We start from the raw sequence: 72,089 nt of genomic DNA on the forward strand, positions 1-72,089 counted from the left end.
TACTGCCTCAGATAATCATTTGCAGAATGTTGAATCGGCTGAAAAAATTCTTGAAGAATTATTGGCCAATGAGGAACAATATTGGCAACAACGGTCTCGGGTTGATTGGTTAAAATCGGGTGACCGTAACACCAAGTTTTTTCATTCCAAAGCTTCGGCCAGACACTCCAATAATAAAATCAAAGAGCTGCGAGATGATGATGGTACTGTTGTGACTTCTAAAGATGATATAGCTCATGTAGTTGCAGATTATTTCTCCAAAATATTCACAGCAGCTGATGAAGACCATTGGGCACTATCCCATGTGTTGTCCACCATTCCAACAACCATTTCTTCTCAACAGAATGATTTTTTGCTGCAAGAATTTACTCGGACAGATGTTTATGCTGCTTTAAAATCAATGGGATCTGATAAAAGTCCTGGATTAGACGGTATGTCAGCAATGTTTTATCAAACTTATTGGCATATTGTTGGTGATCTTGTGACACAAGTTGTTCTCAATGTCTTGAATTATGGAGGAAGCCCAGCACCTTTCAATAAAACTTTGGTTACCTTAATTCCAAAAATTAAGAAACCAAAGGAAATGAAAGATTTTTGTCCAATTAGTCTTTGCAATGTTATATATAAAATTATCTCAAAGATGTTGGCTACTCGGCTTAAGGAAGTCCTTCACTCAGTTATATCAGAAACTCAAAGTGCTTTTCTTTCTAACAGACTGATTACGGATAATATTCTTGTGGCCTTTGAGTTGATTCACAGTCTGAAACATAGGAAGCGAGGTTCAAAAGGGTTTGCTGCTCTTAAGCTTGATATGAGCAAGGCTTTTGATAGGGTTGAATGGTCTTTTATTGCTGCGGTCATGGGCAAGATGGGGTTTAATATTAGATGGATTACATTGATTATGTCTTGTGTGCATACCAATGTGTTTTCATTTAATATTAATGGTGAAGTTATGGGCTCAGTTACTCCTCAGCGTGGTCTACGACAAGGAGATCCACTCTCACCATATCTATTCCTCATTTGTTCAGAAGGATTGTCTAGATTACTTCAATATGAAGAACAAATAGGCCGATTAAAAGGGCTGGCTGTATCTCATCATTCACCATCTATCTCGCATTTGTTTTTTTGCCGATGACAGCTTGTTGTTTTGTCAAGCAAATGATCGATCATGTGGTGCTATTAAACGAGCTCTTGATATTTACCACCGAGCCTCGGGTCAACAATTGAATGCGGACAAGTCTGTAATGTCCTTCTCTCCGAACACACCAATTGCGGTTCAAAACTCCTTTCAGCAAATACTGGGTATGCCTATATGTGAATGCCATGAAGCTTATTTGGGTTTACCAGCTTATAGTGAGAGAGACAAATCACAATTGTTCAGCAACATTAAAGAGAAAATATGGAAACTAATGCACGCATGGAATGATAAGATTTTCTCAATAGGGGGCAAAGAAGTGTTACTGAAAGCTGTTGTGCAGTCGATCCCAACATACGCTATGAGTTGCTTTCGTCTACCGGTCAAATTGTGCAACGAAATTGAAGCTATGATGGCAAAGTTTTGGTGGGGTTCTTCTTCAGATAACAAGAAAATTCATTGGAAGAAATGGCGATTTCTTTGCAAATCAAAGGCGGATGGAGGTATGGGGTTTCGATCTTTTGTGCACTTTAATCAAGCATTATTAGCCAAGCAAGCTTGGCGTATTTTCCAAGATCCTACTAGTTTACTCAGTCGTGTGTTGAAAGGACGTTATTTTTCTCAGAATGATTTCATGACAGCAAGAGGAGGTGGTTTAAGTTCTTTAACATGGCAAGGTATAGTGTGGGGTAGAGAATTGCTTGTGAAAGGTTTGAGGCTGAAAGTTGGTACGGGTAACAATATTAGGTGTGCTGTGGACTCATGGATTCCAGGTCATAAAGGTTTTAAGCCTTACTGTTACACAGGTGCACACACAAACCATGTTGCAGACTACATCACGGCTACTAGAGAATGGAATATTGAGTGTTTACAATCAGATTTCTCAACACCAGATGTGGACAACATTCTTAAAATTCCTTTGTCTTTTCTTCCTGTCAATGATAGATGGATTTGGCACTATGAAGATTCGGGTGACTATTCGGTTAGTTCAGGTTATACTCTTGCTAGTTCTTTGGGTGAAGAGGATTTATCTTCATGTTCACACACCCAGGAGACTTGGTGGAAGTCTTTTTGGAAATTAAACTTGCCCTCTAAGGTCAAGATCTTTGGATGGAAAGTAATTCAATCTTCCATTCCAGTTGCCAAATCTTTGTATCATAGGAAAATTTTAACATCTGCAACATGTTCTCTTTGTCAATCGGCATGGGAATCCATAGGGCATGCTTTATTTTCTTGCTGCCATGCTAAGGAAGTTTGGAAATTTTCTGGTTTTTCAATTGATTTCACTAATGCTGACCGACTGCAAGATGGGGATTATCTTATGCATTTGTCTTCAATTTATGAAAAATCAGCTTTTGAGAATATTCTATGTCTCATGTGGTTTATATGGTGATCGCAATAACTTCATTCATGGGAAAAAGGTTAAAACTCCTCTCCAAATGTGGACTCAATCAGTGGCCTATATGGATCAGTACCGATCCATTACCTCTGCTGCAACACCAGCAGCTTCCAATCGCACCAGTCAAGCTTCAGTTGCCAGTTGGAAGCCTCCTCCAGAAAATACATTCAAACTGAATGTGGATGCAGCTTTGGATTCTTCGAGGAGCAAGATTGGGATTGGTGTAATTGTTAGAAACTCGGCTGGACAGGTTAAAGCGGCACTTTCTACTCCAGCCATAGGGAATTTTAAGTCGCAGGAAATGGAGGCTAAAGCAATGTCTGTTGGTCTTTCGTGGGCAAAGACATATCAACTTCCTATCGACTTTGTGGAAACCGATTGCCTAATGCTGCTCAATGCTTTAAATGGAGACGTTTCACAATATTCGGGGTTTTATGATCTAGTTTTAGATGTTAAGTTTCATTTGTCCAATTTCTCTAATGCTTGTGTTTCTCATATTCGGAGAAATGCTAATCAAGCCGCTCATGGTTTGGCTAGATATGCATTACAGCTGGATAATGAATGTATATGGTTAGAAGATATTCCTTCTACCATTTTCTCTGTTGTTGTAAATGACATTATTTGATTTATAATAACAGACTTTTCCTCAAAAAAAAAAATAATAAATTTATTTTTTAGTGATATTTAAAATAATAAATATTTTAGTCACATTTTTATTAGTGTTAGTAAAATTTGATGATTGTAAATTAGTGACATTTTTTATTAAGTGACACTAAATTATAACTATAATGGCATTTTCACATAAATGTTACTAAAACAAATGTTAGTTATTTTCTTTAAAGTGACACTTTTGATAGAATGTAACTAAAATAGTGCTATTCTCACATTTTTTAACAAATGTTAGTTATTCAAATGTTACTAATGGTATATTTTGGTGTAGTGAAGATTCTTAAGATATTTTTTAAGTTAATATCTTTTCAAATATTAACTTAAAATGGAATATTTTAGATATTTTTTGGTTAATATCTTTTCAAATATTAACTTTAAAAAGATATCTTCAAATTAAGTGGTTACAACTTAATTTTTGATATTTAATTAAATCTAAATTTGAAATTATTTAAGTTTTAGATTTTTTCTATATAACTTAAATTAGATATTTTTCAAATTTTTTTTGAAAAGATACTTAGTCAAATAAGATATTTTCTAGATAGTAATTTCTAGACTACTTATTATTTCTAATATTTAAATAGGAAAATTATACTTTGTGAAATTAATTATTTAAATAATTAATTTTGGTACAATTTTATTAAGTATATTTTTCCTAGTATTAAATAGAAATTAATAATTAAGCCTTCTCTACACTTAATTATTTATTTCTTGAATTTAATACATTTAATTAACTTGAAGAATCTAAATATCTAAGTTGATTTTCATCATGATACTTAAATATTTATTGATTTTTCATGACACTTAATTAAATAGAAAATTATTTTTAGGTTGAAATTTAATTTTTCAACTTAAATTTAAATAATTCTCAATATATATTTTTTTTTATTTTCTTAATCAATTTCGAAAATTGCATTTTATTGATGCAATATTTTCGAATTTTTTTTTTTTTGAAAAATAGATTGAGTTGTAAATTAATTATTTATTTTAATTAATTCTTGGACCAACTACAATCAATGATTTTTTCATTTAATTGATTAATTTAAAATAAATGAATTTAATATATATATATATATTATTAGAAATTGAATTAACTAGTCAAAAGAATATCTAGATATGTGATATTTTTGCTTGAAGTATTTCTTTTCTATTTTTATTATTTTCAAAAATTGTATTTTTATATACTTTAAATTTTCGAACCCAATAAATATATTCTCAAAGGAAATTTTTAAGTTGCTAATTATTTATTTAATTCAACTTAAATTAATTTCCTTAATATTTATATTTAAGATTATTACTAAGATGGAAATAATTAATTTTATTTCAATCACCATCTAAGTATAATTTTATAAATATCATATTAAATTCTTATTTTTGAATTTTAATTCTTAATTTAGAATTTAATGAGATTTATTTATTAGAATAATAAAGAAAATACATTTTAAATAATGAGCTTTATTATTATTAAGATATTCGATCTCCATTGTGGGTTTTACACCGCGTTTGTTTTAGTGAGTAATCCTCCCTAATGGAGAAACGTTCATTAGCAATTTCGCACCGTTTAATCTCACATGATAAGTGGTTTGTAAGTGTTTTATATGGTATAGATCACCCTAATGGTGGCGACCATATTTGACTTGCAAATTGCGAAACAATGGTAGAAGCTCATGAGATAGAATAGCCTTGACTCTCGCCTAAACGGGAAAACGTTGGATTCCAATCTTGATCAAATAAAAGGTTGCTAGAATGTTTAACATTTTAGATGAGCTGACAACTCTATTCAATGGATGGTAGCTTTGACTCTCGCCTAAACGGGACACTGATATCAGTTTGTTGAAAACCTTGGAAATTATTTAGGATTGAATTTTTTTAAGTATTTTCTCATATCATTCCTACTTGATATGTGCTTATAATTTCTGAATTGATTTTGTGTGTTAAACCATTATTAATTTCTATTTGTTGATTTCTATTATTTTGTAGTATCCTGTTTTGTCAAAATGAATCCCATGTTATCAATGTTGACTGAAAATAAGCTGAATGGATCTAACTTTAATAAATGGAATGAGAACATTAATATTGCTCTCATAGGAGAAAGTGCCTTGTTTGTTTTAACTAAGCCGTCACCTGAAGTGCCTGGGGATAATGCTTCCAAAGCTGTGAAAGAAAAGTATGAGCGTTGGCAGAAAGCAAATGACAAAGCTCTATACTTTATGCTTTCTAGCATGGTTGACACCCTCAAAACTCGGTTTTCTAAAACCGAGAAGGCGGCTGAAGTTATGACGAAGTTAAATGAGCTATTCGGTAAGGCATGACTTCAGTCACGCTTTGACGCGACTAAGAAGTACATTAATGCACAGATGGAACCTCATCAAAACGTGCGTGACCATGTTCTCCTCATGTCCAGTTATTTCCAAGAAGCCCAGGATCATGGTGCTGAAATGGACAGTTGTAAAGCCCGCTTAGTTTAATTTGGAAATTAGCAGTTAATTATGATTAATTATGAAAATTATTTATAGCTATTTAAATAATTTATTATACTATTATTTATGGAATTCAGAAATGCATTGCTATGTCATTCAGTAGTTTTCATATTTTGCATTTCCGGTGCCTGGTATTTTGGAACTCGGTGTTTGGCTCAGTAGAAATCACAACTTAGTATGTTAGTATTTTGGGGCGGTTTATTAGACATTGGGAATGTCGGGAATGGCCGGGAATTTAGAATTTCCCAAAAATACCCCTTTAGTGATTATTATATGGTTTTAGTGTGGAGGGGCAAATTGGTCTTTTTGCCCCAATGATGTTTTGTCTTTTAGTGAATTTATTAAATGGAAAATAAATGTTATTTGACTCTTAGTGTTGGCTGAAATGGTTAAGTTAACTCCTTATTTTTATTTTACAAAAACTCCATTATTTCAAAGTTAAAAAAAATATTCAAAAGAAAAGCAATTTTTCCTCTCAAGCTCTCTCTCTTTTCGGCCACTTGAGGCAGCAACTAGGTGGTGTTTTCTCTCCATTTTCAAGTGATTTTTCAGCAAGATTAAGTGATTTTAGTAGAGGTATTTCTTTGTTTAATCTCTTACTTTGTTTCCTTGAAAATTTTGATGAAAAGATGAATATTGCATGATGATTTTTGGTGATGTTGCTGCTGTTTATTGTTGTTGTTATTTCCTTGTTTAAAATGTTGAGTTAAGTAGGTTTAATTAGATTGAATTGCATGCTTGAATTCCTTGTTCTAGTTGGATAGATTTTTTATGTAAAAAGCTTGGGTTTTCAAAGAAAATGGAGGTTTTGGTGGCTGTTGTGTTTGCATGAGTTAGATTCTAGTTTCTGAAGTTGTTATTAGCTTGATTATGAGTTTGAAGCATAGATTGAATGCATGTTAGGTGATTTTACTCAAGTTTGAGTTTAGAACTCAAAGCTTGAGCTTTAATGGTGATTTTTGCTATTGTGCTTTCTGGGTGGTTTAGAAGCTTTAGAAATGTTCTAGGGGAGGTATAGAACAGGTCTGGAAGGTTTCATGTGATTTGGGGTTGATTTGAGCAAGATATGAAAATTTGAGTTTGCTGCCTGCGAGGAACCAGAATTCCAGTTGTGCATCCGGAATTTCGGATGGGGTTCTGAATTTTCCCAGAACCGGAATTCCGGTTGGGCAACCGGTCTACCGGTTGGGGAAAATTTAGGGACCCTAGTTTTCCTCGTTTTTATGTTTTAGGGGGTATTGCCATGCTTTTTATCGATAGGGAAACTTTTAGTTCCTAGTTTAAGTCCCCGGGAAGTGATTTAGCGTGTCACTTATAGTGTTGTGATTTTTATGGTTTAGGAGCACATGTAATCCGCTCGGCTAAAGTTCCGGTCGGGTTGACGGCACACACGAATTCGGAATCCGGGTAAGATTAGTATAACGGTATGCATATGTAGATTACATGTTTAGCGTGCATGTAGGAAGCCTGTTAGATTACATTAGTTATGTATGTTGGCTTCGAACCATCCAACCCCGTCACGTCGGTACGATTTGGAGTATGACCGACGGCGGAGTATGACCGGTTCGGCCGATCAGTGACACTTGGTTGGTGGTTCCGTACTATTGACGTATCCCGTCGGTACGGTGGAGTATGACCAGCGGCGGAGTATGACCGGTTCGACCGATCGGAGGATATAGTAACACGTCGGTACGAGTGGAGTATGACCAGCGGCGGAGTATGACCGATTCGACCGATCGGGTTGTTACGTGTCAATAGTACCGTCCCTATGAACGTTCGTAACTCGGTACCATGTTGGACATGGCGGTAGTGGCTCGATGCCGTGTTGGACACGGCGATGGCAGGACTCGGTATCGTGTTGGACACGGCAGTTAGGGTTGTGATCAGGGGTATGGGCGTCTGATCATGACCGGATTTATGTATGAGTATTATTATGCTTTTCTTGCGAGTCCTGTCGACTCACAGTTCTACGTTTATGTGTAGGTAAAGGCAAGGCTAAAGCTGATGGACCGTGAGCGAGCTTATGAAGGTTGTACATGTCGGGGCGGTTAGGCCTGGAGCGTACGATCATCGGGACAGCGAGGCTGATTTTGTAACTACTCGCTAGGCGACTTTATTTTGTATGAACAGTTAAATCTTTTTGTAAGTGATTTTGTAATCGGGATCCCGAGTCTTTTGTAATTTTATTTTATAAGTTTAATTAAAAAGCAAAAATTTTAATTAATCACGTTTTCCATAAACCTCGTTGATTAGCAACGAGCTGCACAGCATGTTTAAAAATCACGTAATACGCCTATGTTAGTTAGGGTGTTACAATTTGGTATCAGAGCCGCCAGGTTGTCTTCTGAAGATCGTCACGACATGTACAATCATCATCAGCAGTTAGCTCGTTTCACGGTTCAGTAATCCTTTATTGCTTTAGTAGTTTATTTTTATTCAGTTATGAAAAAGAAAAACTTGTTAGGAAGCATGTTAGTAGCCTGATAGTAGAATAGGCGCATGTTTCGTTTTTAATTTCCAAATTAAGCGGCATTAGTAAGCTCTTGATGATCGTGACCTGAATTGCCAACTCGGGATTTCGAGGCGGTTCAGACCAGATGGACGCCAGACGAAATATTAGGAGTCAGGGCATCTCAGTCGGGTCAGATCAAGGTCAAGAAGCTCAGTTCTTCCCCCAAGTGTTATGGGCCGAGGTAGAGGTCCCAGGGGCAGGGCTCGCGGTCGGGGTGATGTTAACTCGCCGCAGGCTGCCCAAGTCAATCAGGAAGCCCAGAATTGGGAAGTTAGGTTTGCTGAAATGCAAGCCAGAATAGAGGAGCAAGATAATGAGATTCAGAGATTGAGGCAGCAGGGTGCTCCTGCAGTGCCGGTGCCAGAAGTTCCAGTGGCACCCGCCCCTGTTGCGCAGGCCGAGGTAGTGGTAGCGGCAAGGTGAATGGAACCCTTGTATGAACGGTTCCGGGAGTAAGCACCTCCGGTCTTTCTGGGAGGTCCAAATGTGATGAAGGCCGAGCAGTGGCTAACGTTGATCACCAAAATCCTGAACTTTATGGGTGTCACTGGGAACGACAGAGTGGTGTGTGCCACTTTCCAGTTTCAAGAAGACGCTCTGGTCTGGTGGGACATGGTGTCTCAGATTCACAACGTCACCACCATGACCTGGGAAAGGTTCCAGGAACTCTTCAACGTCAAGTATTATAACGAGGCGGTCAGAAGCGCTGAGAGGAAAGAGTTCTCCCACCTGACCCAGCGAGAGAATATGAGCATGACGGAATATACTACTCAGTGCAACCGGTTGGCGAGGTTAGCCTCGGGATTTGTGCCAACCGATTTCAGTAAGAAAGAAAAATATCTTGATGGACTTAATGTGAAGATCAAGTATGACCTTATGGTTACTACCGACGACAAGACCACCTATGCTGTGATGGTGGAGGAGACGGTGCAAGCTGAGGGCGCAGTTAGATGTATGTTGGAATCAGTTAGGACTTCGGAACGTGGCGGGGCTCCTACCCCTCCTGCGTCAGGTTTCAGCAGGGGAGGTAGTGGTTCGGCCATGGACTGGAGGAGGAAATCATCCACTGCATCCGGTGGCTCGAGGCAGAACAAGAGGTTCCGAGGGAACCAAAATCAAGACGGTCGTCAGGTTAGTGTTGAGACCCGTTATTCTTAATGGAGTGTCTCATTAGTAAGAGGCATCCTCTGGGTGAGTGTTTAGGTCAAGGATGTCTTATGTGGCAGCCAGAGTCTTTAGAAAATTGGAAAGACTGTATGATAGATATGAATCAGGGTTTGGAACCCTTTTTGCTGGCGGAGAATTGGTTATCTCCAACAGATGGATTAGGTCTATGCCGATCAGGATAGATAGTAGAGAGTTAAGTGCTGACTTGATAGAGATCCGTTTAGTAGAGTTCGATATTATTTTAGGAATGGATTTCCTACCTAAATATTCGGCGAGTATAGATTGTAAAAGAAAGATGGTGATCTTCCAACCGGAAAGTGAAGAACCATTTGTGTTTGTTGGTTCAGTTCAGGGATCTCGGATCCCGGTGAATTCGGCCATGTTAGCTAAAGATTTATTGCACGGCGGATGCTTAGGGTTTCTGGCCGTGGTGGTGGACACCACTCGGCCAGATACCATTCGGCCAGAGGATATCAAGGTGGTTCGGGAATTTTTGGATATTTTTCCCGAAGAACTTCCAGGGTTACCACCTCAGCGGGAGATTGACTTTGTGATAGATTTGGCACCAGGGGTGGAACTGGTTTCCAAAGCCCCGTATAGAATGGCTCCAGCTGAACTTAAAGAATTAAAGATTCAGCTCCTAGGGTTGCTTGACATAAAGTTTATTCGGCCCAGTGTGTCACCCTGGGGAGCCCCGGTTTTATTCGTCAAGAAGAAGGATGGATCTATGAGGACGTGCATCGACTGCAGGGAATTGAACAAGCTGACGGTGAAGAATAAATATCCATTACCTAGAATCGATGATTTGTTCGATCAGCTTCAAGGGAAGACGGTCTTTTCTAAGATTGATCTCCGTTCGGGTTATCATCAGTTGAGAATCTGAGAGGAGGACATTCTGAAGACGACTTTTCGCACTAGGTATGGACATTACGAATTTCTGGTTATGTCATTCGGACTAACCAATGCTCCTGCAGCATTCATGGACTTGATGAATAGAGTATTCAAGGATTTCCTCAATGTCTGTGTGATTGTGTTTATCGACGACATCCTCGTGTACTCTCAATCAGAAGAGGAGCATGAGTTACATCTTCAGATGGTACTGCAACGGCTTCGAGAACATAAGCTTTATGCCAAGTTCAAGAAATGTGAGTTCTGGCTATCTCAGGTGTCCTTCCTAGGGCACATTGTGAGCAAAGATGGGATCAAGGTGGATTCTGGGAAGATTAAATCCGTCAGGGATTGGCCGAGATCGAAGACAGTGACAGAGATCAGAAGCTTCTTGGGTTTAGCTGGGTACTACCGTAGGTTCGTGGAAGGGTTTTCAAAATTTAAATGCCCTTAACCGAGCTTACAAAGAAGAATCAGCGATTTATTTGGTCAGACAAGTGCGAAGCTAGTTTCAGGAGCTAAAGCGGAGGTTGATTACCGCACCAGTGCTAGCTTTGCCTTCAGACAAGGAGAAGTTCGTAGTTTATTGTGACGCATCCAAACAGGGTTTGGGGTGTGTGTTGATGCAAGTCGATCGGGTTATCGCTTATGCCTTTCGTCAGTTAAAGGATTATGAGCAGCGATACCCGACTCATGACCTAGAGTTGGCCGCGGTGGTTTTCGCATTGAAGATTTGGCGGCATTATCTTTACGGGGAAAAGTGTAAAATCTATACCGACCATAAAAGCCTCAAGTATTTCTTTACTCAGAAGGATTTGAATATGAGACAAAGGCGTTGGTTGGAATTAGTGAAAGATTACGACTGTGAGATCCTCTATCACCCCAGAAAAGCCAATGTAGTGGCCGATGCCCTGAGCAGAAAGGGTCCCGGGCAAGTAGCTAGTATGGTTCAGATCTCACCTCAGCTAGCAGAGGATATGGTTAGATCCAGCATTGAGTTTGTGGTAGGTCAGCTTCACAACTTAATGCTACAATCTGATCTGTTGGAAAGAATAAAAGTCGCTCAGATGACGGATCCAGAGTTAGTGAAGATCAGAGATGAGGTGTTGGTGGGTCAAGCCAAGGACTTTTCAGTGTCAAATAACGGGATGCTTTTGTATAAAGCTAGGGTTTGTGTTCCGAATAGTGTGGAACCTAGGAATGAGATCTTTGAGGAGGCTCATTCTACCCCGTATTCTCTGCATCCCGGCACCACTAAGATGTACCAAGATTTGAAACCGTACTTCTGGTGGAGCGGTATGAAGAAGAATTTGGTAGAATTCGTATCGAGATGCCTCACTTGTCAGCAGATTAAGGCTAAACATCAGAGACCAGCAGGGTTGTTGCAGCCTCTAACCCTACCAGAATGGAAATGGGAAGATATCACGATGGATTTTGTGGTCGGGTTACCTAGGACCACGGGTTTAGTTGATTCCATCTGGGTAGTGGTGGATCGATTTACGAAATCTGCTCATTTTCTGCCGGTTAGAACAACATTTACAGTGGATCAGCTGGCAGAGTTGTATGTCAGAGAGATAGTAAGACTTCACGGGGTACCGAAGTCTATAGTTTCGGACAGGGATCCGAAGTTCACCTCCAAATTTTGGCAAAGTTTGCAACGAGCAATGGGTACAAAGCTGAAATTTAGTACAGCATTCCATCCTCAGACAGATGGTCAGTCCGAAAGGACAATTCAGATATTGGAGGACATGTTGAGAGCCTGTGTTATGGACTTTGAAGGCTCATGGAATAAGTATCTACCGTTGATAGAATTTTCTTACAACAACAGTTATCAGAGTACGATAGGGATGGCTCCCTATGAACTGCTATACGGTAGGAAGTGTAGATCTCCCATCCACTGGGATGAGACAGGGGAGAGGAAATACTTAGGTCCAGAGTCAGTGCAGCGGACCAATGAGGCAATAGAGAAGATAAAAGCTAGAATGCTTGCCTCACAGAGTAGACAGAAGAGTTACGCAGATCCGAAACGCTGAAATGTTGAGTTCCAAGTAGGGGAACATGTGTTTTTACGGGTATCTCCGATGAAGGGGATTAAACGTTTCGGGAAAAGAGGCAAGTTATGCCCTAGATTTACAGGACCTTTCGAGATTCTCGAGAAGATAGGTCAAGTGGCATATCAGTTAGCATTGCCTCCAGCCTTATCAGCAGTTCACAACGTATTCCATGTCTCGATGTTGAGAAAATACGTTTCAGATCCCTCTCATATACTCAGTTATGAGAGCCTTGAGCTACAGCCAGACATGACTTATGAAGAACAGCCAGTGCAGATCCTGGATAGAAAGGATAAAGTCCTTCGGAATAAGACCATAGCATTGGTCAAAGTTCTCTGGAGAAACAGCAAGCTGGAGGAAGCCACCTGGGAGCTAGAGTCAGATATGAGAGCTCAATATCCAGAGTTATTCAGGTTAGATTTCGGGGACGAAATCCTTCTAAGGGGGGGATAGTTGTAAAGCCCGCTTAGTTTAATTTGGAAATTAGCAGTTAATTATGATTAATTATGAAAATTATTTATAGCTATTTAAATAATTTATTATACTGTTATTTATGGAATTCAGAAATGCATTGCTATGTCATTCAGTAGTTTTCATATTTTGCATTTTCGGTGCCCGGTATTTTGGAACTCGGTGTTTGGCTCAGTAGAAATCACAACTTAGTATGTTAGTATTTTGGGGCGGTTTATTAGACATTGGGAATGTCGGGAATGACCGGGAATTTAGAATTTCCCAAAAATACCCCTTTAGTGATCATTATATGGTTTTAGTGTGGAGGGGCAAATTGGTCTTTTTGCCCCAATGATGTTTTGTCTTTTAGTGAATTTATTAAATAGAAAATAAATGTTATTTGACTCTTAGTGTTGGCTGAAATGGTTAAGTTAACTCCTTATTTTTATTTTACAAAAACTCCATTATTTCAAAGTTAGAAAAAATATTCAAAAGAAAAGCAATTTTTCCTCTCAAGCTCTCTCTCTTTTCGGCCACTTGAGGCAGCAACTAGGTGGTGTTTTCTCTCCATTTTCAAGTGATTTTTCAGCAAGATTAAGTGATTTTAGTAGAGGTATTTCTTTGTTCAATCTCTTACTTTGTTTCTTTGAAAATTTTGATGAAAAGATGAATATTGCATGATGATTTTTGGTGATGTTGCTGCTGTTTATTGTTGTTGTTATTTCCTTGTGTAAAATGTTGAGTTAAGTAGGTTTAATTAGATTGAATTGCATGCTTGAATTCCTTGTTCTAGTTGGATAGATTTTATATGTAAAAAGCTTGGGTTTTCAAAGAAAATGGAGGTTTTGGTGGCTGTTGTGTTTGCATGAGTTAGATTCTAGTTTCTGAAGTTGTTATTAGCTTGATTATGAGTTTGAAGCATAGATTGAATGCATGTTAGGTGATTTTACTCAAGTTTGAGTTTAGAACTCAAAGCTTGAGCTTTAATGGTGATTTTTACTATTGTGCTTTCTGGGTGGTTTAGAAGCTTTAGAAATGTTCTAGGGGAGGTATAGAACAGGTCTGGAAGGTTTCATGTGATTTGGGGTTGATTTGAGCAAGATATGAAAATTTGAGTTTGCTGCCTGCGAGGAACCGGAATTCCGGTTGTGCATCCGGAATTCCGGATGGGGTTCTGAATTTTCCCAGAACCAGAATTCCGGTTGGGCAACTGGTCTACCGGTTGGGGAAAATTCAGGGACCCTAGTTTTCCTCGTTTTTATGTTTTAGGGGGTATTGCCATGCTTTTTATCGATAGGGAAACTTTTAGTTCCTAGTTTAAGTCTCCGGGAAGTGATTTAGCGTGTCACTTATAGTGTTGTGATTTTTATGGTTTAGGAGCACATGTCCGTCGCTCGGCTAAAGTTCCGGTCGGGTTGGACGCACACACCCGAATTCGGAATCCGAGTAAGATTAGTATAACAGTATGCATATGTAGATTACATGTTTAGCGTGCATGTAGGAAGCCTGTTAGATTCCATTCGTTCTGTATGTTGGCTTCGAACCATCCAACCCTGTCACGTCGGTACAGCCGGAGTATGACCGCAATGGAGTATGACCGGCTCGACCGATCAGGCTGACACTTGGTTGGTGGTTCCGTACTATTGACGTATCCCGTCGGTACAGCTGGAGTTTGACCAAGCCGGAGTATGACCGGCTCGACCGATCGTGAGGATATAGTAACACGTTGGTACGAGCCGGAGTATGACCAAGAATGAGTATGACCGGTTCGACCGATCAGGTTGTTACGTGTCAATAGTACCGTCCCTATGAACGTTCAGAACTCAGTACCATGTTGGACATGGCAGTAGTGGCTTAGTACCGTGTTGGACACGGCAGTAGCGGGACTCAGTATCGTGTTGGACACGGCAGTTAGGGTTGTGATTAGGGGTATGGGCGTCTGATCATGACCGGGATTTATGTATGAGTATTATTATGCTTTTCTTACTGAGTCTGTCGACTCACAGTTCTACGTTTATGTGTAGGTAAAGGCAAGGCTAAAGCTGATGGACCGTGAGCGAGCTTATGAAGGTTGTACATGTTGGGGCGGTTAGGCCTGGAGCGTACGATCATCGGGACAGCGAGGCTGATTTTGTAACTAGTCGCTAGGCGACATTATTTTGTATGAACAGTTAAATCTTTTTGTAAATGATTTTGTAATCGGGATCCCGAGTCTTTTGTAATTTTATTTTATAAGTTTAATTAAAAAGCAAAAATTTTAATTAATCACGTTTTCCATAAACCTCGTTGATTAGCAACGAGCTGCACAACATGTTTAAAAATCACGTAATACGCCTATGTTAGTTAGGGTGTTACAACAGTCCTACTCAAGTTAGTCTTATCTTGAATAGCCTGACTCCAGCATTTCTACCATATACATCAAATTATGTCATAATAAAGAAGGAAATTGACTTTCATGAATTAGTCAATGACCTTCAAACTTATGAAAATTTGATTGGAGGACCCAAGAAGAAAGGGAGTAAACCTCATAATCCTGGTAATGGTAATGGGACGATAAAACCTGAAGCAAATGTTGCCTCTGCTTCAAAGCCCAAATCGAAGAAGAAGTGGAAGAACACCAAGAAGCGAACAAAAGCCATGAAAAAGGCTGCTCCTTCTAGTGATGCTACAGTTAAAGGAAAGTGTTTCTACTGCAATGAGAAAGGTCATTGGAAACCCCAGTGTCCTAAACTTCTTGCAAAGAAACAAGGTATTTCCATTTATAAACTTTAAGAGTTTTAGTGAATTATTATCCAATTGGATTTATGATTCTGGACTAAACTTTGTTTATTTGTTTTCTTCTTCTTATAGGCCAAGCTACTTGAACTCAATTGAATTGGATCAGAAAGCTGGATCAAGGGTGAAATCGTCCAGATGAAGATGAAGCTCTTCAATTTTTGAATTAATTGTTTTAGTTTAAAAACAATTTGGATTTCAAATTTTAGTTAGGGATATTTATCCCTGTTTTTCTCATATTGTTGCAATACATTTTTTTGATTAATAAAGTTTTATTTTCGAAATTCACTATTGCAATTTATGAGATTGAGCTTCATTTAATTTATCTTCATCAATTATTACCACATTATATTTGTATGTTTGTATGTGTAAGTGTTTTTATTATTGATGCAAATTCTATAATATTTACAACTCTTCATCGAGTTATATTATATAAACACTAGAAATTATTTCTATGTTTATCAATAATTGTTAATTCTCATACAATTATTAAGAATTTGTTTAATAAAAGGATCTTATGATCTAATAGGGGTGGAGAAAAGTTAAGAAAACTATGCAGTTCAACGATCTTTTATATCTAATGAACTCCGGATAGTATTCAATTCCACATAAACTCTATCACACTAAGAGAATCATGATCTTTACAACCTTTAGGGGTGGATCATAATCTCTATGTACTTAGGGGTGGAGGTTATCCACAAGTACCCTATATGTATATTCTTAGGGGTGGAGTCCATTCCACAATTCCCTATGAAACACATATCTTGTTTAAACATGGAAGTAATATAATGAGTCAGCTATTGTCAATATAAATTCTTGATCTTGATTGTATGTTCCATTTCGTTTTTACTGTTGTAAGTAAAAGTTTGATACATTGAGTGGGAGAATTTTAAAATTCTATACCCATCTTCATTAGGTTGATAATTGTGATAGGTACTTAAGAACACTACTGAAAAGCAAATCTAACCATTCACATGGATAGGTATAGCTTATCAGAATTATGAGAATAAGATAAAGAACTCTAGTTCAGTCCATTCGAATGACTTGAACCAAGAATTCTTAATCCTCATAAAATTTGATGGTATCTTAATTTTGATTACTTTATCTCTGGCATGTATTTTTCACTTCAAATACTAGTCTGCTATGTTGATGACTTAGTCTTAACTTAAAGTTTTAAGACTAATACAAAAGTCACAACTAGGTAACTCTCTAAACAACAAGAGGTTAAAAATATTATTTAACCAGACATCTGCTATTGAGTGGGAGCTATCTGAGATGTAATCAAATAGGGAACATTAGAAGATATTCAAGAAGGATTTATGAAAGTGATCTATATGTCAGATATTAAGGAACTGTGTATCAGTTATCCTTGTATATCACCATCTAATTTCGAAATTCTTGAGATGGTGCTTACTTTGGGGGTGGAGGAATTATTGAATAATAATTCAAGCTCTACCAGAGAAGAATTGTAACTTGGTCTATTCGAAAATACCAGAAAGTTATATCACTGAAGAAAAGTCTACACTGTATTATCTCAATTACATATTTTAAAATATGAGAGATATGTCTTCTGTTTATTCAGATGTACTTTTAAAACAGTAAAGATTTCAGTATCCCTTGATGAGTAAAGCATATAGTAATGGATGTTTCATAAGAGTTTTTATGAACTAGTTTCCAGAAGTTTGGGTGGATTCAAATATACTACACTTGATCTGAAGATCAAGACATCAGATTGACCTATTTGCGCAGTTTGTTTTATATTAGTGCAAGTGGGAGTTTGTTGGGTTTTATGCCCTAAATAAAACTCTTTACAATCTGATTAGTTATCAATATAAGAAATTAGAAGTGATTGATGTTTGCATGAATTTTACATGCTAATGGTTTAATATGTTTAACATGTTTAATATGTTTATTACATTCATACACACAAAATCAGTTAAATCCAGATCATATGTTTATTCACAATTACAGTATCGTCAACACAGTGGAATGTGATTGTGATCATATGAATCAAAAGTTTTGGTCCCTGTTTCATCAGTGTTATTGGATTTACACTAATGTGATAATCAGCGATGATGTGTACTTACACTTGGAGTAAGTGTTATGTTCTTTCCAGGACATTAGTAAAGTATACTAGTTTCGAATGTATGGAGTATACATTGGACTGGACCGATATTGCAACTAAGTTAAGATATTACAAACTTACCGTTATACATATCTTTCCAAGTCAATATCAGTAGTTGATCTTAAGATTAAAAGAATCTAAATCCTGATATGCTTGGGCTCAACTCAGGAGTGCTATTCATGTTCTTAGATTTATTAGTTAAGCCTACTTTTGGGTCAAGGTGATACGTATATTTTGGGAACATGATAGTATGATTGAGTGGGAGTGCTGAACATAAATATGGAATCTATAGCTTCTACTGGTGTATAGAAGTCAAGTGATGATTCCCTTCGAGCTTAGCAAGTAGAAGTAAATGGATGAGCTCTTGTTTAACTGACTAATTATTAGATCATTAAACACCATTTACAGGTAGCTAAGTGTTTTAAGGGGCAAAATACATTGAGGGGTGAGAACGGTGAAGAAATCCCATCTCGATGTAGATCATCTATATAGAGGATCTTTAAATCACAATAAGATTATAACAATGGTTAAATGAGATAGTATATTGATATCGTGGAACATACAATATGCTCTATATAAGTCTGAGAGTGCAATTCTAAGTTCTAAGAGTGGATTCAACGAAGAATTAATAAGTAGGAATTTACTTGGTAAATTTGGTTCACTTATTGGAAGCTCAGCATATAGATCCATGGTCCCCATTCTAGTTGAGAACATTCTGCTTGTAAGACTCATTAATTGATTCGTGATTGATCAATTATAATTCTAAAGTTAGACTATGTCTAATCTTATGAATTTTCACTAAGCAGGGGTGAAATTGTAAGGAAAAGAGTTTTCTGGGTTTATTTATTTATTAATGGACTTTATATGTCTAATTAATAATTAAATTAAATGACAATATTATTTAATAATCTATTTTAGTTATTAAATAATTAGTTTTGGCATTTAAAATGTTAGAATTGGAAAATTGGCGTTTTTGAGAAAATAGAGATAAAATTTGATAAAACTGCAAAATCAAGTGAGGCCCATTAAACACCATATGGCCGGCCACTTAGATGAAGTTTTTCAAATTAATATTTTATTATTTTAATGCCAAATAATTCTAAACCTAGACCTAGTAGTTGCCTATAAATAGAAAGTGATGGCTCAGTCAAAACACAAGTTTTCAGATCATCTTTCTGACAGAAATTTCTCTCTTCAGAAAACTGAGCCTTCCCCACTTTCTATACCTGGTCGAAATCCCTCTCTCTTTTCCCTTCATCTTTTTCGTGACCCTAGTGAAAGAGTAAGTGCCCACACACAGCAAGCAGTAACTCAATCATAGATTGGAAGACTGTGAAGGATCAAAACTTGAAGAAGAAGGACATTCGGGCTCAGATCTTGATTATACTCTGCTACAGAAAGGATTCAAGGGTTAGAGATCTGAGTGGAAGGAGACATTAATTCTGCTGCATCAATGTAAGGTTTTCTTGACTTTATATGTGTTTAATTTATCGTTTTAGAAAGTTCATATTTAGGGTGTTTAAACAACATACTTGTGAGTAGATCTAAGATCCTGGTAAAATAATTTCCAACACGAACGACCTTTAAGAAACCACAAGGCCGAACGTGACATTTGAAAGAATCCCACAAGGCCAAATATTAGGAAATTTGTGGGTGTACACGTAAGAAATTTTGTGGATTTTTAAATAGGTCAAAGACCCAACACTGGAAACTGGCACACATTGGCCAAAAGGTCCCAAAACTGAAGTATCTATTTGGACCGGCGACACTTTGGCTCACAACGGATCACAAATGGCTTTTTGGACCGGTGGTAATTTGGGCTCACAATGGATCACAAGTGGCTCTGATACCATGTTAGAATTTGGGGATAAGATGAATGAGGTTCTATCTCAAAATCAATTGGTAATGGAAGGAGTAGCCCATTCATCTTATATATCACAATTTATTTCCACACATTAGCAATGTGGGACTAACTCTTAATAATTTCAATAGGATCTCCTTCCCTATAAATAGAGTGCTCCTCTAGCTTATTTTTCACATTAAGAAAAACACCAATAAGGTCAGAGCATTTCTCTCTAAATATTTGAGCTTTCAGACATAGCCAATTTTCTTGTAATTCTCGTGAGAAATAAAAACTATCGCGACATAAGGAGTGAACTTTTATAAGCTTCATTTGTCTCTAAATTATATATCTAGATATATTATTTATATATCTCGCTAATTTAGCAATATAGTGTTAACAACTTTACGACGTCAACAGAAACATATAATGTAACATTTGAGACTTAAATCGTTTTATTGGGTTGGAATTAATTGCTCCACAAATTAAAAGTAGCCATTAGACTCAGTTTCCACATTAGCACTCAGGGAGGGCAATCAAAGGGAATGAGAAAGGTGAAGATATATAAGATGCTTAATTGGATGCTTTAGTTACACCTGCTATAATATATGCATTATTAGTTACTAGGGGACAAGAGGATGGAACCATGGATGGGCCAAGCATTGTTTTTTCCTCATCTAATTGTATTTGTTGAGAATGTAGATCTTACAGATATAAAAGAAAGAAAAAGAGAGATGAGCATGAACTAGAGACGGGTACATGTCGACAAAAAACCTACATTCCTGGCATTCATAATCCTAATTGAGCATCCCATGTATACAATATCACTTTTATGTCTTCATTATTCTTTTAATATATTAATTATTGTTACTATCACTAGTACTACTATTGATTTGGTTTTGAGGGATCCCATTTAACTATTGTTTTAGATTTGGCAAAAGAAACACAATGAATGGGTTTATACGCATAATGCACATGGCTTGTAATTGTATAGCTAATCGACTATCGATGTAACAACGAGACATCGAGTGAGTATATATTAAAATATATTTTTATATATATATATATTTTTGTATATATATATATGGGTGACTATTCAATGGTTACATTTTTATTTTGTAACTATATGGTTACATTTTTCTTTAACCCGTAATAGCAGGTTACTAATAGATAGACTTTCCTTTTTTAGATTTAATTAATTATAATTAACTATTTTCTACATTCCTTTTTTAGAATTATTTAATTATAATTAACTATTTTCTTAAAATAATTAATTAAATATTTAACAAGACCTCTTTTAGCAATTATTATTTATATTTAAATCCTTACTTGAATTATTTTAATAATTAAGCCATTTAATTATAATATTTACAATAAAATTTATTTTTTTTATAAAAATTAAAATTTTTTTGACACAAATTAAAATTCTCGTCTTATAATAAATTTTCAAATAATTAATTATTTTTAAATGATATTTAATTATTTTGTTACAATTATATGATCTAAGTATGAGGCCTCAAGCTAATCAATCGATAACAAGTGCAACCATTTTTTTTCTAAAAAATCCTTCAACTTATTTTATTTTTACTTTTTAAATATTTAAATAATTAAGTGTAACAATTTAAAATTAAAATTACAAGTATAATAAAATTTAAATTATGAAATTATATGTGTATAATTTTAAATTATAAAAAGTTTTGCTATAAAATTTTAAATAATTTAAGTATAAGAAAATAAATTGCTAAAAGATCCTTATATAGTAATAAATTGCAAAAAAATAATTAATAATTATAATTAATTTAATTTTAAAATATAATTAATCTTAATTAAAGTTTTATAAGGAAATAAATGATTAGGTCACTTTCAGGTTAAAAGTTATTTATTATTTATTTTTATTTAATTTCCAAATTAATCACAACCATTTAATAATAATCCAATGACTTAAAAAAAATGTAACCATGATGGTTACAATAAAAATGTAACCCTTCCATATATATATATATTGTATGTATACCATGGTTAAATTATATGTCAATATTTGTTCATCCATTATTGAAAAAAAAATTACTTTATTGGTATTTTTTTTTTTTTTTTGTCTATACATTCTCAATTAATAAAAGATATTTTTAATATGAGAATTTGTATTTGATTAAATAATATATGGGTGCTTATATTTACACTCCAATAAATTATAAATACACTCTTAATCTAAATACACTCCATTTGATTTATTTGAATAATATTTTTTATAATCACACCCCTTTGTATTTACTAAGGGGCTTCTCTTAAAACGAAAATTAATACACCCCATCTAATAATTGTCCACTTAACTTCCTTGTAGATTTTTTTTTTTTACAGTTCTGATTTTTTTTTTTTTAGTTCTGATTTTTTTTTTAATCTCTTCTTGTTTATTTTTATTCTTTTAAATAATCCTTACTTTTTGGAGATCAAAATATGCATGCATAAAAAAAAAAACAAAAAATATGCATGCATATACATATCAAGAGAGTTTTCTTTTATAAATATTATTAATAATCAATCAATATTTTCATATACATAACAATAAACAAAAATTAAATGATTAAAATAATGAAATCTTACATACATTAAATTAAACACGTAATTTTTTTATGCTTGTATAAAATGTTCTTCATTAATGAAACTACGTACAATTATTTTGTTCTATTAATTTTTCTTAGAACTTGAAGAAGGAGATACTTAATTTTAATTTCATAAGCAAATGGAGTGTAATTATTAAAATAAAAATTAAAATAGGCTCATCATTTAAAATTATATATTTTGGTAATTTTGTACAAAGATAAAAATATATTAAAATTTTCATTTAAAATATGGTTTATTTATAACTTATTGGGGTGCAAATATAATTTCCACCACAAACTAAATTTTATATGTAATTTGTGTGCACTTATCCTTCATCTTTTTATTTGTGTGCACTTATCATTCAACTTAATTAAAAATAAAAAAAAATTCAAAAAAAAAAAATTAAAAAAGATGAATATATCTTTCAAAAATCTATAAATAAAAAAATAATTACATGTTGTAATTTAATCAAATTAAAATATTTCAATTATTTTCTTTATTATGTAAACAAAATAAATTAATTTTTATTTCTTTTCTGATCATTTTAGTAAACAACATAAAAATACTATTTTCGATTATTTTATATTTTAAACTAGTTAACAACTCGCACTTTGCGACGGATATTTAAGAAATTTTTAATTGTGTATATTTAATGATAACGAATTAAAAAAATTATATCAAATTTTAATCTTAATAATATAAGAAATTATTATACTAACATTTTACTTCTAATTCTTTTTTATTTAGGTGAAAGATAAAATAATATAAAAATATTAATAATTTATTAGTATAGTTATGAATATTATTATTTTATTTGATAAAAGTATTTGATATTAAAAGGTCTTGTATAGTTATTTGGACATTTTTATTTTGTAAATTTTGATATTATAATAAAATTAAGTTACATATTTTTCAAATTGAAATATCAATATTCGTTAATACTAAATTCTTTTCTTAATTAGAGAAAATTATACTGTATACTTACTTTTTATTTTCTATTTTAATTTTTATCTTTATTTTATTATTTTTAAATTTATAGGTCTTATTCCAATTATGTGTGTTAGGGACTCTAATTTTATAAAGTTATGTAAGGTTATATATTGTACTTTCATGATTATAAAAGAGAATATTTATCAATTAAAATTATTTTGGAGTTATATTTAATTAATGTGTAATAAAAAAAAAATAATTATTTTCAACTCATCCCTCTTAATTATATATGTATATATAATAATATGATTTTACAATAAACCATATAAAAAAAATCATATTAAAATAGAATAAAAAAAAAACTTGAAATATTAACTCATTTTTATCAATTTTCTTTTTTAATTTTTTTTAAGAAAATTTCCCTACTCAAATTATATATGTACAATAATATAATACTACACCAAACTATATATGAAAAAAAAATTAAAATTAAAACATAATAAAAAATTAAAGATGAGAATAGAAAGAAAGTCGAAAAAATTAAAATATATATGTTTAAGTTTATATATTATTATATATAATATATATAGGAATGCAATGAATTGTGGAATATAATCCATTGAAAATTAAACCTTTTTTTGTCTTCTAACATGTTACATAACTGTTTCCTGTTACAAACCTTTCTTATTTGGGAAAGTTAGTTATGTTAGTTAAAAACAAATTTGTTAGGCTGTTAAGTACTGGACATGTCAGCTACTAACAGTATTTAGGGCTCCTCTTTTCAATTCATTCGGAGAAGAGTGAGAGAGACTATGACAGAGAGAAAAGTATGGAGAGAATGAGAGAAGATCAAGAACAGAAATGGCTGGAGATCATGTTGTCATGATAGGTTGAGAGGCTCTAAGTTTGAGTGTTGGAGAGCCATTTCTGTCATTGATAGTTCTTGGTGTTTGTGTACTACAATTGGTGTTTGTAACTTGTTGATTCTTAGTGGAGAAACTCCTTGGGGGGCAGCTGGAGTAGGATTTTAATTGAGATCCAAACTAGGATAAATTTCTTGTGTTTTCTCTCATATTTTTCTAGTTTTCTTATAAGTTTTGTTTTCTGATTTTAATTGCTTACATGGTTGTTGATTATTTGATCATTTACATTTTTGAGTTAGTGTTGTTGAATCACAACAGTGGTATCAGAGCACAGGAAGAATTCAAAGATTTCAAGAACTCAAACTCTGTGATCACAACAGTGGTTGTTGTTGTTGAAAGAAACCAAGAGACATGGCTTGTATTATCTTGATGGAAAGACTGTGACACCTGCACATGTTGCTACTGTTAAAAAATGCAATACATAATCAAAATTATGGCATGCCAAATTAGGTCACATTGGTGAACAAGGCATAGTTGAGCTATCTAAACAAGGTTTGCTAAAGAATTACAATCATGCTAACCTATCATTTTGTGAGATATTTGTACACGGAAAACAACATAGAATCAACTCAAATTGCAATTACAGAGCCAAAACTGTCTTGGAATACATTCATGCAGATCTATGGGGAGCTAGCAGGATAAAAACACATGGAGGTAAACAATATTTCCTGTCCATTGTTGATGATTTTAGTAGAAAAGTTTGGGTGTTTTTGTTAAGACATAAAAATGACTGTTTAGAAGAGTTTAAGAATTGGAAAATATTTGTTTAAAACTAAACTAATACTAAAATTAAAGTATTAAGAACTGATAATGGATTACAATTTGTGAATGATGAATTTACTTATTTGTGTTTAAAGTTTAGAATTTGAAGACATAAAACTTTGATAAAGACTCCACAAGAAAATGATATTGCAGAACGAATGAATAGAACTTTACTTAACAAAGTTAGATGCTTATTATTAGAAGCAGGTTTAAGGAAACACTTTTGGAGAGAAGCACTGCATACTGCCTATTACTTGATTAGCAGGAGCCCCAATAGAAAAATCGAGCTAAAAACTCTTGAAGAACTGTGGACAGGTAAGCCTCCATCTCTGTCTCATTTAAGAATATTTGGTTGTGCTACTTATGCACACAATGTAGAAGACAAGCTTGAGAAAAGAACAATAAAATGCATATTTTTGGATTATCCTACTGGTGTAAAAGGTTATAGACTTCTCTTGGTTGAAACAAATAAAATTGTAACTAGTAGAGATGTTATTTTTAATGAAAATAATTTTCCATTTAAAAGAAACGAGAAAGGTGTAGTTTCTAATTTTTCAGGTAAACAAAATGATGTCCAAGTTAGCACTCAACTCAAATTGGGAAGAGTCATCTCAGACCAAGAAACTACACCAGACAATGTTGAAGACACTGATGCAGAACCTGATGAAATGAGTGATGTTTTGGATGACTATCAGTTGGCTCGAGACAGGGTTAGAAGAGAAATAAGACCCCCTGCTAAGTATGTTGAAGCTGATATAATTGCCTATGCTCTATCTATGGCAATGGAATCACAAGACAAAGTGCCAAAGACCTATCTTGAAGCTATCAACAGCAAACAAGCTAAGAAATGGAATACTGTTTCGAATTCAGATTTTGTGTCGTTAAAGAAAAACAAGACCTGGGTTGTGGTTCTCAAACCTGAAGGACAGAAAGTTATTGGTTGCAAGTGGATTTTTAGGCTTAAGGAAGGAATGACAGATGATGAACCAATAGTGTACAAAACAAGATTGGTAGCTCAAGGTTTACTCAAGTAGAAGGTGTAGACTACTTTGAAATTTTCTCTCATGTGGTCAAAATGAAAACCATTAGAATGATGTTGGCTCTTGCTATGCAATATGATTGGAACATAGAGCAAATGGATATAAAGACTGCTTTCTTGAATGGAAGGCTTGAAGAAACCATCTATATGAGACAGCCTGATGGATTGAAGGTGGAATCAAAAGATGGTGAGCTTGTCTGTTTACTGAAAAGATATCTATATAGTTTGAAGAAATCTCCTCGACAATGGTACAAGAAATTTGACTCAGTGGTGACAAGGGTTGGATACACAAGATCAAGATATGACACCTGCCTTTACTTTACAAACTTGAACTCTCAAGTTGCAAAATTTTTACTAGTGTATGTTGATGATATGTTAATCATGGGAAAGGATCAAAATCAAATTGAAAAGTTTAAGTATGTTCTTAAAAGTGAATTTGAAATGAAGGACTTAGGGGTGGCTAAGAGAATTTTGGGAGTCGAGATACCCAGAAATAGGAAGAATCAAAAGATGTTATTAACTCAAGGCAAGTACATTGAAACTGTTTTATGGAAATTCAAAATGAATGACTCAAAAGAAACCAAAGTTCCCCTTGTTGGACACTTTGTGTTCTCCACCAATCAATCTCCCAAAGATGACAAAGAAAGAAAACAGATGATGGAAATACCATATGGTAAAGCAATTGGGAGTGTCATGTATGCTATGATTAGCACTAGGCCTGACATTGCATATGTTGTTAGCACTCTCAGCAGATACATGTCAAATCCTGGGGAAGATATTGGAAAGGAGTCAAATGGTTACTGAAATATCTCAAGACAACAACTCACTATGGAATAAAGTTCAAGAAAACAAGGATCAAGGTGGAACTTGAATGATTTGTTAATGCAGATTATGCATCAAATAGAGACACAAGAAAATCCCTAACCAGCTACTATTTCGAACTCAATTCAAGCTACATAAGTTGGAAATCTCAACTACAACCAGTTGTAGCTCTCTCTACCACAGAAGCATAGTTCATGGAAACAACAGAGGCATTCAAGGAAGCTGTGTGGATCAAAGAAATTCTAGGAGAGTTGAATATGATGAAAGGCAAGGTGACTGTATTTTTCAGATAGTCAATCCTCAATTCACCTAAGCAAAAATCATGTGTACCATGAGAGATCCAAACACATCGATATCAGAATATTTTGGATAAGAGACAAGATAGAGGATGGTGAAATTAACCTTGAGAAGGTGCCAATTAATGAGAATCCTGCTGATGCAGGAACAAAGGCCTTGCCAGTGAGCAAATTCCAACACTGTATGGATTTGCTCAACGTTGGTCCTTACTAATTTTACAGGATCACTCCCCCAAGTGTAGTCTAGTATTGATTTAGGTTCAGTTTTACATGGATTAAGGTGGAATTTGTGGAATATAATCCATTTAAAACTAAACCTTGTTTTGTCTCCTAACAGTTGTTACATAACTGTTTTCTATTATAAACCTTTCCTATTTGGGAAAGTCAGTTATGTTAGTTAAAAACTAATTTGTTGGGCTGTTAAGTGCTGGACATGTCAGCTACTAACAGTATTTAAGGCTCCTCTTTTCAATTCATTCGGAGAAGAGTGAGAGAGACTAAGACAGAGAGAAAAGTATGGAGAGAATGAGAGAAGATCAAGAACAGAAATGGTTGGAGATCAAGCTGTCATGATAGGTTGAGAGGCTCTAAGTTTGAGTGTTGGAGAGCCATTTCTGTCATTGATAGTTCTTGGTGTTTGTGTACTACAATTGTGTTGGAAATATTTTACCAGGATCTTGATTTACTACCATGTATGTTTCATTAACATCCTAATATGAATTCTAAAATAATGAAATAAAAACATATAAAGTTTAAGAAACCTTACATTGGGTGCAGCGGAATATAATGACTCCTTTCGTTCAGATCTCTAGCCCTTGATTCCTTTCTGTAGCAGAACATAATCAAGATCTGAACTTGGATCTCTTTCTCTCCTTCCTTTGATGCCGATTCTCCTTCTTGTTGGTTGGATTCTTCACAATCTTCCACACTATGATTAAGATACCACTTGATGTCTGTGGGCACTACTCTATCACTAGGGTATTTCGAAATTGATGAGAAGGAAAGAGAAGAAGAGGGGCGACTAGGAGGCTCAGGTTTTCTTTGAGGGAAAATAAGATGCAAGTCTATAGTTTCCTGAAGCCATCACTTTCTATTTATAGAAAGCCATCTAGGTTTAGGTTAGAATTGTATGGCATTAAAATAATGAAAAATATAAATGGTAAAATGCTTGCATAGTGGTCGGCCATGATATGGATAATGGGCCTCACTTTGTAATTTTGCAATTTTGTAATTTTGTCATCTTTCAATCCCATTTTCTCAAAAATGCCAATTTTCCAATTGAACCATTTAAATGCCAATTCTAATTATTTAATAACTAAAAATTAATTATTAAATAATATTGTCATTTAATATATTTATTAATTTAGACATATAAAGTCACTTAATTAATAAATAAACCTAGAATCTCTTTTCTTTACAATTTCACCCTTGCTTAGTGAAATTTCATAAAGTAGACAGTTTAACTTTAGAATTATAATTGATTAATTAAAATCAATTAACTGAGTCTTACAAGCAGTATGGTCTCAACTAGTATGGGGACCATGGGCCTATATAACTGAGCTTCCAATAAGTCGAACCGAATTTACCAAGTAAATTCCCTAACTTATTAATTCCTTATTGAATCTACACTTAGAACTTGGAATTGCACCTCAGTCATATAGAACGCTCTATATGTTCCACGATATAGATACTCTATTAATTATCCATTGTTATAATCCTAATTTGATCAATGACCCTCTAATAGATGATCTACTTTGAATAGGCACTAAATTACCGTTACACCTTCAATGTATTTTATCCTTAAAACACTTAGCTCTCTATAAATGATATTTCAGCGAAGTGAAATGAGATCTCAACCATTTATTTCTGTTTAGCCAAGCTCGAAGGATATCATCGTTTCACTTCTAAATTCCTATAGAAGTTATAGACTCCATATTTATGTTAGCGCTCCCACTCAATTATACTATCATGTTCCCAAAATGTACGTATCACCCTGACTGTTCAAAAGTAGGCTTAACTAACAAATCAAAGAACATGTATAATACTCTTGAGATCGAACCTAACCATATCAGGATTAAGATCATTTGATCTAGGATCAACATGTGATATGGAATTGAATAGATATTACGGTAAATTTTAATATATCTAATCAAAGTTCAATATCGGTCCCTTCCGATGTATACTCCATACATTTGATGTTGGTAAACTTTGCCAATGCCCTGGAAAGGACATAACACTTATCCAAGGTGTAAGAATACATATCGCTGATTATCATGTCAGTCTAAATCCAGTGAACTGACAAATCAAGGAATAAATTTTAGAACATATAATTAAGATTATATTCCACTGTGCTGACAACACTATAATCATTAACAAATTCATATGTTCTGGACTTAAATAGAATTCATACATTATATATATAATCATGAAATAAATCATGTGAACCATGCAACATAAAATGTTATTTCTGATCTTTATTAATAAGTAAATCTGATTATATTGAAATGGGTTTTATTTAGGGCACAAAACCCAATAAATTGATGTTTGTAACTTGTTGGTTCTTAGTGGAGAAACTCTTGGGGGAGAGCCAGAGTAGGATTCAAATTGAGATCTGAACCAGGATAAATTTCTTGTGTTTACTCTCTTATTTTTCTAGTTTTCTTATTAGTTCTTTTTTCTTGTTTTAATTGCTAACATGGTCGTTGATTGTTTGATCATTTACATTGTTTGAGTTAGTATTGTTTTATCAAAACATGAATAAATAATTTAGTGTAGATATTTTATATAAAAAGAGAAAATAGGTTATATATATTCGAAAAATAATAAGATACAAATTAATTATGCTATTTAAGTTTATATATATTTTTTTAGAAAAAAATATATGAAATAGGATAAAAGACGAGAAAAATAAAGAAAATAGATAAATACATTTAGCATATTTTTAAGCTTAAAAGTTATTATAATTAAATTATATATGTTGTTAAAATATATTTTGTAAATTTTTCAAGATTAAATAAAATTATGAAATGAAGAGAAATGTTCATTAATTGTGTTCACTGTGCAGGTAGTGCGGATTGTAATATTTTTTTCAAACCAAATTGTATATTTAATTTTTGTAATTTCTCAAACTGCAACCGCACTGTGAGATCTTAAAACTGCAAAAACCACACTGCAAAAATACGATGTGGTGCAATGAAGTGCAAATTAACCGTGATTGTTACATATTTAATGTAACTATCAAAACCTCCCCCTTTACACCACTCTAGACAAATTGATTAATACTGATGGAAAATGGAAAATTAATGAAGTTCATGTTAGACTATATATATAGTGTATGTAATATAGCATATACAAATGATATGAAATGCGGAAAATAAACTGTAATCATATCAATAATATATGCAATGAAAGGATCGATGTACCTGCAGCCATTGATCTTTGAGCTTCAATCCCTGCGATAGCTTCGGTATTGGAGTTTGGGCTTCCTCGCTCTCTCAACTCTCTTTAGATGGAATTTGCTGAATGGATTCAGAATGAGTGAGGAGCTCGGGGACCGAGACCCTATATTTATAGGTGAGATACTCCATCAGTATCTGCGCCACATTAATTGTCAGAATATTTTGACAATTAATTCAGGAAATCAAATCAGGTAATGAATATAGAAATCTGACCATATATAGAATATTACATAATTGATTTTGTTCAGATTCAATGAATATAAAATATTCATTTATCAGAAAATCAATTATTTATTTATTTCCTTAAATAGAAAATCATTTCCTTAATTAGAAAATAATTTCCATAAATAAAAATATTCTAATATTCTCCCACTTGGTCAGCATTTAAACTAAAATATTCAAACCCAACGTTCCTCATTATATAATAAACATACGAATCATAGCGACATGTCCTCATTATGAATCGAGTATTATCTTCCATGTATTACAATACATTTATTATATAACAATGTACTTTATGTGGCGATGTACTTAAGTGAATAAACCCTAAACCTTATGTTTATTCAGGTCCTCTGAAATTTTTCTCAAATGTAAAATTAAGATGCGCATAAATATGAGAAAATCAAAAATAAGAGTTTCATTAATAATAACTTTATTTGTACAAATTACATAAGGGAACCAAGTCCCATGTTCTCTATATGATCCTTGAATTTATGAGGTGGCAAGCCTTTTGTCATAGGATCGGCAATCATCAATTCAGTGCTAATGTGTTGAATGACCACTTTATTTTCCTTAACACGTTCTCTAATAGCTAAGTACTTAATGTCGATGTGCTTGCTTCGACTTCCACTTTTGTTGTTCTTAGCCATGAAAACAGCAGCTGAATTGTCACAGAACATCTTTAGCGGCCTTGTAATGGAATCAACCACTCTAAGGCCTGAAATGAAACTCTTTAGCCATACACCATGTGATGTAGCCTCAAAGCAAGAAACGAACTCAGCCTCCATAGTAGAAGTAGCAGTCAAGGTTTGTTTGTTACTCCTCCAGACACGGCTCCACCAAGAAACATAAACACGTAACCGGATGTAGATTTACATGAATCGGTGCAACCAAATAAATCCGAGTCCGAGTAGCCAACTACTTCTAGATTGTCGATTCGTTTGAACATCGATTTGTAATCCTTAGTACCACGAAGATACCTCATTACTTTCTTTGCGGCTTTCCGGTGGTCTATCCCCGGTTACTCTGAAATCTTCCTAACATTCCGACGAATAAGCAATGTCGGGTCTTGTGCACACCCGAGCATACATTAGGCTTCCGACAATGCGAAGCATAAGGAATGTTCTTCATTTGTTCTCTTTCAAAATCATTCTTTGGGCACTGGCTCAAATTTAATTTATCACCCTTCATAATTGGAGCAACGCTCGGTGAACAATCTTTCATATGAAATCTTTCTAAAACTCTGTTGATGTAGGCTTCTTGAGATAAACCTAAGATACCTCAGTATCTATCTCTATGAATCTTAATGCCTATGACATAGGATGCTTCACCCATGTCTTTCATCTCAAAGTTCTTTGAAAGAAATTGTTTCACTTCACGTAGCAACCCTTTATCATTGGATGCAAGAAGAATATCGTCCACATATAAAACAAGAAAACGAGATCTTACTCCCACTTTCCTTCGTGTATATGCATTGATCCATGACATTCTCTTCAAATCCAAAGGAAGAGATGACATCATGAAATTTTAAATACCATTGGCGGGATGCTTGTTTTAATCCATAGATGGACTTCTTGAGCTTGCATACCAAATCCTGACCTTCACTAGAGGAGAATCCTTCTGGTTGTTTCAGGTATACCTCCTCCTCTAGATCACCGTTCGTAAAAGCGGTTTTACATCCATCTGCTCCAGCTCTAAATCAAAATGAGCAACTAATGTCAAGATGACTCTGAGGGAATCTTTCTTTGATACAGGAGAAAAAGTCTCCGTATAGTCAATTCCTTCCTCTTGAGTGAATCCTTTAGCAACAAGTCTTGCTTTGTACCTCTCAGTGTTGCCTAATGAGTCTTTCTTAGTTTTATAGACCCATTTACAGCCAATGGCTCTCGCCCCATTAGGCAACTTTACAAGTTCCCAGACTCTGTTGCACCTCATAGAATTCATTTCATCATCCATAGCATTGTACCACAATTTTGATTCTCTACCGTTCATAGCTTGTAAAAACGTTTACGGATCATTTCCAATTCCAATATCGATTCTAATAAATACACAACATAGTCTTTATAAATCTTTGGTTTGATAGGTCTAGTAGATCTTCTTAAGACTTCACCAACGAGGCTCTTGGGGAGCAAAGCGAGTTCGGCGGGTTGTTCAACAAGTTGTGCAACTCTTGAACATTTTGATCTACTGGATTATCATTACCAACTTGTGGATCTTCAGTGATTGGTAATGGTTGTTCAACATTCGTTTGAACTACAGGAGTGTTAACCATTATCAATCTTGCTTTTGAAGTGGAAGGTTCTGAAGGATCTTTCTCAGGACCTAAGTCCTTTGATTGATCACTCCCACTGATCAAGGCATTTTCAAGAAATTTTGCATTCCTTGATTCCACAATTCTTGTGCTATGAGATGGACAATAAAACTTGTAACCTTTAGACTTTTCAGCGTACCCTATAAAGAATCCGCTTATGGTCCTTGGGTCCAATTTCTTCTCTTGTGGATTATATATTCGACTTCGCATGGACATCCCCAAATGCGTACATGATTCAAACTTGGTTTCCAACCTTTCCATAATTCAAAAGGAGTTTTTGAGACCGCCTTTGTTGGAACTCGGTTTAATATGTACACGGATGTCTTTAATGCTTCAAATTCCACAAGGATTTAGGAAGATTAGAGTTGCTACTAAGCATACTCCGCACCATGTCCATTAATGTTCGGTTTCTTCTTTCGCAACACCATTTTGCTCGGGTGTACGGCAAGGTGTAATGGGCAACAATCCCATTTTCTTCAAGAAACTTCGCAAATGCACCGTGTGCTTGTCCATCTTCTCGTGTATCTACCATAATACTCACCTCCTCTATCCGATCTCACTATCTTAATTTGCTTGTTGCATTGTTTCTCTACTTGACTTTAAATATCTTAAAGACATCTAATGCTTCACTTTTATTATGAAGTAAGTAGATATACATGTAGCGTGAGTAATCATCTATGAATGAGATGAAGTATTTCTGACCATGTGACTCCATATCTGGACTACATATATCAGTATGTATGATTTCTAATATTTCGTAACTCCTATGGACACCGCTTTTGACAGACTTGGAGGTTTGCTTTCCCTTAATGCAATCCACACAAGTATCAAAGTCGATAAAATCTAAGGTATTGAGTACCCCATCTTTTACCAACCTGTTAATTCTATCAATGGAGATATGTCCCAATCTCCGTGCCACAATGTACAGAATCCTCTTTCATAACACATCTTTTAGTGCCAGCGTGAACATGCATAACATTATTATTGGTATTATTTTGTAAATTAAGGCAAGAAAGACCATCGGACAAAATATCATTTCCAACACATTCGCATTTATAATATAAATTAAAATATTTGTCCGAAAATGTAAAGGAAAAACCAAAGGGTATAAGTCTTGAAATCGAAATCAAGTTTCTAGAGAAACTTGGTACATAAAAGGTCTTTTCTAACTTTAAAATAAAACCATTACTTAAAACTAAATTGCATGTTCCAATAGCTTCCACATGTGAGCCCATCTTGTTTCCAGATAAGATGCTTTGCTCACTTGCCACTGGCTTCCTTAGATTTTGAATATCCTGCAAGGAATTTGTTATGTGAATTGTTGAACCTAATCAATCCACCATGTGTTAAGATTAACATTAGCCATATTAGATTCATAACATACTAAGGAAATTGGATTACCTTTGTCATCCATCCATTTCTTGAACTGGCTGCACTCCCTTTTAGCATGTCCCTTTTGTTTACAAAAGAAACATTTGATGGAATCTTTCTTTATGGCAGCCTTGGGAGCCATGGGCTTTTTCCCTTTGTTCTTCTTGAATGGCTTGCGTTTCTTAGGTTAAGTGGTCAGGTGAACACTTTCTCCTTGCTCCTGTAGGAGCCTGGCTTCCTCTTGAACACACATGGTCATCAATTCATTGATAGTCCATTTTTCTTTATGTGTGTTGTAGGAAATTTTGAAAGGCCCATATTGTGGAGGAAGATTGTGAAGGATGTAATGAACCAGGAAGGTATCAGGAATGATAACGTCGAGTTTCTTCAAATGAGCAGTGATGTCCCTCATTTTAGAAATGTGTTCTCGAACTCCTTTAACACCGGTGAGTTTTGTGGACGAGAACTCTTGAATGAGGTTGATGAACAAGGATTTATCTGAAGTGTCAAACTGCTCATCCATAACTTTGATAAAGTCTTTCACCTTCTCAGGTGGCTCCACCGATCCACGCATTCCCATAGGAATTCTGGACATAATGAACATGATGCAGAGACGATTAGATTGCTCCCACTTTTCACGCAGTGCAATCTCAGCAGCAGTGCTAGTATCAGTGATAGCAGCTGGTTCATCTTTCCTTATTGCATAATCCATGTCAGTGCAAGCTAGGTGGAGAAGAACTCGTTCCTTCCAGATTTTGAAGTTGTCACTCCTAAGCTCAGGGATTTCACTAGTGATTTCAGCATATTTAGAGGTGGATGAAATAGCTGCAAGAATAGGATTACAAAAATTTAGATGTTAAAAGAATTGAGGCTTTAATGAATTCATGTTTTACCAATGTAGAAACATGATGAAGATGAAAATTTTATTAAATCTAAAATTGCCTGTGGGCTAAATTTTAAATCTAATAAAATTGTATGAACTTTATGATAGATTTAATGAAGTATTTAATTTAGAAATAATGGAGGAATGAAATCTATCTTTAATTAAAATTTGTGATAACACTATTAAATCAAATCCTCATAACTCCCTGTGGGGTAAATTAAGAGAATTTAACTTAATATATTATCCTAATTAATTATATTAATATAATAAAATCCCTGTGGGGTAAAATTATTATATCCAAATAATTGATTACAAGTTTTGTCCATTAAGGTGAATTTTAATTAATATATAATTTTATATAATTAAAGATGCTGTGGCTACTCCCTAATTATAAAAAATTATATTTTCACTTTAGACATTAGGTATTGGGCTCTACCTAAAAGTAATTTCGTTATTAACATAATAGACAATCACTGAGATTAGTGCTCCTAGTGTGGTCGTCCGAAGATCATTAAAAACCGTTCTAGATATGAGCATTTGTCCCAGGTTCATGTTTTCTTATGTCAAACCACAAAACTACTTACGTTTTATTCATATTTTATTCATTTTATAAAGTTTTATGAATATTTTATGAATAATTTTATGAAGTTTTATGAAACTTAATTGCTAAATAAAATATTCAACCTATCTTAATGTTTGAATATTTCTAAATATATCTAGCACTATAAAAGGAATTTATGTAGAGCATTTAAATCATACAAATCTAAATTAATTGCATTAAACATAAATTTGTCAATTAAATACAAAATAATACAATTAATGTATGATCATTAATTAAATGCAAATTCCTTAATATGAAATTAGTGGCAGATTTTTCAAAATTAATTTAGACAATAAATTGCAGAAATTTGGTAATATATAATTAAATGCACAAATTAGCACAATTTTTACATGCCTAAATAAATCATGTAATAAATTACCAAATTTAAACAAATTTCCATTTTCAATTTATACTATATATATGTATTAAACAAAAATGGAAAATTAACTAAATGGAATTTATTGACTAAATTAACACTGAAATGGGAAAATAATTAATATTCCAAAAAAATAAAAATTTATAAAAAAATTCGGAATTTTTCCCCATTTTTTTTTTTTTTTTTGAAAAATCCATACTGCCAAACGACATGTCGTTTTTGCAAAAGGCAAAAACGACACGTCGTTTTTTATATTCTGAAGTGTGCTAAGAAAATATACAAAACGACATGTCGTTTTCCCTAAGGTAAAAACGACACGTCGTTTAATTAATGTAGAGGCTGTCTCAGAAGACGGAAAACGACATGTCGTTTTCCACAATGTGAAAAATGACATGTCGTTTTTCAACAACGACAACTAAATGTAGGCTTTCAAACGACACGTCGTTTTTGACAAACGACACGTCGTTTTGGGCAAACGACACGTCTTTTTTGGCAAACGATATGTCGTTTGCGTCGTCTTCTTCAGCCAAACCGGGTCGATTTTGACCCGTTTTTCTGCACGCGGGTCCGTCGAACCCGATCGGAAATTGCGTTTCCGACGACCAAATTGCGTGTTTTCAAATCTAAATGGTTCTAAATCAAATAATAAAGAGATCCACATAGATTTTATGCACAAAAACACGAAAAAATATATACTTTAATATCACGAAATTAATCGGGTCCGAAAAAGTTTTAACTGAAAAAATTTTCCATCTTTAAGTTTTTCAATGGATTTTCAATGCTTAGATCGATCTATAATACTATACAAATATAGTAATGTATATAGAATTTGAAATAAACACCGAAAAATGAAAAACGGAAAAATTAAACTTGGACCGATCGTGTTTATATATATATATGCATGTATATATCACATAATAAAAATGAATATTATGATTATTATTATGTGATAAAACATATATATAATATACAATATATATATAAACATATATATGAAAATGAAAAAATATATATATACAGTATATAAATGTATATAATATATATAAGAATAAAGATATATATATATACGTATGAAAAATTATATATATATATTTAGAATTATATGAATATGTGTATATATATATACACCACGAAATGAACCAAATAAGTATATATATATATGAACAGTATATGAATGTATATATATATATATGAAACTCAAATGAAATCAAGGCAGAGATAAATCCGCTCTGATACCAACTGTTAGACTATATATATAGTGTATGTAATATAGCATATACAAATGATATGAAATGCGGAAAATAAACTGTAATCATATCAATAATATATGCAATGAAAGGATCGATGTACCTGCAGCCATTGATCTTTGAGCTTCAATCCCTGCGATAGCTTCGGTATTGGAGTTCGGGCTTCCTCGCTCTCTCAACTCTCTTTAGATGGAATTTGCTGAATGGATTCAGAATGAGTGAGGAGCTCGGGGACCGAGACCCTATATTTATAGGTGAGATACTCCATCAGTATCTGCGCCACATTAATTGTCAGAATATTTTGACAATTAATTCAAGAAATCAAATCAGGTAATGAATATAGAAATCTGACCATATATAGAATATTACATAATTGATTTTGTTCGAATTCAATGAATATAAAATATTCATTTATCAGAAAATCAATTATTTATTTATTTCCTTAAATAGAAAATCATTTCCTTAATTAGAAAATAATTTCCATAAATAAAAATATTCTAATAGTTCACAGTTGGTTTCATAAAGACGATATCGCTTGGGTGCTTGGCATTATCCCTCTCACTTCTCGTCCTGATTGGTTGTCATGGAGCTTAAATAACAATGGTAAATATTCGGTTGCAAGTGGTTACAAAAGTAGATTTATACATACGGATCTAGCTGAATGTTCTAATACAACCCCTTTGAAAGCTTGGTGGAAGTTTATATGGAGTTCTAAGCTCATTCCAAAAATGAAAAATTTCATTTGGCGTGTGTTTAATCAATGGATTCCCACGAAAATAGAATTGTCAAAAAGAGGTATGTCCTTGGAAACTACTTGTGATTGGTGTCAAGAGAAAGAGGAGGATATTTGCCATGCTCTATGGTTTTGTCCTAAAGTTCTTAAGATATGGAAGCTTGCTGGTTTTGACACTCACAATTTTATATACATGCCGAAAGCTCCAGATGTTCTCTTTTACTTATGGGGCAAACTTCCTAAGGAAGATCTGATTCAATTTATTGGTCTTTCTTGGCTAATTTGGCAGCGTAGAAATAACTTCATCTTTAAACACCAAGCTCAAGAGATCCATAGTTGGGTAAGATGGGCTCTTGCAAAGTTGGATGATTATTTTGTTGAGTGTAAGGACTCTCGGCAGGACAAAGCTGTAACAGCAAAACCAAAATGGGGTCCTCCTCCTTTTGACTGTGTAATGATCAATACAGATGCCTCTCTAATTGCTGATAAAATGGGGTGTGGATTAAGTGCTGTGCTTAGAGATTCGGTTGGTGAATTAATTGTGGCTGAAACTGTCTTTGTTCCAGGTATAGCTTCTATTTTTTTGGCGGAGGCTGCTGCTGTTAAATTGGGGGTTCGCCTTGCGCAAAAATGGGCTGTATCGAAAGCCATTGTTGCTGCTGATTGTTTAAGTATCATTAACAGCCTTCAATCGGGTTCGGCTCTTAATTCAGATTGGGGCATGCTTTGCAGAGACATTCTTAGCCTCAAACATCATTTTCTTTCTTTAAAGTTTACTCATGTGCATAGAGATTGTAATGCTGTAGCAAATGCTTTAGCAATTTGGAGTCGAATGACCCATTCTTCTTGTATTTGGATTGATTCTTTGCCCTCTTGTGCTGCTGCCTATTTAATGGTAGATAAGCCTAGTGTGGTTGCTTAATAAGATGTTCATTTTAAAAAAAAAAAAAAAAAACCTCCCCCTTTATTATTATTATTAATAAGTATAAGTAATTAGGAAAGGTTATGGTACCATTTTGACGTGAGTAATCAAAGATCATTCTACACACTTCTAACTATTGAAGAAAATACGAAAAGGCATAGAAATGTAATCCACCAAAATCTAAATAACTGAATATATGGGTATACAAAGAACTAAAGAAAGTGGAATTCTCATTAATCGATTTGACATACTTTCTAGACTCTTCGTTCTCTCTCTCTTCCATGCAGCAGAACAAAGCTTCGAGCACCAATTTTGTGTTTTCACACTCGTCTCCAAACCGTTTCCACACTGTGAAACCAATGACCAAGCCCAGATCTTGCGATCTCCGTGGCTCCGGCTCCTCCTCAAACGAGACCCAAGGAAGTTCGACTCACCCAAGCCGACCCAGAAGTACGGCGCGAAGTCGACCCAACCACTCCTGTCCCGTCAACATTAACTCCGGCAATCCCTTCGGATCTCCGTCCAGTACGAATATTAATGGCAAACCCACAGGTACTCAATCTCCTCTTCTCTCCTTTCTGATCAGTGTCAAATCGCATCTGCAAAATCAAGTTCAAAAATGCTTTTTTCGATTTAAGTTTGGTATACCCATTAAATTAATCCCTCACCAAACACCACCTTTCACATTTTGGAGTAATGAGAACTCTGTTTGTTCTCTGCTCAACCGAGAATATAATACATGTATCAAAAAGAATTTGCTGCTTACATTTAATAGTGCCTGTACTGAAGTTATTCTGCCTGGCACAAAGGGTCTTGTCTCTCTGCAGAACGTTCTCTTCCCCTTAAATGCTATAAATCTTGTTTGCTCTAGCTCATGCATAGTTATCCTATTTAAGAGCAGAAGTAATGGTTCCCCAAACATCCTTAGTTTATCCATCTTTAGGTGCTTAGCCATATTAGGAAACAAACCTCTCATCTATTCATCTCCGACACCTCCCCTTCTTGGCATTAAACTGCTTCCCCAAAATTCTTACCATATACTGCAAATTTACTTTCTATATCATCTTTTTCTTATTCTAGGATTATACTACATCTGGCTTATATATAATATACCTATATTCTGCACACACAGTCTCTCCACAATGGATGACTTAACCAATTCACTTTCTATTGCACTCAATCTCACAGAGACAGAAAGCACTATCCAAACCTTACAAGAGCCAATCCTCCCTAACTTAGCCGACTCTGAACTCAATCAAGCTCCCATCTATTTGGTAGCAAAAGTGCTCACGGTTAAATCCTTTAACCGAAAGAACTTCATCGACAAAATGACAAGCAATTGGAACCATATCTCTCGTTCTCCTGTTACTATCACAGATCGTTCCAATGGCCTCTTTCTCATTGAGTTTGGTTGCGATGGAGATAGGCGCCGGGTTTTGCTTCAGCAACCTTGGACCTACCTCAACCAAGCTATCCTCATGGACATCCCTACCTCGGTGGAAGTCCTCAACGGGGATAGCTTGCTCAAAATCCCTCTTTGGGTGCAAGTTTTCAATACCCCGTTCCTTAAACGAACGGAGCAATTGGCACAACTTGTTTCGGCTCCCCTCGGTCACCTGCTCGAGATTTACCGACCCTCCCTTCGCGAAACATGGGGCCCCTATTTCAGAATTAGAGTCATGTTTGATGTGGCCAATCCGCTTCCGCGGGGTGTGCCTATCCATTTCACCGGAATAAACAAAGTTGTTTGGCTCGAACTAAAGTACGAGAACCTTCCCGACATTTGTTTTTTCTGCGGCCGCATGGGGCACAGTTACAATAAGGGATGTGTGGATTACATGAAAGCTTGCGACGAAGCCCCGTTCCCCCCGGAGCTCAGGTATGATATCAAAACCATTGTGGGTAAAGTTAAGGTTTCCACTAACACTATGTTGTGCTCTGAACAGCTTGCTTTTGCCAATCCCCCGGTAGCTGTGTTCATGACAAACAACCCTGCAAGTACGGTCTGTGTCGGCCCCCCCGAAACCATACCTCCATTTCCCACTTATAACGCCCCTGACAAAGCCATCACTCACGGCCAAACCCAGCAAGTTGGCCTTTACAAATCGGGACCTTTACCCCCTGCCCGAGACCATGAGCAATGGAACCAAGTTGACTTACAAACCCGCGCCCCAATCCCAAACCAACCCGACACCAGATCTCCCTCCTACACAGCCCTTCTCAATGCTACCATGAGCAACACTAGTGCCCTCAAAGCTCCCCAAGCCTCCACCCCAAGCCAAACTAACACATCCCAAAACTCAAGCAGTTCCAAATCCACCAACTCGCAGTTTTGTCAAGTCCCCTTGCCCGAACACATCCCTCTCCTTGACACCAGCAAGCGGCTCGAAGCAATGAACCTCACCTACCAACCGGGTGCTGTTTTTCCTGTGGACTCAAAAGCCTCGAGGAAGAGAAACAAACCCGACTCAAAGGACAAGTTCAAAAGACAAGCCGAAATGGTGAATGGAGAGCTCCGCCAACAAATCAAACGCTCTCGCTCGGACAAATCACAAGCCACGGGAAACTCCTCAGGAAGCGCAGGCCTTGCCCCTGAGCAGGCCTGCCTGTCGCCATGAAGATTGTGAGCTGGAATGCGCGTGGAATTGGGAGTGAGCGTGCATTCCGTAACCTCTCCCGTTTAGTATCTGTCTGTAAACCCGATATTTTGTTTATTATGGAATCTAGGCTTACTAAACATGCTGTTGACACTCTTAGGCTTAAGCTTCATTTTGATTCGGGTTTGGAGGTCCCTAGAATAGGTAGAAGTGGGGGCCTTATTTTGTTATGGACAAATGATGTAATCGTTAACTTGCTTTCGCAATCTATAAGTCATTTTGATTGTTATGTCTCTTGTTCCTCGCAAAGCAATACTTTCCACTTAACCTGTTTTTATGGCTCTCCTATAGAGTCGAATAGACCTCAAACTTGGAAAATTCTTGATCGAATAGGCAGAAGCAACCCTATTGACCCGTGGCTTATCATCGGGGATTTTAATGCCTTCTTGTTTTCAAATGACAAACAAGGGGGTAACCCTGACAGAGGACCTTCGATTGACTTCAGGCGATTTCTTGACCTTTTCAATCTCACCCCCCTCGACCCTAAAGGCCCCCCTCTCACGTGGAACAATAATGTGGCTGCCCCGAGAAACATCCAGGAGCGAATTGACTGGGGGATCGTAAACAATGCCTGGATCAACAATTTCCCTAATGCTCTCCTCTCCCATCTTGGCTTTTTCGGCTCGGACCATCGTGCCTTAGAGTTGGCTACCTCAAACCCCCACATCACCTCTCAGAGGGCTAATAACAAGCGGTTTCTCTTTGAAAATGTTTGGCTCTCGGACCCAAACTGGACCCAAGTCTTCCAGAAATCTTGGGCTAATCCTGAAAACCTTCAGGCAGCCATTCCCAATTTAATTGCCATCCAAAAGCAGTGTGCCAAAACTCTTACCGCTTGGAACCATAAGAAAGATTTTCAGTTCAAAAAGCACATTCTGAGATTGGAAAAGGATCTTGAGAAAGCCCGTGAGAGCCCAGTTTGGGACGCCCAAACAATTGCAAAAATCAAAGATGTCCAATCCAGGTTAGACTCCCTTCTGTACAAAGAAGAAACCTATTGGAAGCAGCGTGCTAGAACTCAATGGTTGGCCCAGGGCGACAAAAATACGAAATTCTTCCATCGTTTTGCGTCGCATCGGAAAAAAATTAATAAAATCCACAATCTCACTTTGTCAAATGGGACCACTGTTTCCAATGAGGAAGCTATCATTCGCGAAATGGAGTCGCATTTCCAATCGCTTTTCACTTCCTCGGACCCTTCCGCAACGGATATTCAAGCGGTTTTAGAAGGAATCGACCGCTCCCTCTCGGTTGATGACATTCACTTTTTGGAAGCTCCTTTTACCCACACTGAAATTGAGAAAGCTTTCCACCAACTCCCCCTTGACAAAGCCCCTGGTATCGACGGCTTCAACTCCCAGTTCTATAAGGATAATTGGTCTTTTCTCAGAAATGACGTCATTAATGCTGCTCTCAGCTTTCTCAATGGTGATGGGGATATAGCACCCCTGAACACCACCCTCATCACCCTCATCCCTAAGGTTAAAAATCCCACTGCCCTCTCGGAATACAGACCCATCAGCCTTTGCAGCATTGTTTACAAGATCATTTCAAAATCCATTGCCAATAAACTCAAGTTGGTTCTTAACAACCTAATCTCCCCCAATCAAAGTGCCTTTCTTCCTGGCCGCCTCATCTCTGATAATATTATTATAGCCCAGGAGGTTGCTCACTCCATAAAGCTTAGGACTCGTGGGAGGAAAGGTTGGATGGCTGTTAAGCTCGATATGGCAAAAGCTTTCGACAGGGTGGAATGGGATTTCATAGCCGCGATCCTTAATAAATTCCTATTTCCCCAGCGGCTCATCAATTTGATCTTGGCTTGTCTATCCACAGCCACCTTCCAATTCAATTTTAACGGGCAAGTGGCCGGCAATGTTGTTCCGACCAGGGGCATTAGGCAAGGCGACCCCCTCTCCCCCTATCTCTTCCTGCTATGCGCTGAAGGCTTGTCTTCCCTTATCCAGCAGAAAGAGAGAAATCGCTCTCTTATGGGTTACAAAGTCGCTAGACGCGCTCCTGCTGTTTCCCACCTGCTCTTTGCGGATGATAGTTTCCTCTTTTGTAATGCATCCATCCAGTCTTGCAACATCATCAAGGAAATTCTTGAGATGTATGAAAGGGCTTCGGGGCAAAAGGTTAACTTTCAGAAATCCTCCCTTTATTTCTCCCCGAATGTTGAGCTTCGGGATCAAACGTTAATCTCAGACTTCTTGCAAATTCCTATTCGCTCTTCTTTTGAAAAGTACCTGGGTCTTCCCCAGCACATTGGAAGATCGAAGAAGCAAATGTTCCACTACCTGCATGACAAAGTCTGGGCCCATCTGCATAACTGGAAGAACAAGGTCTTCTCCAAAGGGGGAAAAGAGATCCTTCTCAAGTCTGTGATTCAGGCAATTCCCACCTACACCATGGCCTGCTTTCGCATCCCTTCGGCCACCTGCCATTCTTTGGAGTCGATCATGGCTAATTTCTGGTGGGGTTTCAATGACAATAATCGGCCTAAAATTCACTGGCAAAGTTGGCAAAAGCTGTGTAAGTCCAAAAAGGATGGTGGATTGGGTTTCCGCTCCCTGATTCACTTCAACCAGGCCCTTCTTGCTAAGCAAGCTTGGCGCATCTTCAAGCAACCAAACTCATTAGTCGCTAAAATCCTGGAGGCCAGATATTACCCAAATTCCTCCTTCCTTAGTAGTGCGTTAGGACACTCGCCTTCTTTTGTCTGGCGTAGTATTTGTTGGGGAAGAGAGTTGCTGCAGAAAGGTCTCATTTCAAAGATCGGCAATGGGCAGAGTACTTCCACTACAGGAACTCACTGGATCCCGGGATTCAGACAGCATACCACTTTTGATACAGTTCCTCCTACGGTCGCTGCTTTTATCACCCCAACCATGACCTGGAACATTGCCCTGTTAGAGAGATATTACCCTTCCCATGTCATTGACGCGATCCTCTCTATCTCTCTTCCGCTCCAGCCTTCGAATGATGAGTTGATTTGGGAGCTATCAAGCTCTGGCATCTACACAGTCAAAACCGGTTACCACCTTAGCTTCTCTTCTTTCACGCCTCCTGACATTCCCTCATCCTCCTCCCCCTCGCCTTGGTGGAAAAACTTATGGCACCTAAAAATTCCCCCCAAGGTTAAACATTTTGCCTTTCGAGCTACCAACTCAACCCTCCCTACCCTCAAAAGCCTAGCTTCTAGGAAAATTATCCCATCCTCGGTTTGTGAACGGTGTGGAAACATGGAGGAATCGGTGTCTCATGCCCTGTTCTACTGCAATAGTGTTCGAAGAGTCTGGAAAGGTACGCTTTTCTATCCCTACATTTTTTCATGCCCTCATGAGATTGATTTTCACGATATTGCTCATATGGTTTTTGTATCCTTACCCAAAGAAGAAGTAGAACTTTTTCTCTGCATTGCTTGGTTTATTTGGTTTAACAGGAATAAAGCTCGGAAAGATCAAGCGCAAGACAAAACCCATGCCATTCTGACTCTGGCGCGCAACTTCCTGGACGACTACAATCTCCCATCATCAGGGCAATCTCCCAGAACCTCACCCAGCAGACTCTCTCATCCTACCCCGTGGACTCCTCCAGCGCAAGGATGTCTCAAGCTCAATGTGGATGCGTCAACAACAAAGGAACGCTTGAAAGCTGGTTTCGGCGGCGTGATCAGAAATAGTGAAGGCCTTGTTGTAGCTGCTTTGGCCTCTCCTTATCTAGGAGGCGGGACCGTAGCTTCTCTTGAAGCAAAATCTCTTCTTCGAATGTTGCAATGGTGCATTGAGGAGCATTTTCATGTGCATGAGATCGAGACAGATTGCAAGACAATTACAGATGCGCTAAGCACTTCCTGTGAAAACATCTCCGCTTTTGGAGACACTCTGAAGCAAATTAAAGACGCTTTATCTCTTCTCCCTGCTGCCCATGTTTCCCATATTCCTCGGTCTGCAAATATTTTTGCTGACAAACTTGCTCACTGGGCTGCCGGGTTAGATGAAGCAGCAATTTGGATTGGCGATGACCCCTGCGATCTTCGAGTTTTTCTTTCTCTTTAGTGGGCTCCCTTTCCCTCAAAAAAAAAAAAAATAAATATATGGGTATACATATAGTTAATTTTCTTTTTTTTTTTTAAAAAAAAAATGAGACATGAATATATAATTATTAGAGTGATTTTATAACAAAATTTAATTTATAGTAAATAATTCTTAATTAGATTTTTTTTTTTCAAACTTGTAAATAAAATAATAACATAATAACTTTATACTAACATCAGTAAATTGAATTTATAAATATTTTTATTTTTTTTAAAAAAAATAAAAAAATTAGAATTATGTGTAACATTAGATAATAAATATTTATAAACTCAATAAAAAAAAATTAAAGAGACAATAAAATGAGATAAATAAAATAATTTTAGACTGCTATTACCGTTTCATACATTTTTTTTTTATATTTATATATAGATACATTAATTACACCATATTAATAATTTTACAAATTTGTGAAAAGTTTAATTATGTATAACTAAATATGGCTAATTAGGATTTTTTCCCTGGACTTTGACATATATCAAATCATGTCTTCTTAAAAAGTCGTTAAAAATGCCCCTTGAACTATTAAGATTGTTGGATTTAAGGACTTTTATCTAATTTCATTCAATTTTACTATTTCCGTGATTGTTTATATACTAAATTATGCTCCCTAGACTTTGATATCTACCAAATCATGCCCCTCGAACTTTGACATGTACTAAATTATATGCCCCTGAACTTTCATGCATATTAGACTTTTTTACTAAAATTAGAAAAAAGTCCTTAAATCCAACAATCTAAGGGGTATTTTTAATGACCTTAAAAGTTCAAGGGGCATGATTTGATACATGTCAAAGTTTAGAGGAGAAAAATCCTAATTAACCATTAAATATATATAAATATGTTAATCGCAAAAGAAGTAGGAGTTAGCACAATAAGGGCTCGTGGTACGCCGTATTGTATTGTATTGAATTGTGTTGTGTTGTATTATATTGTATTACTATTATTTAATACAATGCAATGTTTGGTACTAACTTATATTAATAAATTGTGTAAAGTTATAATATATTTTTAGACTCGACCCCAATACCAACTATAGGGTCGGGTCTAGGTCCGGGTCCTGGGTCCGAGTCCTAGGTCCGAGTTCAGATCGGGGTTCGGGTCCCGGGTCCGGGTTCGGGTCCCGGGTCCGATTCTTGGGTCCAAGTCTGGGTCCTAGGTGGTGGGTCCCGGGTCCAGGTTCGGGTCGGCGCCCTGGGTTCCAATCCCAGTCTGGGTCTGGGTCTGAGTCTTGAGTTTGGTCTGGGTTCGGGTCGGAGATTGGTGTTGACCCCGAATCTTTTGTAAATATTATAATACAAGCTAATACAGACCATTTGTTATGTATTAAATAATACAATATACATTGTATTAAAAAATTTAGTCGTAATAATTAATACAATACATTATTTTATCTAAATATAATATTATTTATTATTTAATACAATAAAACTATACGTATCACCAAAGGAGGCCTAATTGTACATCCCATTACACACTCTCATTGCAATTGGTCACTACAATAAATAAATCACCAAGCCCAAATAAGTCGATCCAAAAAAAAAAAAAATCTACAAAATACATCCACGACCATAATAATGAAATTATTAATAATTAGTACTATTATTCCTTTCCACATTAAAAAAAAAAGTATAAAATTGATGAAACGTCCCTCATAAGTTAATAACTTCATAATTCATAAAACTCAATACTGATCACTAGAAATGGATGAGACCACCACCGCAATCATGGCAGCACTAGCGACACTCCCAGCTCCTCAACTCTCAAATCTCACTCGCTCTATCTTCTCTGAAACCCTTCTCCAGCGCCGTCGTCTCGCCGCCATACTCTCATCACCAACTCTTTTCTCTTTAACCCTCCACCGCCTTCATCACCTCTCTCTCCAAGACAAGACTCTCCTCATCGCTCGCTATCTCCTCTCTTCTCTCCGCCACCTCACCCTCAAAACCACTAATAACAATACTTTTTCTCTCAGAACAAGAGACTACGACGCCGTTTTGCTACTCCTCCACTTATGCGAAGTACGCCAGCACAACCCGGAAGCGCTCGAAACGTTGCCGTTCCACCACTGGCGACTAACCCTCCGCGGTCTCTACACCGAGACTCTCTTGTCGTTTGGCTCTGTAGGCATTGGAGTCCACAACGGGTCGTTGTTGGTTCCTTACATAGAAATGGTTGCAAGGTGTTTGAGGTTCGTCGTTATCGGTAGCGGTGGTGACGTGGCAGCCTCCGTGTCCGCGGTTGTGGCGCTGCCTTCTGTGACGGTGGTCGGTGGTGGCGTTGAGTGTGTGATATGTAAGGAGGAGATGAGAGAAAGGAGAGAAGTGTGTGAGCTGCCGTGTCGACACGTGTATCATTGGAAGTGTATCCTTCCTTGGTTTAAGATGAGGAACACGTGTCCTTGCTGTAGGTTTCAGCTTCCTACCGATGATCTATTTGGGGAGATCCAACGGCTGTGGAGCCTCCTCCTCAAGATGAGCGGGACTGGTTTCAAGGAATGATTTGGTTCGGCTTGACTTTATTACACGTGGCAAAATCAGAACGGGCGTAGATAGTTCGATGAGATCAATGGTCTTAAATTGAATGACTTGATATTGACACGTATGGCTTAGGTGTAGGCAACTGCAACTATTGGAAGATTTTTTTTTTAATTATTGTTTATACATATATAATTTTTAAAAAATAAAAATAATAAATAATAAATAAATAATAGGATAATATAAAAATATATAGTAGTGAGGAGAACGTGCTTTAAGGCTTTAAGCACGTAATTTTTCTTAAAATTGGTGTGTTATAATGATATATTTTATTTTTATTAAATATATTTAAAAATTTGAAAAAAAAATTATATTTATGAAGATATAGTGTGGTACTTATTGACAAATCATTTATAACAAAAAAAAAAAATGATCACAAAAAATTTACATCAAGTTTTGTAATTATACATTAGAATATAATGTTCAAAATTAATGTAAATACATCACAATATTATAAACTAGAAAATATAAAGCGAGAGAGAAAGAGAAGAAGGAAAACTGAATGAATTTCTCATTAATGAATCAAAGAAGGGAATGAGCTTCATATAGCTCAAGTTCAAGAAGATTACAATAAGCACTTAGTTACAAGAAACAACTAACCAATGTAACTAACATAATAGAATACAACTGAAAGAAGCCAGAAATCCAGTGGTAGTAACAACTGAGTAAAGGAAAAAATAAGCATATTTTAACACTCTCCCTCAAGATGGGGAGCTAATACTAATCAGTCCCATCTTGTCCTTGAAACCATTAAATTGAGTAGGAAAAAGTGTCTCGGTAAATATATCAGCAACCTAATCTTTAGTACCAACATGACTGGTTTTAATAACTCCATCCTGCACTTTTTCCCTCACCAAATGGAAATCAATCTCTATATGTTTTGTTCTCTCATGAAAAACTGGATCACATTAGAGCCAGGCGAGACCTTTGTGTTCGATTCTTAACTCTAAGCATAGACAACAGCCAAACAAGCTCACAAGAGGTATTTTCCATAGCTCTATACTCGGCTTCAGCTAAGGATCTAGATACAACATGTTGCGTTTTACTCTTCCAAGAAATTAGAGATTTTCCAAGAAAAATACAAAATCCCGTAGTGGACCTTCTAGTATCAGGACAAGCACCCCAATCCGCATCCGTATAAGCTTTAAGTTGAATCTCTGATGTAGCAGGGAAGAATAAACCTTGGCCAGGGCAATTCTTAACATATTGAAGGACCCTCTCAGAAGCCTTCATATGTCTAGCTTAGGGAGTAACCAGGGATTGGCTTAATTTGTTGATCGAGAAGGATATATCCGGTCTTGTAATGGTCAAATATTGCAGCTTTCCAATATTCCTTCTATAAGGTTTAGGATTAGCCATTATGTCTTCTTCATCTTGACATAGTTTCAGGTTGGCTTCCATAGGAGTACTCACTAGCTTACACCCCAAATGGCCAAGATCCTCTAACATTTGCAAGGCATAATGCCTTTGTGATATAATGATTCCCTTAGGAGATCTAGCAACTTCTAACCTAAGGAAATACTTGAGATTTCCAAGATCTTTAAGCTGAAATTTATTATTCAATTGAACTTTAAGAGTCTCCATCTCAACCAGATTATTACCATCCAAGATAACATCATCAACATATATAAGAAGAATGATGAAGTTGTCTCCATTGTTCCTCATAAACAATAAATGATCTATGGCTGAATGATGGAACCCTTCCTCAACCAAAGTACTAGAAAATTTACCAAATTATTGCCTTGATGTTTCCTTTAATCCATATAGAAATTTTTTAAGTTTGCAAACAACATTTGGTGGAAGCTCTCCCTTAGGACTATACCCAGGAGGTAGAGTCATATATACTTCTTCATGAAGATCTCCATGCAAAAATGCATTATTGACATCAAGCTGATGCAAATACCATCCATTTATTGCTGCAAGTGCAAGCACAAGTTTGATAGTTACCAACTTAGTAACAGGAGCATAGGTATCAGTATAATCCACACCCTCTTGTTGGTTATATCCCTTAGCCACAAGTCTTGCTTTGTATCTCTCTACAGATCCATTAGCATTGTAGTTGATCTTGTAGACCCATCTACACCCAATAGCATGGTGTTCAGCTGGTAAAGAAACAATGATCCAAGTGTGATTTTTCTCAAGAGCATCAATCTCACAATCCATAGCATTGTCCCTCACTGGAATCCCCTTGGCTTGACTGAAAAACTTAGGCTCATAATGACTGGAAATGGCCAGAATAACTGCTTAAAAGGTAGGTGAAAGTATGATGTAATCCACAGCCTGTGAGAGAGAATAAGGAGTAATTTTGGAAGGTTCTTGCAAGGCTTTAACAAGACTAGTTTGAGCAAGAAAAAAATGATGATCCTGCAAATAAGAAGCTTATGTGAGGTTGTGATGGGTCTGTTATGAGGCAAACTGTTGTCAATAGCAGTAGGTTCAGGCTATGAAATAGCATGTAATACCTTAGATTTAAGAAGTGGATTAGAAAAACCCTAACTAGATAATTATGTATAATTGAGGAAATTATATTATTATATAATTTAATATATGAGAATTTATATGAGTTATGCTATGTTAAAACCCCGTTGGTGAGCTAGGGGCATTTTAGTAATTTTGATCCGAGAAGGGTAAAACAGTGAAATTAATTTATTAACGTGCTTATGGGACTATGTTATTATATAGTATGCCTGTGTTATCTTTTTCAGGTGTGTTCTGACAGGTTGACACGGTATAGTCACAACCGGGTATTTCGGGCCGAACCGGGTTCGGGCCCGAAATGCAATTTGGATTGAAATAATTGGCATTTTTATTTAATGGTGATAATCTGAAATTTAATTGGATTTAATTATGCATGGAATGACTAAATTGCCCTTGTGTATATGTGAGCTTGACTTTTAGCATTAGGGGCAAAATGGTCTTTTGACCTATTGATTTATATTTGATAAAAGAAGGAATTTTTGAGGAAAAATTGATTTTCTGGTGTGTTCCCCTTCAACTTGAACCCTCTCTCTCTCTCTCTCACCCTCTTTGATATTCAATTTTTGATTTGGTGGAAGTTGCTTAATTTGGAGCTTGGAATTTGAAGATTTTTGAGCTTTGCTTTGATTGGAATTGAGGTAGTTTCCTTTACTGAGTTTGATTGAAGTTCTTGTTGAATTTTAATTGTGGTAAAAGCATGTTTTTGGTTTTATTGTTCTTGAGTTTGCATGTTCAATGAATTGGTGTTGTTTTGATGAATTTAGGTGTGAAATTGATAGTTATTGTTGTGGGTTAGATTGTTGGGTTTGGATGAGATGTTTTGAGTATTTTCTAGGTTGGAAATGATGTTTTAAGTAGTGTTATGCTGCTGGAAAAATTATGAGGTTGAAGGATTTAAAGCTCAAGTCTTTGAGCTTGAAGAGTTGTGTGTTAAGCATGATTTTGGGTTTTTTGTGCAATTTGAATTTTGAGAGTTGTTGTTAGCTCTCTATTGTGATGATTTTTATCTGTAAGATGTTAATTTTGGGTATGGTATGATTGAGGTTTGAATTTATGGAAAAGTTGGCATGTTTAGGCCTTAAAAATAGAGTTTTTGGGTGTTCTGAACCTAGTCATTGCGACGGTATTTTTGGCCGTCGTGACTGGGTTTGGTAGTGAGAAAGTTTGTTTTTCCCGATTTTGTTTTGGCCATAACTTTGGACTCGGGACTCTGTTTGGGACGTTCTTTATATCGTTGGAAAGCTTTTTCCGAGATCTATTTGATTATCTGTGTTTGAATGCTATGTTTATATTATGTGAAAGTGAAATTAGGGATTAACCCTATTTGTGAAATCCCGAGTTGTGTGACTAGGATTACCGACACTTGATCAGGAGCACCCAGGGGTTTGGAATCTCTGTTATTGCAAAACATCAGGTAAGACAGCAGTTTGCACGTAGAGTATGCGCGGTGGCGCTTATGTTGAATATGATATGTGTGAGTAATTGTAACCGGGATTAGGGTTATTACCCTAATATGAGCAGTTAATAGCCTAGGGTTATTACCCTAGTAATATAAGTTGAGTAAATGCTATGCCATGCCAAGTATATAATTATATTGAGATTTAAGGGTTATGCGTTTAATGCATAATCGGGTTGGACTTGGGAACCATAACCGAGATGAACCATTCTAAGGCCTTATTGTATTTAGACGTGTGAGAGCAACACGTAGGTCTATGCCACGTAGACATAAATAGACGTGTGAGAGTAACACGTAGGTTTACGTCACATAAACATAAACAGGCATGTGAGCCCAACATGTAGGTGTGTGACACACAGACAAATTTAAATGGCATTACTGTTTATATTATATGATGAGCATATTATTGATATATTTTATACTGTCTTGCTGGGCTTGGCTCACGGGTGCTATACTGTGCAGGAAAGGGTAAGACTCTTGTTGATCAACCATGAGTGTAGGAGCAGGACAAAAAATGTACATGTTTGGGCCACACTAGACCAAGCGGGTTAGGGTCTACCAGTGATGTATTTTGAGACTCTGTTTTGGCGCTTAGTTCGGCCAAAGGAAAAGAACTTGCAATAGTGTTTTGTAAATACTTTTGGGATCCCAAATTTTGTAACTTTTAAATTATAAGATTTAAATTATTACAAGTTATTTTCATTCCATTTATTAATAAAGTTTAATTTCTGCGCTTATTTTACTAGTAATCCCGATTAGGGAATTAGGGTTTCATAAGTTTATTGGGTAGCGTGCCTAATTATTTAGGGCGTTACAATTTGGTATCAGAGCGCCAAGGTTTTAAACTTCCTGTAGATCGGTCGAACATGTACATTCATCGTCAGAGACAAGCTCGACTCATGGTGCAGTAAGTATTGAGAGTAAATACTTTACTGTTTATGTGATCATCTGTTTACCGCTTTCAATTTTAGGCAGTATGCAAGCATCTAAAGTATATATGTTTTATGTGATTCCATGCTTTAAATGTTATATGATTAAACGTTTATTTATATGGGGTAAATAGATGAGTTAGGGTTTAAGGCAATAAGTGCATAAGTGTGGTATTGGTGCTTAACTCGCTGGGGTTGTTGATTACAGGGGTACTAGAAATGGACCCTTCGCAATCATCTAGACCACAGGGCGAGCAAGTAGAGCCAGGGGCTACCCAAACTAATCCACCGGCACCGCCTCCACCTCCGTAGAATCTGGGGGATAATGCGGAGGTTGGTAATACTAATCCTCCTGCTGACTGGCAGCAGATGTTCCAAAAAATGCGAAGTGTCATACTTCATCAAGAAGAAGAGTTGCGACGATTAAGGCAACCGGCACCGGCTGCCCCTGTTGATCAAGTGTTACCACCAGCACCTGTGCCAGTGGTGGGTAACTAGGGGTTTGTTATGCCGCATAGAGACTCGGTATTTGAGCGGTTTGTGAAGCTGCAGCCTCTAACTTTTCTGGGAGGTATTGATATAATAAAGGCCGAGCAGTGGATGAGCACTATTACCCGTATCCTGGATAATATGGGAGTGACGGGAACTGAGAGAGTCAATTTTGCAGCCTTCATGTTGCAAGACCATGCCCGCGTCTGGTGGGATATCGTGGCCCAAACTCGGGATGTCGGTGTAATGACCTGGGAAAAATTTAAAAGTTTGTTTGAGGAAAAGTTTTACAACATCGCTGTGAGAACTTCACACATGGAAGACTTTGTGAAGCTTACTCAGGGGAAGATGTCTGTGGCCGAATACACTCTTGAGTTTGATCGACTATCTAAGTTTGCTGGTGATCTGGTGCCCACAGATTTCACCAGGAAATAGAAATATGTGAGAGGATTGAATGCCACAATCAGTCGGGACTTGAAGATTACCACTTCACATGACACTTTGTACAAGAAAGTGGTAGAGCTAGCCTTGATTGCTGAGGAGGCTGAGCCACATGTTGTGAAAGAGCAGATTGCAAAGGATGTCGTCATGGCATCGAGTCCTCCTGCTAGTGGTAATGTCAGTAAGGGGACCGACAGTGCCAACCCTGATCACAAACGGAAGGCTTAGGAAGTAATAGAAAGTTTCCGGGAAATAGAGGTGGCCGTCAGGGCCGCGGGTCCTTATTCTGATCTTATCCCGAGTGTCCTAAATTTAAGAAACACCATCCGGGTGAGTGTCGGGCCAAGACATGTTTTTAGTGTGGCATGTGTTGGAAAATATTTTACCAGGATCTTTGATCTACTCACAAGTATGTTTATTAACACCCTAATTATGAACTTTCTAAAACGATGAAATAAACACGTATAAAGTTTAAGAAACCTTACATTGGGTGCAGCGGAATTAAATGACTCCTTCCGTTCAGATATCTAGCCCTAGATTCCTTTCTGTAGCAGAGCATTATCAATATCTGAACCTGGATCTCTTTCTCTGAGTCTTTGATGCTGAAACCTCCTTCTTACTGAAAGTCTTTCTTCACGATCTTCCTCATTATGATTGAGGTATCACTTGCTGTGTGTGGGCACTACTCTTACACTAAGAATTTCGAAATCTCAATGAGGAAGAGAGAGAGAGAGAGAGGGTTCGGCCAAAGATAGGGAGAGAGAAGGCTCAGTTTTTTCTGAATGAAAAAGTAGAAAATTTAAGTGTAATTTTCCTGAAGCGTTCACTATCTATTTATAGCATTCCACTAGAGTTAGGTTTGAATTATTTGGCATTAAAATAATGAAAATATCAGTTTAAAAATTCAAACCAGGTGGCCGGCCATGTACAGTAATGGGCCTTACTTGGATTTTGCAGTTTTCTCAATTCTGCATCTGATTTTCTCAAAAACGCCAATTTTGAAATTCAACCCTTTAAATGCCAATTCTAACTATTTAATAACTATAAAAATTATTAAATAATATTGTCATTTATCATATTTATTAATTGAACCATACAAAGTATCATAATTAACAAATATGCCCCTAAAACTCTTTCTTTACAATTTCGCCCTTACTTGGTGAAAAATTCACAAATAGACATAGTCTAATTTGAGAATTATAATTGATTAATAAAAACCAATAACATGAGTCTTACAAGCAATATTATCTCAACTAGTGCGGGGACCATGGGTCTATATAATCGAGCTTCCAATAAGTAGATGAAGAATTTATTACTAAAATTCACTAACTTATTAATTCTTCGTTGGATCCACGCATAGAACTTAGAATTGCACTCTCAGTTATATAGAATGCGCTATATGTTCCACCATATAGACACATCATAAGTTATCCATTGTTATAATCCTAATTTGATCACTGATCCTCTATATGAATGATCTACACTGTAAAGGGATTAAATTACCGTTACACCCTACAATGTATTTATTCCTTAAAACACTTGACCCCGTATAAATGATATTTCAGCTTATGTAAAATGAGTACTCCACCATTTATGTTCTTTTGGTCAAGCTCGAAGGAGATCATCCTTTGCTTACTATTCGCCAGATAGAAGCTATAGATTCCATGTTTATGATAGCGCTCCCACTCAATTGCACTACCATGTTCCCAAAATGTACGTATCATCCTGACCTAAAAGTAGGCTTAACTAACAAATCAAAGAACACAAATAGCCTCTCGAGATTGAGCCTAATCATATCAGGATTAAGATCATTTGATCTGGGATCAACTAGGCGATATTGACTTGAATAGATATTACGGTAATTTTAATAAATCTAAGTCAAAGTTCAATATCGGTCCCTTCCGATGCATACTCCATGCATCCAACCTGAGCTTTACTTTAACCAATGCTCTGGAAAGAACATAGCACTTCTCCAAAAGCAAGTAAACTCTGTTGTAGATTATCATATCAGTAAAACCCTATGTCTGATAAATCTAGGAAACTTTATTCTTATAGTCATGTTTACTTTCCAATGTGTTGACGGCACAATAAACAGGATCAAGTATGTGAAAAGGGTTTCAGATGAATTTATACATTATGTACATATAATCATGAAATAAATCATGTGAACCATGCAACATTAAATGTTATTTCTGATCTATATTAATAAGTAAATCTGATTATATTGAAATGAGTTTTATTTAGGGCATAAAACCCAACAAACTCCCACTTGCACTAATATAAAACAAAAAGTGCGTTTCAAATAATCTCAACACCTTGATATACAAATCAAGTGTAGTAGTAGTAAACTCCTCGTAATAGGATCTGAAAGGTTGAATAAAACACAACCTTTTCTCCACCATTACTCTTCCCTTAATCACAAAATCATTGATAATGTGAAATTCCTCTCTATATGTCTACTCTCTTCTATATCTTTGGCAACTACTTTTGGTTAATCAGGAAATTAACCCTAGTAGTTTAAGGCAATTTGGAATGATGCCAAAAATGTATAGAACTTTCCTTAGACTGAATAAGTACCTTTCCTGCAACCTTAACATTCAGTCCCTCTCTGGTAGACCTAGAGACTTCAGATAGGTTTTTAAACTTCTCCAAAATCACTATTCCACCCCCAGAGTAATCACCATCTTATCAGAAAGATTTACTAGCACAAAGGAAAATTTTGAAATCTGATATGGTGTAGTCTAAGAGTTTTAAACACCCCCTTATAGACTAATATATAGTTCCTCTTCTTTATCTTAAGATTTACTTGATTGTCTTCCGATGTTCTTCTCCTGGATTAATCTCATACCTACTCATTACTCCCACTCAACAGCAGGTGTCTGGTCTAAGGCATACAAAAGCATATCTAAGACCTCTCACTGTTGATTTAAGAAATTCTTTCATGGCTTTATCTTTTCTGGAATAGTTGAGACTTTTCCTTAGATAAATAAAATCTATGCCTAAGAAGTTGTGAAGCTTCTATAGATTTCCATTAGAAAGAAAATGCTTCAACATCTTACTAAAGTAAGTTGCTTGCATTAGAGTAAGTAATTACCAGGTATACCACAAGCCATAGGTTTAGATAAACTCAAACCTATAATACTAGGAACAGGAAGTTTGTTAAGTCCATAGAATAGACTTATTAACTAAAATTTCCTTTTATGTCCTTGTAATAGAAAACTTTAGGTTACTCCATGTGAATGGATTAAACCATAGTTCTATTGGCTTTTCTTCTTAGTTTCTTATCTTGACAATCCATTACTTGTTTAAACTCACAATGGATATTAATCCCTAGTATCTCCCAAGTTATAAGAAGGTGAGTTCCTAGAAACCCTCCCACTACGACAAGGTACCGTGAATTATGTCTAAGAAAATTAAATAGTATTAACCTCTTTGGTTGTGACAAGACAACAGAGGCAGTGGGATCATAATATGTCAAATAAGATGATAGAACACTTTTGGAATCAAGAATTAAATATCTCCTTTATTTGCTACTTTATTTTTTAGACTTACTCATTTCCTTAGAAAAATAGTATTTGTTTGAACAAACACTTTCTTATCTATTGACTATGGGATGGTCCACCCCTAATCACTAAGAATAGCTAACAAACCATGGTTAACAGTTCTAGCTTTTCTTAAGATTTTGATTAGGTCATCCATGAATCTAGTAATGATTTACATTAAGTATACAACCATTACATCATTCTGAAATTGTATTATCGTAGAAGGAATTAGGCAACGACTAGTAACTAATCATCAACATGCAACTCGAAATTTCTGTGGAGGTAAGTTTGGATATAATTCAAAAATCAATTTAATGATCTTTGAACTGCATATGTACTAACTATTTCTCCACCCCTATCAGTTCGCAAGATCTTTGACCACTTACCTTAATGGTTTTAACCATTGCTAGAAATTAATGAAATTTTTCAAACATTTCAAATTTCTTTGCTAAAAGGTATAATCTAGAGTTATCGTTTTAAGAATACAATGAAAAACTCATATCCACCCCTAAATGTACATCCATCTGCGAATGAGATGAACTACTTTCTGTGGATATAGGCATATTAACTCTTTGCAGAGATTGATCTTGTCAAATCCACTATGAACAAGATACAAATGCCATAGATTAAAATGTGGTAGTGTCTTTTGATGACATAGGTTTAGTTACATCAAAGAGTTCTTAGAATACTGCAAGTGGATCCTGGTCACAGAATACCTAACTCATATTCCATACAGTTTTAATCCATTAATAGAAGATGGATATTAAACACTTAAGAAAGTGTAACTGTATTGTATTCTGGAATTAGAAATATAAGAAAATTTCTATTTGGAATCTAAAATTAAAGTCAAAGACTTAAATTTATACCAAATATAATGAGTAATTCTATCTTGGACCACCACTACTAATTTAATTCTAAGTCTGATTTGCCCATACAAGTAGGAGATTTCTAGGATTGAGGATTTATATCAATTGGGAATAGAATTTTGGGATTATAATCATATGCGTCATTTAATTTCTTAGAGAAAATATAGAATGACATGAAATGATTTATAGACCATTCATCCAATGATATGTTATTGAGCTAATTCGAAATGAATAAGCTAAGAGGAATTAGGATAATTTCGTTTATAAATAAGAATGCAACGATGCTTCGATTAGCGAAAGTCAAAGTAATCTTATTTATACAATCTTCTTGTCTCATATCGTAAAAATACTAGTCTAAGGTGTCATCAATTGATGAACAGCTAGATGTCACATATACAATATTTATCTTTCGAGATCTAACACTATTATATATGTCTAATGGTGAAAATCCACTAGGGATTTATCTCATTAGATAAACAAACCAAGTTAGACCAACAATGAAGATTCGAAATTAAACTACAACTTAATAACAGAAAATAACATGGTTCAATATAAATTCATACAAAATTCAGAAATTATAAACATATAGCTAGTAGGAATGACAAGTGAAAATACTAAAACTTACAATCCTAAATAATTTCCAAGGTTTTCAACAAACTAATATCAGTGTCCCGTTTAGGCGAGAGTCAAAGCTACCATTCATTGAATAGAGTTGTCAGCTCGTCTAAAATGTTATACATTCTAGCAACCTTTTATTCGATCAAGATTGGAATTCAGCGTTGTCCCGTTTAGGCGAGAGTCAAGGCAATTCTATCTTATGAGCTTCCACCATTGTTTCATAATTTGCAAGTCAAGTATGGTCGCCACCATTAGGGTGATCTATACCATACAAAACACTTACAAACTACTTATCATTCGAGATTAAACGGTGCAAAATTGCTAATGAACGTTCCTCCATTAGGGAGGATTACTCACTAAAACAAACGCGGTGTAAAACCCACAATGGAGATCGAATATCTTAATAATAAAGCTCATTATTTAAAGAGAGTTGTATTTTCTTTGATTTTCTTTATTTAATCTATTTATATATATATTTATTAATTAAAATTTCCAATTTAGAATGAAAAATTCTAAATATAAATTTTAATTTAATATTTATAAATTTTACTTAGATGGATATGAAAATAACATGAATTATTTCCATCTTAGTAATAATTTCCAATAAATATTTAGAAAAATATTCAATTTAATTTGTTACAAAATTAATTTAAATTAATTTACAACTCAAATTTAATTTTCTATAAATATATATTGCATTTCGAAAAATTAAAGTATTCAAGGACAAAAATTTTCGAAAATGCATGTTAAAATAAAAAATTAGTCCTGGAAAAATTATTCTAATTTAATGTTGGCCCAAAATTAATTAATAAAATTAATTTACGACAAAAAATATAATTTTCCTATTTAATTAAATATATAAGAAAATTTCAAATATTTAAGTATGATGATGAAAATCAACTAAAATATTAATTTTCTATAATACACTAGAAAAATACTTCAAGCAAAAATATCATCTATCTAGATTTTCCTTTGACTAATTAATTCAATTTCTAATAATATACTTTAGTTCAATTTATTTTAAATTAATCATTAAATGAAAAAATCATTGATTTAAGTTGGTCCAAAATTAAAATAAATAATTTACAACTTTAATCTATTTTTCAAATAAAATTCGAAATTCCAGCATTTAAGAAATGCAATTTCGAAATTTGATTAATAAAATAAAAAAAATATATTTTGAAAATTATTTAAATTTAGTTGAAAAAATAAATTTCAACAAAAAATAATTTTCTATTTAATTAAGTCTTATGAAAAAGAAATATTTAAGTATCATGATGAAAATAAACTTAGACATTTAATTTTCAAATTAATTAAATGTATTAAATTCAAGAAATAAATAATTAAGTGTAGAGAAGGCTTAATTATTAATCTCTAGTTTAATACTAGGAAAAAATAAATTGTACCAAAATTAATTATTTAAAATAATTAATTTCACAATGTATAATATTTTCCTATTTAATATTAGAAATAATAAGTAGTCTAGAAATAACTATCTAGAAAATATCTTATTTGACTAAGTATCTTTTCCACAAAATTTGAAAAAATATCTAATTTAAGTTGTATTAGAAAAAATCTAGAACTTAAATATTTTCAAATTTAAATTTAATTAAATATCAAAAATTAAGTTGTAACCACTTAATTTAAAAATATTCCATTTTAAGTTAATATTCGAAAAGATATTAACTTAAAAAAAATATCTAAAATATTCCATTTTAAGTTAATATTCGAAAAGATATTAACTTAAAAAATATTTAAAGAATCTTAATAACCAATGCCTAAAATTCGTCAACTTAATTTTGAAATTTGAAATTCAAAAGAGTATTCAGATTTAAGTTGATTAGTTAAAGATAACTAAATATCAACTTAAATATGAATATTTAATGAAAAATTTAAATTAAGCTTCAGAAAGAATCTAGATGGCTATAATTATATATTTAATTAAATACAAGAAAATACACATAGTTTAGCTTAGAATAAAATTCTTTAAACTATGATTTTCTTAAATTAATTTCAAAATAAATGAAATTAATTATGTTGCTAATCAATTTTATTAGGTTAAACTAGTTTAATTAACCTAGTACAGTTATTCAAATCAGGCAAATGGGCCTTCACAATTAGGGTGGTTCATGTGAGGGGGTGCTAGGTTCAGTATGTCGTACCCACTACTATGGCTCCCAACTCTCACACAAGGCCCAAAAGAGAGGAATTTAACGTTAAAATGAACAACTGTTATTAATTGAATAAGCCCAAAAACTAAATGGCCCTAAATAAAATCTATCAAGAACTATGATATTTTATTTAGCAACAACAACCTATATGCATCTATAATGAAATTAAACACATAGGCTCATACAGGCACACTTTGGATGGGTCTTATCATGTTGCTAGGTCATACACAGATGAAAGAAGATTGTAAATATACCTGTTACAAATTATTAACTTGACCAAGGGAGCCATGAGTTAAAATCAGATCATTGGATCTGTCAACAAGTTAACCATGGCTATTTGCAATCAAGCAATAATAGGTTTTAAAAACTTACACACAAGCTAAAACACATACTCCTGCAACAAGGTTAGCTGGATAGTTGGATGTAGGATTTATTTAATTTTAAATTAAATAATTAATTTTGAAATAATTAATTAAATAAATAAAATATTTATTTTCAAAAATTTAAAAAATAAAAAAATTTTGAAAATTTAAAAACAATTTAAATTTAAAATTAAACCTACAATTATGAAAAATTAGGCCAACCTAAATATCATTTCAAAATTTGCTAACTACTTTTAAAATTTAAATGTTATTTTATAAATAAAAATTAAATAAAAAATTAAAAAAGATAAATGAATGTCTTTTTCAGATTTTAAATGTAATTTAAATAAATAAAATAACAAAATTTAAAAGTTAGCAAAATATCTTACATCTTTTTAAAATTACATGATTATAGTTATCTTATTTTAAATTTAAATAAGCTCAAATTATTTAAAAAAGATTTAATTTAAAATATTTGAAATCTGACCTTAAATTTAAAAATAAAATAAGCTATAATCAAATTTAAAAATAAGATAGATTACTAAGCAAAAATGATAGATACTAACTATTTTTAAATTCAAATTACACTAATATTTTGAATTAAATTTAAAAAATATTAAATTAATTCATACTGATAATAAGAATTGAATTAGGAATAGTAATAGTATAAATACAGAACTACACAAAAAATCGGAAGTTAAATCCATGAAAAAGCATGAAAAATCGAAGAAAAACGAAAAAAATGCGAGCTGCACGGACAGTTTTCGCGCGTGTGGGACAGTGACACCATCCCGATATTTTTCGAAACTTAAAAAAATCATAACTAATTCAAATTAAATCGAAATTGAGTTCTGTAAAAAAGTAACTTGCTTAATTTTTTCCATACTATCCAATAAAAATAATTCCACAAACAGATATTCAATTATTTTTAACGAAAATTCACAAACACCAATCAATCATCAAATAACACTCAATACAACATGATACCATCACAAAACAAACAAACAATCGTTTTAAAGTCCAAATTTCTTGCAAGTAAATCAATTACCATGGCTCTGTGGCCAGTTGTTGGAAATTATTTTACCAGGATCTTAGATCTACTCACAAGTATGTTTATTAACACCCTAAATATGAATTTTCTAAAACGATAAAATAAACACGTATAAAGTTTAAGAAACCTTACAATGGGTGCAGCAGAATTAAATGACTCCTTCCGTTCAGAAATCTAGCCCTTGATTCCTTCCTGTAGCAGAGCATTATCAATATCTGAACCTTGATCTCTTTCTCTGAATCTTTGATCCTAAAACCTCCTTCTTGCTGAAAGTCTTTCTTCACGATCTTCCTCACTATGATTGAGGTATCACTTGCTGTGTGTGGGCACTACTCATACACTAAGAATTTTGAAATTCAATGAAGAAGAAAGAGGAGAAGAGTGATCGGCCAGATAGGGACAGAGAAGGCTCAGTTTTTTCTGAATCAGAAGTCAGAAGAAAAGTCTAGAAATTTTAGTGTAAATTTCCTGAAGCCTTCACTATCTATTTATAGCATTCCACTAGGGTTAGGCTTGAATTATTTGGCATTAAAATAATGAAAATATCAGTTTAAAAATTCAAACCAAGTGGCTGGCCGTGTAGAGTAATGGGCCTTACTTGGATTTTGCAGTTTTCTCAATTCTGCATCTAATTTTCTCAAAAATGCCAATTTTCTAATTCAACCATTTAAATGCCAATTCTAACTATTTAATAACTATAAATAATTATTAAATAATATTGTCATTTATCATATTCATTAATTGAACCATACAAAGTATCATAATTAACAAATATGCCCCTAAAACTCTTTCTTTACAATTTCGCCCTTACTTAGAGAAAAATTCACAAATAGACATAGTCTAATTCGAGAATTATAATTGATTAATCAAAACCAATTACATGAGTCTTACAAGAAATATTATCTCAACTAGTGCGGGGACCATGGGTCTATATAACCGAGCTTCTGATAAGCAGATGAAGAATTTATCAATAAAATTCACTAACTTATTAATTCTTCGTTGAATCCACGCATAGAACTTAGAATGGCACTCTCAGTTATATAGAATGCGCTATATGTTCCACCATATAGACACATCATAAGTTATCCATTGTTATAATCCTAATTTGATCACTGATCCTCTATATGAATGATCTACACTGTAAAGGGATTAAATTACCGTTACACCCTACAATGTATTTATTCCTTAAAACACTTGACCCCGTATAAATGATATTTCAGCTTATGTGAAATGAGTACTCCACCATTTATGTTCGTTTGGTCAAGCTCGAAGGAGATCATCCTTTGCTTACTATTCGCCAGATAGAAGCTACAGATTCCATGTTTATGATAGCGCTCCCACTCAATTGCACTACCATGTTCCCAAAATGTACGTATCATCCTGACCTAAAAGTAGGCTTAACTAACAAATCAAAGAACACAAATAGCCTCTCGAGATTGAGCCTAATCATATCAGGATTAAGATCATTTGATCTGGGATCAACTAGGCGATATTGACTTGAATAGATATTACGGTAAGTTTAATAAATCTAAGTCAAAGTTCGGTATCGGTCCCTTCCGATGCATACTCCATGCATCCAACCTGAACTTTACTTTAACCAATGCTCTGGAAAGAACATAGCATTTCTCCAAATGCAAGTAAACTCTGTTGTAGATTATCATATCAGTAAAACCTTGTGTTTGATAAATCTAGGAAACTTTATTCACATAGTCATGTTTACTTTCCAATGTGTTGACATCACAATAAATAGGATCAAGTATGTGAAAAGGGTTTCAGACGAATTCATACATTATGTACATATAATCATGAAATAAATCATGTGAATTATGCAACATTAAATGTTATTTCTGATCTATATTAATAAGTAAATCTGATTATATTGAAATGAGTTTTATTTAGGGCATAAAACCCAACAAACTCCCACTTGCACTAATATAAAACAAAAAGTGCGTTTCAAATAATCTCAACACCTTGATATACAAGTCAAGTGTAGTAGTTGGAAACTCCTCGTAATAAGATCTGAAAGGTTGAATTAACCACAACCTTTTCTCCACCATTACTCTTCCTTAATCACAAAATTATTGATAATGTGAAATTCCTCTCTATATGTCTACTCTCTTGGGATACTGGATTCTATACTTTTGGCAACTACTTTTAGTTAATAGGGAAATAACACTAGTAGTTTAGGCAATTTGGAATGGTGCCAAAAATGTATAGAACTTTCCTTAGACTGAATAAGTACCTTTCCTGTAACTTTAACATTCAGTCCCTTTCTGGTAGACCTAGAGACTTCAGATAGGTTTTTACACTTCTCCAAAATCACTATTCCACCCCCAGAGTAATCACCATCTTATCAGAAAGATTTTCTAGCACAAAGGCAAATTTTGAAATCTGATGTGGTGTAGTCTAAGAGTTTTAAACACACCCTTATAGACTAACATATAGTTCCTCTTCTTAATCTTAAGATTTACTTGATTGTCTTCCAATGTTCTTCTCCTGGATTAATCTGATACCTACTCATTACTCCCACTCAACAGCAGGTGTCTGGTCTAAGGCATACAAAAGCATATCTAAGACCTCTCACTGTTGATTTAAGAAATTCTTTCATGGCTTTATCTTTTCTGGAATAGTTGAGACTTTTCCTTAGATAAATAAAATCTATGCCTAAGAAGTTGTGAAGCTTCTATAGATTGCCATTAGAAAGAAAATGCTTCAGCATCTTACTAAAGTAAGTTGCTTGCATTAGAGTAAGTAATTACCAGGTATACCACAAGCCATAGGTTTAGATAAACACAAACCTATAATACTAGGAACAGGAAGTTTGTTAAGTCCATAGAATAGACTTATTAACTAAAATTTCCTTTTATGTCCTTGTAATAGAAAACTTTAGGTTATTCCATGTGAATGGATTAAACCATAGTCCTATTGGCTTTTCTTCATAGTTTCTTATCTTGACAATCCATTACTTGTTTAAACTCACAATGGATTTTAATCACTAGTGTCTCCCAAGTCATAAGAAGGTGAGTTCCTAGAAACTCTCCCACTACGACAAGGTACCGTGAATTATGTCGAAGAAAACTAAATGGTATTGATCTCTTCGGTTGTGACAAGACAACAGAGCCAGTGAGATCATCATATGTCAAATAAGATGATAGAACACTTTTGGAATCAAGAAATTAATATCTCCTTTATTTGCTACTTGATTTTCAGACTTAGTCATTTTCTTAGAAAAGTAGTATTTGTTTGAACAAACACTTTCTTATCTATTGACTATGGGATGGTCCAACCCTAATCACTTAGAATAGCTAACAAACCATGGTTAATAGTTCTAGCTTTTCTTAAGATTTTGATTAGGTCATCCATGAATCTAGTAATGATATACATTAAGTATACAACCATTACATCATTCTGAAATTGTATTACCATAGAAGGAATTAGGCAACGACTAGTAACTAATCATCAACATGCAACTCGAAATTTCTGGGGAGGTAAGTTTGGATATAATTCAAAAATCAAATTAATGATATTTGAACTGCATATCTACTAACTATTTCTCCACCCCTATCAGTTCGCGAGATGTTTAACCACTTACCTTAATGGTTTTAACCATTGCTAGAAATTAATGAAATTTATCAAACATTTCAAATTTCTTGCTAAAAGGTATATCTAGAGTTATCGTTTTAAGAATACAACGAAAAACTCATATCCACCCCTGAATGTACATCCATCTGCAAATGAGATGAACTATTTTCAGTGGATATAGGCATATTAACTCTTTGCAGAGATTGATCTTGTCAAAACCACTATGAACAAGATACAAATGCGATAGATTAATAAAAATGTGGTTGAGTCGTTTGATGACTTAGGTATAGTTACATCAAAGAGTTCTTAGAATAGTGCAAGTGGATCCTGGTTACAGAATACCAAACTCATATTCCATACAGTTTGAATCCATTAATAGAAAATCGTTATTAAACACTTGGAAAGTGTAACTGTATTGCTTCCTGGAAATAGAAATATAAGAAAATTTCTGTTTGGATTCTAAAACTAAAGTCAAAGACTTAAATTCAACCAAATATAATGAGTAATTCTTTCTTGGACCACCACTACTAATTTAACTCTAAGTCAAATTTTCCCATAAAGTAGGAGATTTCTAAGATTGAGGTTTTATATCAATTGGGAATAGAATTTCGGGATTATAATCATATGCGTCATTTAATTTCTCAAGAGAAAATATAGAATGACATGATATGATATATAGACCATTCATCCAATGATATGTTATCGAGCTAATTCGAAATGAATAAGCTAAGAGGAATTAGGATAATTTCGTTTATAAATAAGAATCCAACGATGCTTCGATTAGCGAAAGACAAAGTAATCTTATTTATGTAATCTTATTGTTTCATATTGTAAAAATACTAGTATAAGGTGTCATCAATTGATGAACAGCTAGATGTTGCATATACAATATTTATCTTTCGAGATCTTACACTATTATGTATATCTAATGGTGAAAATTCATTAGGGATTTATCTCATTAGAAAAACAAAGATGTTAGACCAACAATGAAGATTTGAAATTAAACTACAATTTAATAACAGAAAATGACATGGTTCAATATAAATTCATACACAATTCACAAATTATTAAACATATAGCAAGTAGGAATGACAAGTGAAAATACTAAAACATACAATCCTAAATAATTTCCAAGGTTTCCAACAAACTGATACAGTGTCCCGGTAGGCGAGAGTCAAAGTATCATTTATTGAATAGAGTTGTCAGCTCATCTAAAATAGAAACCATTTTAGCAACCTTTTATTCGATCAAAATAAGAATCCAACGTTGTCCCGGTTGGCGAGAGTCAAGGTTATCCTCATTTTATGAGCTTCCACCATTGTTTCATGTTTTATAAGTTTATCTCTAAGTAGTCACCGTAGGGGAGAGTCTAATCGAGACGAAAACTTACAAAACACTTATCAAATGAGATCTTACGGTGTTAAATGCGTTCAACAAATAACCATCCATAGGGGGACGAAGTCTAGCGTCTCGAGGTTATATTGAAAACATTTAACTATTGTAGACCAACAATGGAGATCGAATATCTTAATAATAATAAAGCTCATTATTTAAAGAGAGTTGTATTTTCATTGATACTTATTTTAATCTATTTATTTTAAATATATATTTATTTAATTAAAATTTCTAATTTAGAATGAAAAATTCTAAATATACATTTTAATTTAATATTTATAAATTTTGCTTAGATGGATATGAAAATAACATGAATTTCTTCCATCTTAGTAATAATTTCCAATAAATATTTAGAAAAATATTCAATTTAAGTTGTTACAAAATTAATTGAAATTAATTTACAACTCAAATTTAAATTTTCTATAAATATATATTGCATTTCAAAAAATTAAAGTATTTAAGGATACGATTTTCGAAAATGCATATTAAAATAAATCCTGGAAAAATTATTCTAATTTAATGTTGGCCCAAAATTAATTAATAAAATTAATTTACAACAAAAAATATAATTTTCCTATTTAATTAAATATATATAAGAAAAATTTCAAATATTTAAGTATGATGATGAAAATCAACTTAAATATTAATTTTCTATTTAATTAAATACACTAGAAAAATACTTCAAGCAAAAATATCATCTATCTAGATTTTCCTTTGACTAATTAATTTAATTTCTAATAATATACTTTAATTCAATTTATTTTAAATTAATCAATAAATGAAAAAATGATTGATTTAAGTTGATCCAAGAATTAATTAAAATAAATAACTAATTTACAACTTAATCTATTTTTCAAAATAAATTCAAAATCATCTTGCATTGTGAAATACAATTTCGAAAATTGATTAATAAAATAAAGAAAAAGATATTTTACTTCATTTATTTTAATGAATCATTAAATGAAAAAATCATTGATTTAAGTTGGTTCGAAATTAAAATAAATAATTTACAACTTTAATCTATTTTTCAAATAAAATTCGAAATTCCAGCATTTAAGAAATGCAATTTCGAAATTTGATTAATAAAATAAAGAAAAAATATATTTTGAAAATTATTTAAATTTAGTTGAAAAAATAAATTTCAACTAAAAATAATTATCTATTTAATTAAGTGTCATGAAAAAGAAATATTTAAGTATCATGATGAAAATCAACTTAGATATTTAATTTTCAAATTAATTAAATGGTTTAAATTCAAGAAATAAATAATTAAGTGTAGAGAAGGCTTAATTATTAATCTCTAGTTTAATACTAGGAAAAAATATACTTAAAATAAATTGTACCAAAATTAATTATTTAAATAAGTAGTCTATAAATAACTATCTACAAAATATCTTATTTGACTAAGTATCTTTTTCATAAAATTTGAAAAAATATCTAATTTAAGTTGTATTAGAAAAATCTAGAACTTAAATATTTTAAAATTTAGATTTAATTAAATATCAACAATTAAGTTATAACCACTTAATTTGAAAATATTCCATTTTAAGTTAATATTCGAAATTATATTAACTCAAAAAATATCTAAAGAATCTTAATAACAAATGCCTAAAATTCCTCAACTTAATTTTGAAATTTTAAATCCAAAAGATATTCAGATTTAAGTTGGTTAGTTGTAAATAACTAAATATCAACTTAAATAGGAATATTTAATGAAAAATTTAAATTAAGCTTCAGAAAGAATCTAGATGGTTATAATTCTATATTTAATTAAATACAAGAAAATACACATAGTTTAGCTTAGAATAAAATTCTTTAAACTATGATTTTCTTAAATTAATTTCAAAATAAATGAAATTAATTATGTTGCTAGTACAGTTATTCAAATCAGGCAAATGGGCATTCACAATTGGGGTGGTTCATGTGAGGGGGTGCTGGGTTCAGTATGTCGTACCCACTACTATGGCTCCCAACTCTCACACAAGGCCCAAAAGAGAGGAATTTAACCTTAAAATGAACAACTGTTATTAATTGAATAAGCCCGAAAACTAAATGGGCCTAAATAAAATCTATCAATGACTATGACATTTTATTTAGCAACAACAACCTATATGCATCTATAATGATATTAAACACATAGGCTCACACAGGCACACTTTGGATGGGTCCTATCATGTTGCTAGGTCATACACAGATGAAAGAAGATTGTAAATATACCTGTTACAAATTATTTACTTGACCAAGGGAGCCATGAGTTAAAATATGATCATTGGATCTGTCAACAAGTTAACCATGGCTATTTGCAATCAAGCAATAATAGGTTTTAAAAACTTATACACAAGCTAAAACACATACTCCCGCAACAAGGTTAGCTGGATAGTTGGATGTAGGATTTATTTAATTTTAAATTAAATAATTAATTTCAAAATAATTAAATAAAAAAATAAAATATTTATTTTCGAAAAATTAAAATAAAATAAAAAAATTTGAAAATTTAAAAAAATTTAAATTTAAAATTAAACCTACAATTTTGAAAAATTAGGTTTCAACCAACATAAATACCATTTCAAAATTTGCTAACTACTTTTAAAATTTAAATGTTATTTTATAAATAAAAATTAAATAAAAAATTGAAAAAGATAAATGAATATCTTTTTCAGATTTTAAATGTAATTTAAATAAATAAAATAACAAAATTTAAAATTTAGCAAAATATCTTACATCTATTTAAAATTACATGATTATAGTTATCTTTTTTTTAAAAAAAATTTAAATAAGGTCAAATTCTTTAAAAAAAATTTAAATTAAAATTTTAAAATCAGACCTTAAATTTAAAAATAAGATAAGATATAATCAAATTTAAAAATAAGATAGATTATTAAGCAAAAATGATAGATACTAACTATTTTTAAATTCAAATTACACTAATATTATGAATTAAATTTAAAAAATATTAAATTAATTCATTATGATAATTAGAGTTGAATTAGGAATAGTAATAGTATAAATACAGAACTACACAAAAAATCGGAAGTTAATTCCATGAAAAAGCATGAAAAATCGAAGAAAAACGAAAAAAATGCGAGCTGTACGGACGGTATGCTGTGCATACTCGTCCGCGCGCGCGCATGAGGTGTTTGGGCGTGAAATCTAGGCGCAGGGGGAAATCGCATGATTTCCGCGCGCGGAATTCTTGATGCTCAACCCCTATTTTTTCGAAACTTCAAAAAATCATAACTAATTCAAATTAAATCGAAATTGAGTTCTGTAACAAAGTAACTTGCTTAATTTTTTCCATACTATCCAATAAAAATAATTCCTGAATTATATAGTCAATTATTTTTCACGAAAATTCACAAACATCAATCAATCATCAAATAACACTCAATACAACATGATACCATCCAAAACATCAAACAATCGTTTTAAAGTCCAAATTTCTTGCAAGAAAATCAATTACCATGGCTCTGAGGCCAGTTTTTGGAAATTATTTTACCAGGATCTTAGATCTACTCACAAGTATGTTGATTAACACCCTAAATATGAACTTTCTAAAACGATGAAACACATATAAAGTTTAGGAAACCTTACATTGGGTGCAGCGGCATATAATGACTCCTTCCGTTCAGATATCTAGCCCTTGATTCCTTTCTGTAGCAGAGCATTATCAATATCTGAACGTTGATCTCTTTCTCTGATTCTTTTGTGCTGAAACTCCTTCTCGCTGAAAGTCTTTCTTCACGATCTTCCTCACTATGATTGAGGTATCACTTGCTGTGTGTGGGCACTACTCATACACTAAGAATTTCGAAATTCAATGAAGAAGAAAGAGGAGAAGAGTGATCGGCCAGATAGGGACAGAGAAGGCTCAGTTTTTTCTGAATCAGAAGTCAGAAGAAAAGTCTAGAAATTTTAGTGTAAATTTCCTGAAGCCTTCACTATCTATTTATAGCATTCCACTAGGGTTAGGTTTGACTTATTTGGCATTAAAATAATGAAAATATCAGATTAAAAATTCAAACCAAGTGGCCGGCCATGTAGAGTAATGGGCCTTACTTGGATTTTGCAGTTTTCTCAATTATGCATCTAATTTTCTCAAAAATGCCAATTTTCTAATTCAACAATTTAAATGCCAATTCTAACTATTTAATAACTATAAATAATTATTAAATAATATTGTCATTTATCATATTCATTAATTGAACCATACAAAGTATCATAATTAACAAATATGCCCCTAAAACTCTTTCTTTACAATTTCGCCCTTACTTAGTGAAAAATTCACAAATAGACATAGTCTAATTCGTGAATTATAATTGATTAATCAAAACCAATTACATGAGTCTTACAAGCAATATTATCTCAACTAGTGTGGGGACCATGGGTCTATATAACTGAGCTTCCAATAAGCAGATCAAGAATTTATCACTAAAATT

General features: G+C 34.2%; 3 protein-coding genes across 3 annotated transcripts; 2 read left to right on the plus strand and 1 right to left on the minus strand.

Annotated features, from left to right (window-relative positions):
• Positions 1-39,239: 39,239 nt before the first annotated feature.
• Positions 39,240-42,608, plus strand: LOC133035711 (uncharacterized). The gene is made up of 2 exons (XM_061111855.1): positions 39,240-39,534; positions 40,171-42,608. Exons 1-2 carry the CDS (start codon positions 39,264-39,266, stop codon positions 41,598-41,600), a joined length of 1,701 nt encoding a protein of 566 aa, XP_060967838.1. The 5' UTR covers positions 39,240-39,263; the 3' UTR covers positions 41,601-42,608.
• A 4,582-nt stretch (positions 42,609-47,190) lies between these two features.
• LOC115708914 (E3 ubiquitin-protein ligase SGR9, amyloplastic) lies at positions 47,191-48,334 on the plus strand. The gene has a single exon (XM_030636941.2). The coding sequence runs from the start codon at positions 47,440-47,442 to the stop codon at positions 48,235-48,237; it is 798 nt and encodes a 265-aa protein (XP_030492801.1). The 5' UTR covers positions 47,191-47,439; the 3' UTR covers positions 48,238-48,334.
• A 1,181-nt stretch (positions 48,335-49,515) lies between these two features.
• LOC115710893 (uncharacterized mitochondrial protein AtMg00810-like) lies at positions 49,516-49,938 on the minus strand. The gene has a single exon (XM_030639245.1). The coding sequence runs from the start codon at positions 49,936-49,938 to the stop codon at positions 49,516-49,518; it is 423 nt and encodes a 140-aa protein (XP_030495105.1).
• Between the last annotated feature and the right edge of the window lie 22,151 nt (positions 49,939-72,089).

This window comes from Cannabis sativa, chromosome 3, assembly GCF_029168945.1.
Source record: "Cannabis sativa cultivar Pink pepper isolate KNU-18-1 chromosome 3, ASM2916894v1, whole genome shotgun sequence".
Classification (NCBI taxonomy): Eukaryota; Viridiplantae; Streptophyta; class Magnoliopsida; order Rosales; family Cannabaceae; genus Cannabis; species Cannabis sativa.

Excerpts from the sequence above, each read along its gene's own strand:
- LOC133035711 (XM_061111855.1), top strand. The coding sequence starts at position 39,264 with ATGCAGCAGAACAAAGCTTCGAGCACCAATTTTGTGTTTTCACACTCG. Across the intron at positions 39,535-40,170 it reads TATTAATGGCAAACCCACAG|AGACAGAAAGCACTATCCAA; the intron begins GTACTCAATCTC and ends TCAATCTCACAG.
- LOC115708914 (XM_030636941.2), top strand. The coding sequence starts at position 47,440 with ATGGATGAGACCACCACCGCAATCATGGCAGCACTAGCGACACTCCCA.
- LOC115710893 (XM_030639245.1), bottom strand. The coding sequence starts at position 49,938 with ATGAGGAACAATGGAGACAACTTCATCATTCTTCTTATATATGTTGAT.